Source organism: Notolabrus celidotus, chromosome 4, assembly GCF_009762535.1.
Source record: "Notolabrus celidotus isolate fNotCel1 chromosome 4, fNotCel1.pri, whole genome shotgun sequence".
NCBI classification, from domain to species: domain Eukaryota; kingdom Metazoa; phylum Chordata; class Actinopteri; order Labriformes; family Labridae; genus Notolabrus; species Notolabrus celidotus.
Genome location: NC_048275.1, coordinates 264311 through 336399, shown reverse-complemented (window position 1 = coordinate 336399; position 72089 = coordinate 264311). Strand labels below are relative to the sequence as shown.

The window sequence follows — 72089 nt, the reverse complement described above, 5'->3', positions numbered from 1 at the left end:
TGTTATAAACCTGCACGTGGAGGACACAGGGGAAGAGTGCTGCAACAAATCACCAGAGGAAAAAATCAACACAGAGAGGAAACATCAATTATTCATACGGTCTGCTCACCACCATGACAATATCTAACACGCTGCAGCTAATGAGAATCAACTCTGAGGAAGAGTTATGATTCAACGCTTTCTAACAGAAGAGTGTCTTTGAATGATTACCTGAATGCTCTTAAAGGCACTGTGAGGAGCTTTTAACTGACTCTGAAGTAGTCTCACTTAAACTGAAGCCTCTTCATGACCTACATGGTGAAACGATGAGATTGGTGGTTTCTTTATAATGAATTTCAGCTGAGTGGATATTCGTCCCTCCCTCTGAAGTGTCTCTGTTTCAAGCTCTGCTGATGAAGTCTGTCAGTGAGAGTAAGTTATCAAGCAGAAGGAGTTTTATTATTTAGACCATTTAATGTTTTGTCCTCATGTCTGATTCTGGAGCAGGATTATCAAACAGACGTACGTTTCCTTTTGCAGTTTCAGACGGAGGAACTCTACAACCAGGGCTCTGCTAGCTAAAAGAGCTAACTGGAATAAAGCTGGAACAAAGAAAATAAAGATCTGTAGATCTGTATTCATTCATTTACTACCAGGACAAATGAAGTCTTCATCCTCCAGAATTAGAACAGCATTAAAGTTCCTCACAGTGCCTTTAATCCTGATTTAGACTTTCCTGTTTGATGATACATGCATGTAAATAAAAGGGAGTCTTGACTAAGCATACCTGCAGATGATAAGATCACATCCTTGATTGCTCTACAACATCAGACATTATTTGCAAAATTAAATTCCAGTTGATACGTTTTCATGACATTACGAGGACCATGAGGTGACTGATTGATGTGTGTTTTCTGAAGTAGCTGAACAGCGACTTTACAGATTACTAAAGTGGGGAAGTAAATAAATAAAGGATTAAATAAGGGTCTCTTGTTGCAGAAACACATTTTGATAAGTCAGGAAGAAAAGAGTCAAAGATTTGAACTTCACTTGAGAGTAGATAATGTGCACAGAAACAACCTGCACTCAAACTGACAGCTCCACTTGGTCACTGATTTACCTCTGTAGGGAACAGCAATCAAAAACACACTGGTTTGTTATTAAAGGAGCATTAAGCAGAACAAAACACTCCACGGGTTTGAAGCACTGACAGAAACATGAAGTAAGCTGTTGAGGGGAGAAGGTGTGATCTCAGGATGCTGCAGTTAGAGCTCAAAGATGTTAAAGGTAGGCTGACAGCACGCTCACCTCTCTGTCACTGGGTAAGGGGGAACCATCCTGATGTAAGGGAGGGGTCTGACTGCTGCGCCGGTCTCCTGCACCCAACTGTGGAAAACAAGAACGGAAATCTTTACAAGTACTTTGATCAAAAGCTCAGAATCTGTCCTCTGAATTATGAACAATTGATGCTCTTCTGCTTTATTCTTATGTACAAAGATTGTTCCAGATACATGATCATTTGGCTCATCTTTTCATGTACCAGAGATGATCTGACTCCAGATTTCCTCTTGGATACCTAAACATAAGTCTCGGTTTACAGAGGGCAGCCCTCTCTTACAGGCACACAGATTATTGATGTTGAAAAATGTATTGTTGACATTTTTACTCTTGTTGCGTTTTCCTCTGGCAGTATTTATCTGAAACTGATCTGTTTTTAAGATGCTGTGACATTAAAGACAGCCCTTCTACATATTCAGTTATCCACTTCAGAACAACTCCAGACTCTTTGTAAATCTTCCTCTGCACCTAATCAGCTTTCCACGCCGTGATTAAAACAAGACAATGGGTGACATGCTGCTATTTCAATCCTAATGAGATGATGCATGTACCAGAACGAAGCTAATCGTGAGCTAATCATGCCAGCAGACGACCAGACAACAACACTGACTGATCTCACTCCAGCGTCCCTTAAAGAGCAGCTTCATTCTTAAACTGTCCAAACATTAAAAACACACACTAACAAACTGCACTGACAGATTTAATCTGAGCAGCAGGGTCATGATGGACACATGCAACACACAGAGGGCAGCTGGTAAGCTCACTATGGATGTGAACATACAACCTTAAATTCAGCTTTCCAGCAATAATGATTCATTACCTAAAGCATCTTCAATATATCAACTTTTATCGTGTTAGAAGAGTTCACTTATAATAGATTCATATATGTCATGATCTCCTGTTATCTCCTGTCTGCCCTTCTACAAAACAAACCATAGGTTGGTCAGTGTGATGGAGCAGACCATGACTTATACTGCACATTATAATGAGCAGTAAACACAGTGTATGGGCTCTCCATCCAGGTACAGAATCAAACAGAAGTGTTTGTAGAGAGTATTTACTCTGACTCTTTCTGCTGACCTTTAATATTCATGAGCATCAGGCAGCAGCAGGACCTGTCAGAGTAAAGCTGCCAGCTGACATCCATTAACACTACAACAGACACACCCATATCATCTCAGGGCCTATTTTAAGAGGACTAACTAATGTGTTGGCAACTACAGATCAGAAGATCGGCTACAGTTGGTTTATGATCCACCTGAGACACCGAGGTTTACCAGCTGAACGTGAACCTGAACGCACCACAGCAGCATTAACTGACAGCTTAGTTTAAGGCAGAACGTGAACCTGAACGCACCACAGCAGCAGTAACTGACAGCTTAGTTTAAGGCTAATGAGTTAGCATGTGAAAGAGCAAACTGACACATCGAGTTACAGCTTCAGGAAGTTCAGTGTCGACAGTGTCTGTAAATGACTTCAGCAAAACATCAGCTAGCTTCATATTCAGTGTAAACAGATGAAGCTATGCTAGCTGAGCTAGCTTCATATTCAGTGTAAACAGAGCTAGCTGATCTAGCTTCATATTCAGTGTAAACAGAGCTAGCTGAGCTAGCTGATCTAGCTTCATATTCAGTGTAAACAGAGCTAGCTGATCTAGCTTCATATTCAGTGTAAACAGATGAAGCCTAGCTAGCTGAGCTAGCAGCTAACCTGGGCCTGCTGCGGTGACTGTGCAGTCCTCAGAGGACTCTGCTCCTCGTTGATCTTCTGCTTCAGCTTCTTAAACATCGTGTCCCGCTGATGAAGCCCGCAGCTGACGGGCAGGTGAGTTCTTTACAGCGGAGGAGTTCTTTGACATCCAGTCCCACTCTGACAGACTTCCGTGTTCGCTTCAGATTCCAGCAGGTGACCGCACTCTCTGCGCATGTGCGGCCAACGTGGAGGAAAGCTGAAACGTCACAGTTAAAGGGACAGAGCAGTTAAACCAGCTGCAGCGCCACCCGGAGGAATAACATCACTCCTGTTGATCCTAAACCATAGATTCATTGATGAATATAGCTGCTGATTACTGTTAATTACACTATAAAAATACCAAAGCATGAGGATTAAGTGCAGCCAGAGGGTCTTAATCCCCCATGTAGATGTCTTTAGCCCTCCCTACCCCGGTCAGGGGCGGGGCCACATTGTTTGGGGTAGTGGACTTTGGCATTGACTTCCCCAGGGGTCACATGAGGACATGTCCAAACAGCGTTTATCGAGCCTGTCTGTCTCCATGAATTAGATCTGCTTATCTAACATTGGAGTAAAGTACAGGTGTCCTGTCTATAGGTGAGTTTAGATGATAAGATGATGAGATGAACAGATTTCAACAGTCTGCAATCATTTGAACCCGAAGCACCTTGTATCTGTGTTTTTAAAGGTGATATATAAATACAATGTATTTTTATTATTATTATAAATTCCATTGAAAATAATGCACAAACATGTCAAATGTTGAAACTGAAAAAAATGTATGAAAAATGTAGCTATGCTCATTTTATATTTAATGCCAACAACCATTTCAAAAAAGTTTCAACAGTGAACACAAAACACTGAAAAGGTTGTGTGATAAAAACACCTGGAGGAACATCTCCATTTACAACAGGTAAATAACATGACTGGGTGAGGAATCACCAAGAGGCTGAGCCTATCCAAAATAAAGATGGGAAGAGTTTCATCACTCTGTGAGAGACTGTGTGAGCAAATTCCTCTAAAATGTCAGAGTAATGTTTCAGGGATTGGGGTTGTAAAAACCTGCATAGCACCATATTTCAAGACACTTAAAAAAACAGCAGGAATACACTCTGTTAAAATATTTACAGAGATGATTTGAAGTGATGGAGACATCATGTTTCCAAAGATGGAGTATAATGACAAAGAGGAGGAAGATGGTGCAGAGGAAACTGAAGGTCAGCCAACACTGTAATATGACTTGTTCACTGGGCTAATGTTTTAAACAGTAGGCAGCAGCTAGCTAGCAGAAGCTGTGTGATGCTGTTTTAACAGAAACTCACAATGAACAGGTTTATCCATCTGAGGTCATGGTACAGTTGTTTTTGCACAGACACTTGTTATGGCTGATTAGGGTGGATTGTGGTTGTTTGAGGGTTTCTGTGAACTTTTGTTTGCAGCTCATGTTTATTCAATACACACTGTTGTACATAGTCAGGTGCTTTTCATTTCCAATACAGGAATCAAAGATATCTGTTTCTTGTTTGCGTAGAATCATTGAGTTTTGTTTGTTTGTTGCATCAAAAATCATCAGAGTCAAGCCCGAACCCTCATAACTCCTTCAGTCATAATAACTGAGGGCTGTTAAAGCTGCTCTTTGCTGCTTGGACTCTTAATGTTTGAAACAATAAGGACAAAGTGCTGCAGAAGTATAGTGGTTCTTGGACAGTAGAGGGCGCTGTTTAAACACTGGTTTTCATTCAGGCCGGCTCAGAGCTCAACCACTCAGACTTTCATATGTTTAATTCTGCATATGAAGGGTTTTGTGAATGGTGCTATTTTCTCCTGCCAGGACAAATTCATCCATTTGTCTTCACTCTCTGGCAGCATCCCTAAAAACTGAATATCAGTCCGAACAGCTGCAGTGGAACACAATGGTGCCAACTCAGACTCATTACTGTTCTTCCTCTCTTTGTGGAGCTGTGCTGTATGGACACTTTACAGACTTTATGAAAGGATTTATGAAGTCAATATAATCAATCATTCTTGTGCTGAAACTTTATCTTTGATTCAAACATGAACAACCTTCCAGTGAGATTATTTAAAAAGCTTCCCTTTCCTAAAGAGCCCGCAGGCTCCCCTTATTCCAGAGAGTAACAGAGAGGGAGATATATGTTGTAATGTATTTGTCTTGTTTGTTTTCTGCTGCTGAGGAGGAGATGGGTAATGGATCATTAGAGAGGGCTGACATTTATCATCTCTGTGAAACTTGAAACTTTAATTCAGTTCAAGCCGAGACAGTTATTTACAAATATTGTACATCCCAGTTTGTCTCAAAGCAAAAGAAAGGTCTTGATTATTTTTCCTCTGATGATCGGGATCACTGCACTCAGACATTTTAATATAAATCTTATACCGCCTGTGTAAAAATAGAAAACCTACATGTCTGCTCTTCATCTGAGTCATCATGTTTTTATGATGAGAACCGTAACAGACAGAGGAGTCGATAGAAAAGATCACGTTGTGAGTCATGCTTTCAATATGTGGTATTTTCTTCCTGTTGGGATTTGGCCATGTGCAAATATGTGAAACAAACACTCCTGGTTCAGACTCTGTTTCAGAGAGAGAAAACAAGATCATCAAAAAGATGACTCAAATGAGGTTATGATTTGCATTTTTCCACCATTGTAGCTGTAATGTTTACCACTCAGCAGGGCCTTTGATGTATGATGGGTTCCTGGGACATTGAATATGAACGATGGGTGGTTAACGGCAGTGTTATGGAGCTTTGCTGTACGGTGCCCTGCAGCATGCAGCAGAGATGATGTTGTCAAAAGAGAGGAATCGGCTGCTGCTTGTCTGCTGGGAATGTTTTCTTTAGATTGACTTTTATAATATAGTAAGTTATGAACTCTATTTCAGCCTAAGGAAGCTTTAAAGGAAGGTCTAAATAATTCAGTCATGGTTATACTGTGACTTTGCAGGTGTAGGGATCTCTGAAGTGAAATCAGAGGTGTAAAACAGTGCAGGGTGTCTGTGAGAGCTATATGGGCCCAAACAGCTCCATGTGTTATCTCCTACAGCTCCATATATCTCCCTGGAGAGAGCCTCCTCAGAGAAAGAGCCAAACAGATTAAATATTGATGCACTTCAACCCTGACTTAAGTTCCTTGTCATAACTCATTCTAGCCCTCAAACCCTCCTCTCAGTCCCGGGCAGGACTCTGGCTGTTGCAGGATCCCCCGATTAGCCTCTCATGATCTGTTTCCAGGTTTAAGGTCTCCTTAGTGATTACTGATTTAAAGCTGTTTAAAGCAGATTACGATAAAGTCAACAACCACATTCCTCTTTCAGTGGTTGAGCAGGTAATACAGGATTTACACGAGGAAAAATCTGAGTCACTCATGTAGTTTTCCTCCAACCAAAGGCTGACTTAGTCTTCCTTAAAATCAGCATGTACAGTGATTCCAAAATCTGTCTAAAAATAGCTGCCAAAAATGCATGGACATAAAAACACCCCCCCTCAGTGATTCAGACAGAAGTGTTACTCTAACTTGGATTCTTTGTGGGCTGAAAATGTGTCATTGGTGCGTTCAGGTTGATGTAACAGCTATTTTGGACACTGATTGATGATTAAGGATCTGGTGCACTGACCAGCTCTTGCCCTTTTCCCATCTCCCACAGTGTCATCATCTGGTTGTTTCGTGCCCATGCCTCCTGTCACAGTGAGGCCGTGCCAGCTTGGAGAGCCTGTTTTAAAACGTCTTTGCCACTGGCATGCAGATAAGCTCTGCACAGTTATCAGCCCTCATGCTCAGTCCAAAACAGCAGTACAGGGGGAAGTGAAAAGCCTTTTATGCAGCCAGTAAGCATTTAGCAGAGAGCTGCTTGACTGGGACTGCAGGACTGAAGGTGTGGTGAGGACAAAAACCCTCATTCAGTACAAAAAAGGGGGATTTGTAGGATTTCAAATGTGGATGAAATGCAGTTGAGTGTGATTTATTGTTTGTGTCTCCATTTAAAAAGCTGTCATTGTTTCATGCAGTAAATATGTATATTTACACCCTGCTCTAAAGGTTCTTTATGTGCAAACACAGAGTGGATGGTGGAATTTGCTCTCCTGAATCTTCAGTCAGACCTGCTGTATTTATTGAACTGCATGCTGCATGTTGCTTTGGTTCAATGTGGGGCAGATCCACCAGATGGAGCTGCCCATGCACAGCAACACATGCACTTCACTCGGCACATGTCATATGTTATGAGAGGTGAGCTAATCGTTCACTGCAGCTTCAAGGCCTCTGAAGATTGAGTTTAAACTGTAAAAACACACATACGTTATTAAAGTTAAGAGTGTGATTAAAGCTCCTGTGAGGAGGTTTAGCTGGTGATGAATCAGGCTGTAATTAAAAACTGATGTCTCCATATGACCTAGGAAAGGAAGCGAGACCATCAGCATAAAGATTGATGATGTCTTTCTGGTTATTAATGCCACTACATACTGCCTCAGGCTCAGTGTCAGACAGAGATTATCAGCACTCTGACAGAGCAGCCTTTGTTTACAGTCACAGTGAGGGACAGTAAAATACTGCAGGATGGGAAAACACGGCTCACACATGCACGTGACAAAACCTGCAAAGAGATAACAAAGGAAGTATCTCCTCCATGAGGGGGCGCCAAAATCATCCATCCATCAGTTACGGTCACTGCTTATCTGGTTTGGGGTCGTGGGGGCGCTGGAGTCTATCCCAGCTGTTATTGGCTGAGAGGCCCTGTACACCACACAGACACACACACACACCTATGGGGAAATTACAGTCACAAATGAACCTGACAGCATGCCCTGTGACTGTGGGAGGGAGCAGGAGGACCCAGGAGAGAACCTTTGGATTCACGGGGAAACATTCCTCTGCACAGAGACTTCATTATTCACTGAATTGAATCATTTCTGTAGGATTTTTATAATCCTTATTCAAGCTCAAACACACAGAAGTCAAACTGGACACCAGAGAAACTTCTGAACACAAGACCCTTCATTTCTATCATTGGAAGGCTGTTAGGAACTCAGCAATCAGGAAGCAATATTCGTCTCAGTAAACTCTATGCTAATGTGATGAAACACTGGGAGCATAAAATACACACACCAACTGTTCTCCAGATAAATAAATATCGTATCTGCTCTTCTTCACACGTTGTTTTATGTCCTCTTGAAAGCCTGGGCCTGATTTTATCTCTTGCAGGAACAGATGTTCCACATTGTTTATCAGTCTCTTAGTAACCTCTTAAAGCTCCATGACAAAGCTTTAATAAGACTACTTTCTCAGCAGACATCTTCACCTGTCATTCACAGAATGCAGAGGTGGAACTGATCATGTTACCATCGGCTCTGTCCCAGTGTGTGCTTCCTGTAAGATGTGACAGTGAGGGGGTTTTTCTCTCAAACATTTGACTCAGCAGAAAGAGGAGAGGTGTTACTTCTAACATCACCGCTGCTTCGTTCTGTTTAAGCATCCGTGCAAGTCATGACAGCGTGGACGATAAACATGCATATGCTGCCTGATTGCGTTGCAGGTCATGAAGCACTACAGCAACTGTTGGCTTGTTCACAGGCTGTTTAATTGTCTAACAGCTGGTATCTTGCCCCCGTTGGACTTCCGCGGGTGTCGATGTATTCCCAGTTCCCAGCCGTCACTTTGGAGAAGACATTATCACAGTAATTACAAGTGGAGGCCAAAGCTATATTTAAACCCTGACTTGTAATAAAATGGATTTATGCTTACTGTAGTTGACAAGACAGTTGGTGTGATCTGGCCGTTATGTCCACGCATGGAGTCAGGACGCCATAAAAGAGGTTATGGAGCACCACCATGACTGAAGAGCACATTTATATGTAATACACTGCAGAGCTAATAAGGGGTTTTAGAGTAGGTGTGCAGCTGGGTGATGGCTGGATGGTAATATAAAATCAATCTGTATGTGCATCAAACTTCTGCTCCTGAAACTGCTGCTAAAAAATCATATAATCCAAATATTGGTCTGAAGCTCATTTCCCCTTTTAAGACAACTGTAAGGTGATTGACTTTGAACTCATCAGTTTCACTCATAATAAGGTTCTAATGTTTAAATAAGGTCACATGACTGCTTAGATCTCTCTCATGCAGGGTTGTTCTTGTGTTCAACATGTTCTGGATATTCCCTGCAGAGGTCAGACAGCTGATTGTTCTTGTGTTCAGTCATCTCCACTGACAGACTCCAGTAAGTCCTCTCTCAGTTTTTAGAGCCTGAGATTAAAGTTTTATTTGATCTATCAGCACTCAGGAGCAGAAGGGACATTTTTAGAGTTGGTTTGTTAAGTGAGTCAGTTAACTTCAGCTGATAAACCATCTAAAGAAGCTTTCCTTCAGGCCTTTGTACTGCTGTGTAAACTCAGCACAGGAAGCTCCACCCTCTTGTCCATATATGGTCATTTATGTTAGAGACCTGTTTGGTTGGGTATGATCAGCAGCACATGGCAGGTAATGCCACCCAACTTCATCATTAGTTGCTTTTATTGGATGGAGATTTTGGATGCAGCGATCCAGCGGATGCTGTAAACTGAAGTTCCCTAAGTGTCCACTTGATGCTGGCTCCAAAAGCCAACATCTATATCAAAATGTCCTTTTTTACAGGACAAATAAACATGTTTACAGCCTGGTACAAGAACACCTCTGGTCTGTGTAGATCATCTCACTATTTGTTCATTTTTCTTTAGTTTTGTTTGTTCTTTTTAGGAACACTGCTTGGAACGAATCAGAAATCAGAGGCTCGTTCATTTCCTGAGTTAAAATTCATTCCCACAGGAACAGTGACTACATCATCATACATCTAAATATCATTTCTCTTCCATTGCAGGTTGCTAATTTTGGGGGGAAAATGTGTCCGGGGTCTCTGAATGAAGTGGTAAAGAAATTCATGATTTCTCACTTTGTCTAACTGACAGCTTTCAACGTGTTTTATTTCTGCCTTGTGAGGAATAGATCAATAGAATCAAAGATGTCAGGAGTTACTCTGTGTGGAGAACAGGCGTCTAGATATTCTCTAACATGAACACTGTAAACATCTAAACTTAAACAGTTAAACAATGTTCTCCTTCAGAAATCAGAGCCTCCCCAGAGGAGGGGATTCAAACTCAATTACTCTCTTTCTTTTTCCATCTTCCTCCTTTCCTCTCATCCATCAGCATGTCATGACTCAACTCTCAAGTCTTCACTCCTCTCAGTTTGTTTTGCTCTCATATTTAGTGACACGTTCAGAGAAAACAAGACGCCAAATTAAACACGACTGTTCAGGTAAACAAAGGGGATGATGGTGTGTGTGTGTGTGTGTGTGTGTGTGTGTGTGTGTGTGTGTGTGTGTGTGTGTGTGTGTGTGTGCAGAGGTAACCTGGGGATGTGTTTGGTTTCTCTGATGAGAGTGGAGATGTTCATTACAAAGCCCCCTGCTGTTAAAACTCTGGACATGTTGAGGGGAGGAGGAAACACCTGGATGAGTGTGTGGTGTTAAAGGATCCTCTTCCAGAAGGCTGCACGGGTCCCAGAACTGTTTTCTGTGAAGCAGGTGGATTTCCATCTTTCTCTGTGGTCAGAGCCGTTAGCATATCCAGATGGTCTGAACACCCTGGTGTATATTAACACAGTGTATTCATCCCTGTTTCATTTCATCTACAGACCTGAACACAGAAAATAAATTACAGGACCATGTTGCTGCAGACTTTCTACTAAACTCAGACTACACTGTCATTGCTCTCTCAGGGCGCTGCAGACTCTTGACCTCAGTGTTTCTGAAACCCTGGCTCCAGATTGTTTTACGCCTTGATGCTGCAGACAGAACAGGAGACTGCTGCAGTGTATAAATATCACACAGGAGGAAGCAGTGTAATAACTGCTGAGCTGAAACTTGTCACTTATCTCCATGAACCAAATCAAGCGAGTTCCAATTAGCCTCTACTGATGCAATTAGATACACTTTCATGTTTCCAGAATACTACAAGGAATCTGGCTCCACAGATAGATGCTCATCTGTTGCCAACAATGATCAGACACGGACCATTAAATGTCTCCGGTTTGTCCTTACAGCGGTCGCCATTGTCTCCGTGCAACCTTGAAAAGGATTTGATGAAGTACAGATAAGAGAACAGCTGCAGGTCCAGTCTGACAAAGAAGAGGGGAAGTTTATTTTTAAGGCAGGAGAGGTCATCTATCTGTCCCCTCATCAGCATGCCACTGGTAATAAAATGTAGCTTTGTGGCAGAGGATAAAAGCCGCCCTGCTGCTAAGTGTGATTCGTCCCCCTCGGAGCTGCTGGAGGCGGAGCTGAGATGGAGAAGCCATTAGAGAAGAAAGAAGCTGTAATCTGATCATGTCCTATAGGAGCAGATGTAGCATCAGTCAACTGTGCCATAATCTCAATCTTCTGCCCTGCAGCAAACACACATTCTTCATTTGTTCTGTGTGTTTACATCAGATGACATCTGTCTGTATGCTGGTGTCTGTGTCATCACGATTACCTCCTCTCTCACCGGCTCTGGTTTTATGAGCGGCTCATAAAGAGAAGTGCCGGCTGGGTGAGAGCCAGGAAGAGACAAAGTCACAGATAGTGATTGGAGAGGTTTGGTTACTTAAACCAGCTTCAGTTTGTTTCAGATCCCAGGTTAGAATGATATTCACAGGGACCAGAATAAAAGTGACTATCATTACACTTCAGTCAGAAAACTCACATTCTAAAGGGTTTAAATGTGTTTGGTGTTTTATCTGACACCATCACTCCTCACGGTTTCATTTCTAATGCAGAAGTTAATCAATTTAATCAATTTAATCAATTTAATCATGAATTTAATCAAACTTTGCAACACTCTCTGCAAACTGGATGCAAAATTATTCTTATAATATATTCCATAAATATATATATCATGTGCATATATTCCTATTTCTTTACACACTTGTGTGCATGGTGTTGTATATTTGTATAATTTTAATATCTTACATGTTTCTTGGTTTTATTTTCAGCTTTAAATTGTTAAAATGTCTTTCAGGAGATGCTTTTATCCAAAGCAATGACCTGTTTAATGTTTCTATTCTCTTGGTGATTATATTCTGTGGAAGAGAAACTGCAGAGCCTGAATTTACCCTCCAGGACTAATAAAGACTTTCTGACTCTGATGCACAAAAATACATCTCTATAAAAGGTTGCAATGTTTGTGTTTTTAGAGGACTTAGACAATATCTGCAAGATTATACCTAGTAGAACCCTAGTATCCATGGAAGGCTGCACAGTGGTGCAGAGGTTCCTGGTTCCAGTCTTGGCTGGGACCTTCAGAGTGGAGTTTGCATGTTCTCCCTGTGCAGCAGTGGTTCCCTCTCTGTGCTCAGGTTTGCTCCCTCAGACCGAAGGCATGTTTCAGGTGAGCTGGTGACCCTACATTGTAACTTAACTAAGCAGTGTAGATTTTGCCACCCTCCTGTGGACATGCAGTGAAGTCCTTTAAGTATAAATTCTTAATATGAATTTCCACCATTTAATTCTGAATGTCTGAGAGCTCAGAGAAGGCTGTTTCTGCATTGTGCTGTTCATTGCCTCATCTTACGACCTGCTGCAGGCGTGACGGGCATGAAAAGAACTAAACAGACATTTTCAGTCTTCTTCTTTCTGCTCTAATTTCCTTTCACAGTTCAGAGGCACCAGTATTAGTTTGAGTCTGTTTCATAACACTTATTATTAAAAAGAAAGCTTGTTTAGTTTACAGCAGCTTCATGATGAAATGTGTATTTAATGCATGTCCATTGAAATCAGAGGGACATTGTTGGAAGTTTAAATATTACCAAGAATATAACAAAGGGGAGGGATTAGGATTATAAACAACTAAAGTTCTACCACAGCGTACGTTTATGAAAGCGGAGAGGGGATGCAGCGAGAGAAATCCAGAAAACCACAGAAGAAGAAATCAACCCAACTATGACCTCATCATTTCATAATATAACATAATAGGTTTAAAGGTCTGTTTCATCTCACTGGAACCGTTACCTTCACTTTTCTCTACATTTCAAAAAGACAAGGCCGTAAACATCTCTGCTGCCATCTCTGACATGCGTTCCCTCTCTGTACCAACCTGTGTGACACTCTAGATCTTTTCCCATCAAGGCCTTCTGAGTCAGTTTTGCAAATCAGAAGAAAAGACACAATCAGTTTGTATTTGTATGTCTCTATGAATGCAGTTGCCTGAAAATCAAGTGACACAATTTGCCGGACCTTCAACCTTAGTGATGAATCTGACATGTCAGGGAGACGGTATCATTCCGATGATGTGAGACACATCAGATCTCCCTCTTCAGAGACGCTGCAGGGGACATGTGACACCCATGAACATTAATTAAACACCTTCCATCTCCATTTGATAAAAACAGCCTCATTACTAGTAAAGTGGTGATCACCATGCCCTCCTCTTCCCACCTCATTAAGAGGCGGATGCTCCTCTCCCCTTGTTGTGAGGATTCTTGCTTTAAAGGGTCAAAGGAAACAAATGTGAAATGTTTTTCTCTCTTGAAATATGAGCTTTCAGTAAAGATCCTCAGGTAAAGATAAACAGCCTCATATCACTGGAACAAACACCACGCTCCTCTGGTTTGTGTCAGACTTTCTGTCATGATTTCATCCCGATGCATTCATCACAGCCGTTTAGATTATTGGAACTCCAGTCATGTTTAAGGAAACAGCTTTCAGGACGGTGGTTAATTCAAAACGTCACACACAGACTCCTCACCATCCTCAGAACAGACTGCACGTAACCCGGATTTCTGCTCCATCACTCTCCCTGGGATTCATCCAAAATCCATATTTTTAAATGAAGAACTCGTCCTTGGGTTAGTATCTCAGGTTTATGCTTTCATTTAATATCCAAGTACAAACGTTCTGGGGGATCAGAAAATGGTTTCAGTTCCAGGGCTGTTATATCAGTATGATTAATATAACAGGGGGAAATAAATGTAATAACAAGCCCCAATAACTTTAAAGTTCTGATCATTATAAACAGATCAAGACCTTCCAAAGAGGACTCTGAGAATTGAGTTTCTGACTGGCCTGTAGCAGCTTCTCTCCCCCCGCCTGTAGCAGCTTCTCTCCCCCCACCTGTAGCAGCGTCTCTCCCCCCGCCTGTAGCAGCGTCTCTCCCCCCGCCTGTAACAGCTTCTCTCCCCTCGCCTGTAGCAGCGTCTCTCCCCCTGCCTGTAACAGCTTCTCTCCCCCCGCCTGTAACAGCTTCTCTCCCCCCGCCTGTAGCAGCGTCTCTCCCCCCGCCTGTAGCAGCGTCTCTCCCCCTGCCTGTAACAGCTTCTCTCCCCCCGCCTGTAACAGCTTCTCTCCCCCTGCCTGTAGCAGCTTCTCTCCCCCCGCCTGTAGCAGCATCTCTCCCCCCGCCTGTAGCAGCGTCTCTCCCCCCGCCTGTAGCAGCGTCTCTCCCCCCGCCTGTAGCAGCATCTCTCCCCCGGCCTGTAGCAGCGTCTCTCCCCCCGCCTGTAGCAGCGTCTCTCCCCCGGCCTGTAGCAGCGTCTCTCCCCCGGCCTGTAGCAGCTTCTCTCCCCCCGTCTGTAGCAGCTTCTTTCCCCCCGCCTGTAGCAGCTTCTCTCCCCCCGCCTGTAGCAGCTTCTCTCCCCCCGTCTGTAGCAGCTTCTCTCCCCCCGCCTGTAGCAGCTTCTCTCCCCCCGCCTGTAGCAGCTTCTCTCCCCCCGCCTGTAGCAGCGTCTCTCCCCCCGCCTGTAGCAGCTTCTCTCCCCCCGCCTGTAGCAGCGTCTCTCCCCCCGCCTGTAGCAGCGTCTCTCCCCCCGCCTGTAGCAGCGTCTCTCCCCCCGCCTGAAGCAGCATCTCTCCCCCCGCCTGTAGCAGCTTCTCTCCCCCCACCTGTAGCAGCGTCTTTCTCCCCGCCTGTAGCAGCTTCTCTCCCCCCGCCTGTAGCAGCTTCTCTCCCCCCGCCTGTAGCAGCGTCTCTCCCCCCGCCTGTAGCAGCGTCTCTCCCCCCGCCTGTAGCAGCGTCTCTCCCCCCGCCTGTAGCAGCGTCTCTCCCCCCGCCTGTAGCAGCGTCTCTCCCCCCGCCTGAAGCAGCATCTCTCCCCCCGCCTGTAGCAGCGTCTCTCCCCCCGCCTGTAGCAGCGCCTCTCCCCCGCCTGTAGCAGCGTCTCTCCCCCCGCCTGTAGCAGCGTCTCTCCCCCCGTCTGTAGCAGCGTCTCTCCCCCCGTCTGTAGCAGCGTCTCTCCCCCCGCCTGTAGCAGCGTCTCTCCCCCCGTCTGTAGCAGCTTCTCTCCCCCCGCCTGTAGCAGCTTCTCTCCCCCGGCCTGTAGCAGCGTCTCTCCCCCCGCCTGTAGCAGCTTCTCTCCCCCGGCCTGTAGCAGCGTCTCTCCCCCGGCCTGTAGCAGCGTCTCTCCCCCCACCTGTAGCAGCGTCTCTCCCCCCGTCTGTAGCAGCTTCTCTCCCCCCGCCTGTAGCAGCTTCTCTCCCCCTGCCTGTAGCAGCTTCTCTCCCCCCCGCCTGTAGCAGCTTCTCTCCCCCGCCTGTAGCAGCTTCTCTCCCCCGGCCTGTAGCAGCGTCTCTCCCCCCGCCTGTAGCAGCTTCTCTCCCCCTGCCTGTAGCAGCTTCTCTCCCCCCCGCCTGTAGCAGCATCTCTCCCCCCGCCTGTAGCAGCGTCTCTCTACTGCTGCAGTCTTTATGCAGTCCAGAGAACTTTAGCTTCTCCTTTAGCTCTTTAAGCTTTTACCTGCTAACTAATGAAGAGTGCAGGTAAACACCTTGTTCACTGAGTGCATGAACACAACACTCCTAACTGCTCTACTTCATCTGGAGCCGCCTCCTGCAGGCAGCTGCAGCTGGAAGGTTGGAGGTTTGATCGCAGCTCTGAAGTGTCTTTGGGTAAAACACTGAATGCATATTAATGTAATGAGATAATACTGATGGTCCACTACCTCTGCAGCCTCTGCCTGTAGTGAGTGAGTGAGGTGTGAATGGATGAATGTGAAGAGTATAGTCTAAAAGCATTTTGAGTGGTTGGAAAGAAATGTCCATTTACCATCTATAAGCCATAGAACGTATTCACTTCACTGAGTGCACAGCATGATATTAAACTCTATTAAACCCACACACAGTGAGGACACACTCCATGATACACATTCAAACTGGCCCTGCCCTGTCTGTCACTGTGGGTCACACTATCATCAAAAACTCTGCACTGACTCTGAACATATATTATAACACATATTATAAATCATTATTATTCATATTCATATTAATAATATTATTAATGTTCATATTATTATTATCATTATTATCATTATTATTATTATTATTATTATTATTACTAGATTTATATTATTAATAATATTGTTATTATTATTACTTTGTTATATTATTTCATATTATTACAATTTATTACAACTGATGATGTAACTATATTATATAGCACTTTTTTTTTTACAATTCTCTATCTCTGTTCACTGACATATCTACATCCCCATATATACATATATATATACTTATTAATATTAATATTAATTAATTTATATTATATATCTGTCATAATCACGCCCATTTTACCCTGTCACTTCTGCATTCCCCTTACTGCCTGTAATTACAACTATTTATACCATGTGCAACATTAATATATACCTTTATATTTTATTCTTATTTCATGTATCTATTCTTCTTGTTTGTTCCCCATGTGTACTTTATTATTCTTGTTCTTGCTTCTATGTCTGTGTTGCTGCAACAACCAACGTTCCCCCGTGGATCAATAAACTATTATCTTATCTTACAAACTCACACGGACTATGTGAGTTAAACTTTATTTATAAAGTTATTTTCAAAAACAAAGTGCAGCAAAATAAAACAGGCAGGTCATAAAATCATATTTTAAAGACTTTAAAGGAATTAAAATGTGTTTACAGAATCAGGGCAGCTCCATCATTAAAGGAGCATTTAAGAATGGATTTCAGTTTATCATTTAAAGACCCAGATGAGATGTGGAATCAGGTTCATGGATAATCTTAAGTCCACATGAGCCTCAGTGGACCTGAGGGTCCCTGTTAGAGGTTCAGAGATTACAGACCAGCAGCTCTGTCCTGTGACCTGCAGAGGAGGCAGATCCCGTCTGTCTATAAACTCTGTTATTATATTCATAAAGTATCACACACTCTGTGTTTGTCATTCTTACTATAATGCTCCTTTATCCTTCTCTGTGCTGTGATGGGATCTATTTTCACCCTGGTGTTGTGAAGTACTTTGTTACTTCGTTCTGAAGGTGTTATACTAATTACTTTCATTCTGTTATGTAACAAACATTTCATGAAGAGACTCGTTTGGGCTTTTTCGTGTGTGGGCACTTTTCCCTGCAAATTTGCATCTTTATAAATAATCACAGATTACTAATAAAGCAATATGTTACATAACGATCAGCATTACTACTTCACAGGAGTCGCTGCAGGATGAGGACCAGGATAGAGAGTAATGTTTCAGCTGCTTCTCTGGATGATATTTGAACAGCTCTTCAGTACAAACATGATCACGAGGAGCAGGAGAAGTGGATTCATGAGTTAAAGCAACATGATGCTGTTTACGTTCTGCTGCAGAGCCCTGAAGGGAGCATTTCATTTCATGTTCACATACCCCGGATCCATAACATCAGCTCCTGATGAAGCGATCCCACCGTCTGGAGGAGATTTTCTAAAGCCTTTCTTTACAAGCAGCATCGTGGAGCTGCAACAAGCTCCCACAATCTGCTGACTAAGACTTCAGGAGGCAGCATACCTTATCAAATCACTGTAATGTACCACGACAGGACTTTTCCTCCCTTTAGTCTGTGTTCAGCAACAACAACACATAATGTGTAATTCCCTGAACGCCTCGCAACACCTGCTGAACATCCCGTTCGTGATTACTGAGCTTCTGTGGCCGCCGTCCATGAGTCATTCTGCCAAATGCCAAAAAATAATTAAAGTCACACATTAAAGACAAAAGGCAGTAAATCAGAGAGACTGAACCCATCATCCAGTATGTTTCTTTACCTCTCCTCGCAGCCTGAACTCGGCCTGTAAACAGAGTTTCACATTATGTGTTGAAGATTTTCCTGCAGGGATTAAAGAAGCCTCGAGTGTCTGTACGGCCCGTTAGCTTGCCAAGGCAGTGACTGCGACTAAGAGATTTAAAGTGCATGTTTACTTCCTCTGCCTCTCTTTATATTACACATAAAAACTGCTGGAGGAGTAAATCCATTTGGAAAGGGTTGAATCCAGTGAGCATGATCGTTTGGTTCCCTGAGTGGAGGAGGGGGAGTCTGATAGATGAGAGTTATTTCATCAGTTAGCTTTAGGATCCTGAGCTTTACTGAAGAGAAGCATCCTCTCATTAAGCATCCTAAAACAATGTGAGGATGCTCTCAAGACTTCATCGTGTAAAGAGGTGGAAGCACGTTCCCCTCCTTGGCCCTTGACTAAGTGAACACAGCGATGGATGCAGAACTCAACAAGTGAGCAGAGATCACCTGGAAGAAGAGATCGCTTTGACTCTCTTCAAATTGAACTCTGGACAGACTTTGACCTCAATCATTGCATTAACAGGAGGGACGTGTGTGGACGGACTTATGTCAATTCAAACCTGATACAGCTGCATGAGAAGGTGTGTACTGAACCTTCTTATAGATGACTTTGACCTCAATCATTGCATTAACAGGAGGGACGTGCTGAAGCATGTCAGACACTGCTTGTGACGTACACAGGAGTTACGGCGTGAGAAGAGATCCTTCACTTATGGATCCTGGAGAGCGATCTTATACAGATTCAGGGGTCTGCAGGATACGGTGCATGTGTAGGAAACACTGTGCTGAAGCAGCTGAAGGTGATGTGCTCACCTGTGGAGTGTGTCCACTCGTGCAGATGCAGAAGGTCATACCTCACAGAAGGGATGGACCTTCAGCTCATAAGGATCTAAGGCAGCGTGTGTGTGTTTGTATGCTACGTGTCTCAGCGTGTCGCCTGTGTGTGGTGCTGCTCTGCTATCATCTCTGACCAGCTAAATGAAAGGTTGTTGCAGAACGTGGTCAAACAGAAAGATGGAGTCTGAGGAGGAACAGACGATAAGGCGACTGTGATGAATGGAGCGCTGAGAGAGTCAGACTTCCTTCACATCTGTTTGGACATAACTTGTGGTGTCCCCCAGGGGTCTGTGCTGGGACCTATATTTTTTATTCTCTATATCAATGACATATGCAAAGTTTCTCAGGCATGTAAAATAGTACTTTTTGCTGATGATACAAACTTTTTAGTTTCTGGTGAAAATTTCCAGCAACTTTTCGACTTAATCACCTTGGAGATCTGCAAATTAAAAATATGGTTTGACAAAAACAAATTATTGTTTAATTTAAACAAAACAGAAATCATGGTATTTGGAAACAATAAATCTAACAATAACATACAAGTACAGATTGGGGGGGTCAACATAGAAAGAGTACAGGAACATAAATTCCTTGGTGTAATAATAGATGGAAAAATTTGCTGGAAACCTCACATCAAACACGTTCAATCCAAGCTGTCAAGAAGCATTTCAGTTCTCGCCAAAGCCAAGCACACTCTGGATCATAGATCACTTCTTATTCCCTACTATTCACTGATCTTACCATATCTCAGTTACTGTGCTGAGGTTTGGGGAAACACCTATAAAAGCTCCCTGCAACCACTGTCAGTCCTACAGAAGAGCTATAAGAATAGTTCACAATGTTGATTTCCGCGAACACACAAATTCATTGTTCCTCAAATCAAAATCACTGAAATGATTTGACCTCATAGATTGTAAAACTGCACAAATTGTGTACAAGGCTAGAAAAAATCTCCTTCCAGGAAATATTCAAAGATTATTCTTTGAAAGAGAGGGGAGTTATAACTTCAGAGGGACGTTCAGATTAAAGATGATGAGTGTTCGGACCACAAGGAAAAGCTTTTGTATTTCAGTCTGTGGTGTTAAACTATGGAACAGTCTCAGTATGGAACTAAAGCAATGTCTGAACATAATTCAATTCAAGAAGAAGTACAAAGAAATGATTTTAATAAGGTACAAGGAGGAAGACAAGTGTATATAATCACGAGGGGTTTACTTTTGTTTGTTAGCATAAATATGAAGATAATAGATGAAGATTTGACATGTGGGACTGCACTCATATAATGGCAGAAAACAGTGAATAGAGGGATTAGATAAGTTTTAAACTTCTTCCTACTCCTTTTCGTACATGTAGAGTAAATTGTTTCACTGCTTGCTAATATTGATTTTGTTTCTTTTGTAAAACTGTTTCTTTTTATTTTATGTTTGTATAACTCTTTCTTCTTTTCTGCTTTTTTTTTAATTGTATTTTTTTACTTTTACATGTTCGAAATAAAGTCATCAAATCAAATTAAAAAAAAACTGTAGAGCTCAAAGTCTCAGTGGGACCACGAGTCAGATTTAAAGAACTCTACTGAACGGGAACATGAAGGGGAAGTCTGCATCATCTGGGAGCGATGGATTGGTATTCCTGAGGGTGATGCTCCTTCAGCTTCGGCTCATGCAGTTTTTCTAAAAGGACTGTGCATTGATTGGAGACTAAATAAACCTACAGTTAAAGGAGAGTGCATATTCTGATACACTGCGTTTATCCCACAGCACAACTACTCGACCATGAAACTTGCTGCTTCAGGGGATCTGCAGCGGAGCGGGGATGCAGCCGTGGGATGTGAAGCTGTCCAATCTGCCTCTTTCAAGTAATTAACAGACGCTGGCTGCCTTTAATCCCTCTGCTGCTTCTTTAAAGTTCTGCTCCTCTCTTTTAGGGAAAGAGACGTCAGTGCAGGGAAACCCTGCTCCTGTCTCAGGCTGCTGGTTCAGCATCCACTCCTTTAATAATTTAACTTCTACATAAATAGTGTGAAATAAATCTGAGCCAATTTGATCCAGTAAGATGGAAAAAGGAAGACAACTTTGATTATGAAATGATGTTTATGATTATTCATAATGGCATTAAATGCAGAGGTATAATAGAATCATGTTTTAATATTATAATAATATATATATACTCTCAATGTTTGGGGAAAGGACATATTTATAGAATAAACAGAAAGCTCTCACACATTATCTCATAATCACAACTTTCAATTATTATATTTATTATAATAATAATTCTTATTTTATTTATTAAACATTTTGACTTTTATCTCATTAATTACTTTTTTCTATTCATGTTTGAAATAAAAACATCAAATCACATTATTTTAGTATCTCACTATTATGACTCTTTATAAATATGACTCTTCACTAATCATCTTATGTTGTCTTTTTAAACTGATTCTCATGACCTTTGACCTTTGACCTAGAGAGAGTCTCACACTTTAACCTATGATGTCATTATTTTGACCTTTGACTTTTGGAGTTTATTATCTTTCTGTTGACTTTTTATCTCATCAATAAGACTTTTCACTTAAAGTTCTGAGTTTATTCTGTAACATTTATGACTTTTATCTCATTAATAAGACTTTGTTCTTCTAGTTGTGAGTGTTTTAATCTCACAATCAGTCCCTGGAATAATAATGACTTTTAATGTGATTATTTAGACTTTAAGTTAAAGTTTGTCTTTTGCAGAATGATTTGTAATATTTGGATTTAGTTGTGACTTTTTAGCTCAATGATTTATTTCTTAAATCTTGTAATTCTGACTTTATTTCTTGTATTTGTTGTATTTATTTCCCTGTTTGATGATTTTGATGTTTTAATCAGGACGTTATTTTTAATAGCTCAGTTTTGACATCCCTCTCCTCTTGTAGATATTTCTGTTATAGATGTTTCTCTCCTCTTTGTTTCCTCTGTCAGGAGTTGGCTCTCATATTAACATGAGGATCCCTGATGGATCTGAAACAGCAGCAGTGTTGCATCAGCAGTCTGCAGCTGACAGTGGTTACTCACATGTTTTAGGGAGATAAGCTTCCATTGCAGGCTTTCCTCTGTCAGTCATTCCTCTTTAATATGAGCTGTCCATGCTAAAGTGCAGTTTGATAATAAAGGATTGAGACAGTTTGAGAGCTGGCAGCAGAGTGTTTGCTGAAATTCTCCTGGGGGTGATTTAAAAAGACACACTTTTCCTCCTTGTGCCGTTTAGCTTGTTGTGAAGTTCTGACATGTTAGTGTTTAAACCCGCCGTGTGCCGGCTGCTGCCCTTGAGAGCTGCAAGCTGTTGAAAAGGTGAGTGGATTTTAAAGGTGTAATAACACTGCAGAGCTGCTGCTAACTCTCAGGCTGTGGACCACTTCCAGACCTGGACAGGGTTGTTGTCATGAGTGTCTCACAAAGAGAAACGGCTCTACTCGAGAGGATGCTCTTGAAAGGATGCAGTTTAGAGGGCGGACAAAAGTTCAGCCTGCAGAACGGCTGACAAGGCTGAGTTACACGAAGGCTTTAGAGACACGAGCACCCAGAAAAGAACCAGGAGATACAAGTGGGCATGAAATAGAGACAGATCAGAGAGTATGCAGAGAGGAAGAGTTCTTTTTATACTATGCAACACTTACAATAAGTGAGGATGGAGTACAACAACACCAGGACTTTACACTGTGTGTGTGTGTGTGTCAGTCCTCTGCAGGGGATCTGACTACCTCTAACCAACATCACAGCAGAGGACTTAGTCCTGATAGATCTAGCTAGCAGGTAAACAAAGCTTGATCCCAGATAACCATGGACCATGCAGGTAGAGTAGATCAGGGACTGTTCAGGTCCTGCAGATCTCTGGACCAGGCTCAGAGAGATTAAAAGTCAATGGATTAAAAACCTTCTTAAAACAGGAGAACTTCTCCCCTGATGGTGAAGTGAAACAGGAACAGAATGCATGAGTCAGTGCAGCACCTGGTGGAGTTTATCTGTCAGACTGTGACTTTTTTTAAACATTTATCAGTCCTCAAACACCTCCGTCTTTCAGTCCATTTTTAGTTTGATATTTACTTCATGCACCATCTTCCAGTTCCAGTGTTGGTGTCTTTAACCTCTCCTGACTCCTCCCTCAGTAAACAAAACAAACATCAAGTTCACCAAACGCCTTGGTGTGCATCGATACCATCACTCTGATTGGTGCCACATACCTTTAACGGTCTGTTATTGAGGATTATCAGGCTTTAGAATGCTGCAGTAACCAATCAGAATAATAAAGCAACATCAAACACAAGGCGTGATGCTGCACTGAACATCCACACAGTGCAGTCAGCTCTGTGCTGATGTTTACAGATCACAGCTCTTATTGAACTCCAGATGAGGGGAGACTGAGTCCACCTGAGTCACACTCTTCACAGAGCTCTTCTCTGATTGGTCAGAGACGGAGCTGACAGGGTGTGACAGTTTGCTTTGATACTCCTCAGGAGGATGTGAGGAGAGCTAGCTGTTTACAGAGTGATCGTTGTTTCCTGCTGAGGACATAAAGTCACACACCTGAGGAACGCTTCAGTTTCTATTCTTAAAGCTGGGCTGAATAAATCTCCTCCTGTCTCAGGGTACGACATCAGATATCTGTCAAAGGCAACCTGAGGTAAACTTTTCAGGTTTGGAAACATTTTCAGAATAAGATTCTTGACATGAAAAGGCAGATGATGCTTTCACTCAGGTTATCACAACCGGAGCAGATTTTAAAAATGACAGGACAACGACTCAGAGGCTGCACACACACACACACACACACACACACACACACACACACACACACACACACACACACACACACACACACACACACACACACACACACACACACACACACACACACACACACACACACACACACACACACACACACACACACACACCATGAAACCACAACAGATTGAACCACCTTTAACTTGCACCTCCCTCCACATAATTCAGCTCCAGGATTTTGGAGGAGCACTTTGTGAATCTAATTTGATTCTGGTGAAGTCTCCTCGGCTGGAGGAGTGTGGAAATGGAAATCTTTAACAGTAAGTGTGCGCACACACAAACATGGAGTAATTGGATTAAGGCTGAGCGACAGACGTGCAGATTGACTTCTACCTTTGTCAGTGTGTGTGTGTGTGTGTCAGGAGCAAACCTCTGACTCAGTACATGTAAACAGATGTGGTGTGTTTCTGCACATGTCTCTGTTTGAATGACACCATCTTTTACACTATAGCTGCCACGACCTTTGACCCCAGTGTCCAGGTCTCCTTTGTTTAGTCAATCCCTCAAACGCCCCCATGACACACAGAGCTTCTGAGGGGTTCCTCTCAAACCTCAGAGGACTCAGTCAAGCAAATTAGCCCTGTCAGTCTGAAAGGATCAATATCTCCTTCCTGTTTCCTACACTACACTGCTCCTTCCTCTTACCTGCAGACTCCACCTCATGGAGAACTTGCAGAGTGAATTCTTTCATTGAATCGTCCTGTGTGGAGCGTTTTGAGGGTGACAAAATGATTGATATCAACACATGTTTTCAATCATTGGGAGCAGGCTCAGCTCAGCAGGGTGAGAGGAAATCCCTCATCCCCCCTCTGCACTTTCATTCCTCACTGTAAGTGGCTGTGTGTCCTCCCTTGTCTACTCATCTTTATTCACTGCAGGAGCTCCTGTTGCTGCACTCTGAAGGATTGTCTCTCCTCTGTCGTTCCCAGATGCCCTCTGTGTCTTCTGTAGCGTTTAGCATAACAGAGTTTTTAACTGTTAGTGAAACAGAGTGAAATAAAACGGATGCCTCGAGCAAACAAGACCACCAGGAACAAGACCGACAGTTTCTGTGTTGTAATCTTTAAAATGCTGCGAGGGGGAGATGTCAAACCGGAGGATTGATGGCACGCTGAGGAAAGAGTCTTTTTCACATCGTCATCATGAGTGACACATCTGACTGTCAGAAGAGAGCAGGAGGGTTTCTGCTGTGCTGCTTTGACGTGAACAAGATCAGAGCCGGGACAAGGTACACATCCATGCCCACAGGGGTCCAACAAATCTAAACACATTCAAAGTTTCTCAAAGAGCCTTTAAAATACACTCACAAGAACAGATCAACTCTGTCTGCATACACACTGCAGCATGCATCAGATATCTTTATGAATCCTGCAGCCTTGGAGTCGTGTGACATCAACCCATGAGCTTAAAGTATACAGCTGTGTTTTTCATTACAATGCCAAGGCAACCACTCCTTCATTAATATTCACCCTCCTTCATTCATATTCATACTCCAGGCAATGCATGTTTAAAGCAAGAGGGTCAAAGGTCAAGGTGCAATGTAATAATGAAGTATATGTTCCAGTTGTTTGCAGGTTGCATGCAGAGTATTCACTTTGTCAGTGCAGCTGGTTAGAAGAGAGAGACAGAACACTGAGAGCATCAGGAGCATCAATGGAGTCAGGGATAAGAACAACCTGCTAACCAAACATTACCCTGCTTATTACCCAACCACTGACTTCAAATACAAACATGTTGTCAGAAACATTGATTAAATATTATTTCATTGATTTAAATGATTGATGTTTACAGTTCTAAAGATAATCTCAGTGATTCCTCATCAGTGAGGGTTCCATGGTGATGGATTCTTCTCTGCCTGTTGAATGTGTCTGAACTCTTTCAGTGGATGTTCTGACATGACGTGTGATCAGTTGGACTCTGGTGTTGCTCATGTTAGTGAATGTTAATGCATTCAGAAACTATTGAAAATATTAAAATACATGACTTTATTTTTGACACTTTGCTGTAATTGTAATCTAGCTTCAACATGTTGTCTCTGTAAAATAACCTCTTAGTGAATGAGATAATTAGAGGAGCTTAATAACTGAAGATAACAGAGGGTAACACACTGGGTTCATTTTAAAGCATTAAAGCAGCAGCTGTGAATTATTAATGAACGTGTGTTTATAATACTATGACAGATGTTTAAAGTGTAATGTTAATATTAAAGTTATTATAGTGTGGTATCAAATATTCATGTGAGCAGACTCAGCTGAAGTAATGATTGAGGACTCCAGTGTTTTAAATGGTGTCATTATATCAGAGTGTGACCTCGGTGTGTGGACATGCTTTAATTATTCAGAGTGTATCTGCTGCCTGTTGAAAATAGACTGGGATTAAAATACAGAGTCACTAACTACATGTTCTTTTTCTACAGACGTCTGAATGTGCTGGTGTCACAGTCTGAAAACAACCGGACCCAGGATGAGTCTCTGCCTCGCCTGCGTTGGTGTCCTCCCACAGTCAGGTGGAGAGGACGCTCTTCATCGCCTGGGGGGACAGATGAGTGTCTCTGCAGTATGTCTGAAAGTCTCTAATGACTCTCCTGCCTGTTACCCAGTGCATGCTGGGATTGACTACCGCCTCCCGTGACCCTGAGAGTAAATTAGTGGGAGGAGAATAGAAACGATGGAAAAGAGAGGACATATTGTAGTTCACTTCATTTCCACTGATGTGTGTTTCTCATCATTCCTGCTCTTTAGCTGCTAATCTCAGAGTGAGAGAGAAATGAGACTGACAGGAGGAAACCATGATTCAATGATGTCATCACATCGTGCTTTATGTACTCGTTGGTCTGGATTTAAGAAGCGGAGTTGGTTTCAGTTTGATGTACATGTGTAGAGTCATGGCATCTACCAATCTTAAAGCTCCTGTGAGGAACTTTCTGTTTGTGTGGGTTTTGGCGCCCCCTGTGGTCGCCTGCACGTTGTGTCTTTTTGCTGATCTCGTCCTGAACATGTGATGGAAGCATTCTCTGACAAATAAATCACTAGCTGTGAGTCTTTAAAAACATAGAAAGGATTTTTCTATATCAAGCTGTCAACCTCCTGGTCCGACCCCGACCCCGTCCCAGCAGTTACAGGAATACAAATTCTAATATCAGCATTTTAAATCATGTCCCTAATATTCACATTTACTAGCTCAGAGAGTATGGGGAGCCGTTTGTAAAGTTTGCACACTGAAAATAACATTTCTCCACATGAGACTCTAAAAAGTCAGATTTGAAACTCACTAAAATCTCTGTGTTCATAAACATGTTTGGATTCATTATCACCAGAGGAGTCGCCCCCTGCTGGTCATGAGGATAATTACAGCTTGAAGAGGAAACTTCAATAAGTGAGCCTCATGTCAGACGACCTGATGTCTGATCGATGTCCTCCTGTGTCATCGTTCACCGCTGCTTATGTGCATTTTTATCAAATGATGAGGATTGACGAGGACAGACTGTGAGCGGCTCAGAGAGCGGCTCAGAGAGCGGCTCAGGGAGCGGCTCAGGGAGCGGCTCAGGGAGCGGCTCAGGGAGCGGCTCAGGGAGCGGCTCAGGGAGCGGCTCAGGGAGCGGCTCAGGGAGCGGCTCAGGGAGCGGCTCAGGGAGCGGCTCAGGGAGCGGCTCAGGGAGCGGCTCAGGGAGCGGCTCAGGGAGCGGCTCAGGGAGCGGCTCAGGGAGCGGCTCAGGGAGCGGCTCAGGGAGCGGCTCAGGGAGCGGCTCAGGGAGCGGCTCAGGGAGCGGCTCAGGGAGCGGCTCAGGGAGCGGCTCAGGGAGCGGCTCAGGGAGCGGCTCAGGGAGCGGCTCAGGGAGCGGCTCAGGGAGCGGCTCAGGGAGCGGCTCAGGGAGCGGCTCAGGAGCGGCTCAGGAGCGGCTCAGGGAGCGGCTCAGGGAGCGGCTCAGGGAGCGGCTCAGGGAGCGGCTCAGGGAGCGGCTCAGGGAGCGGCTCAGGGAGCGGCTCAGGGAGCGGCTCAGGGAGCGGCTCAGGGAGCGGCTCAGGGAGCGGCTCAGGGAGCGGCTCAGAGAGCGGCTCAGAGAGCGGCTCAGGGAGCGGCTCAGAGAGCGGCTCAGAGAGCTGTGCAGAGAGCGGCTCAGAGAGCTGTGCAGAGAGCGGCTCAGAGAGCTGTGCAGAGAGCTGTGCAGAGAGCTGTGCAGAGAGCTGTGCAGAGAGCTGTGCAGAGAGCTGTGCAGAGAGCTGTGCAGAGAGCTGTGCAGAGAGCTGTGCAGAGAGCTGTGCAGAGAGCTGTGCAGAGAGCTGTGCAGAGAGCTGTGCAGAGAGCTGTGCAGAGAGCTGTGCAGAGAGCTGTGCAGAGCCGGCCTTCGTTCTGTATTCTGTCATGATATTTGTGAGTCAATTAGCAGGATTAGAAAGAAGAATCAATACAGCCTGATTATGGAACCTCACTGAGTCTCCTGAAAAACAACCTGTCTGCATCAAACTGCTCTTTGAGGTGTTTCCTCTCCTCCATGTCTGATCTTCAGTTCTATATGACAGGATGAATGATCTTCAGTTCTATATGACAGGATGAATGATCTTCAGTCCTATATGACAGGATGAATGATCTTCAGTTCTATATGACAGGATGAATGATCTTCAGTTCTATATGACAGGATGAATGATCTTCAGTTCTATATGACAGGATGAATGATCTTCAGTTCTATATGACAGGATGAATGATCAGAGTTATGTCTGTATGACAGGATGAATTGTTGGTTATGTCTGTATGACAGGATGAATTGTTGGTTATATCTGTATGACAGGATGAATTGTTGGTTATATCTGTATGACAGGATGAATTGTTGGTTATATCTCTATGACAGGATGAATTGTTGGTTATATCTGTATGACAGGATGAATTGTTGGTTATATCTGTATGACAGGATGAATTGTAAGTTATTTATTATGTATGACAGGATGAATTGTTGGTTATGTCTGTATGACAGGATGAATGATCAGAGTTATATCTGTATGACAGGATGAATTGTTGGTTATGTCTGTATGACAGGATGAATTGTTGGTTATATCTGTATGACAGGATGAATTGTTGGTTATATCTGTATGACAGGATGAATTGTTGGTTATATCTGTATGACAGGATGAATTGTTGGTTATATCTGTATGACAGGATGAATTGTAAGTTATTTATTATGTATGACAGGATGAATTGTTGGTTATATCTGTATGACAGGATGAATTGTGAGTTATTTATTATGTATGACAGGATGAATTGTTGGTTATGTCTGTATGACATGATGAATTGTTGGTTATATCTGTATGACAGGATGAATTGTTGGTTCTATCTGTATGACATGATGAATTGTTGGTTATGTCTGTATGACAGGATGAATTGTTGGTTATGTCTGTATGACATGATGAATTGTTGGTTATGTCTGTATGACAGGATGAATTGTTGGTTATGTCTGTATGACAGGATGAATTGTTGGTTCTATCTGTATGACAGGATGAATTGTTGGTTATGTCTGTATGACATGATGAATTGTTGGTTATGTCTGTATGACAGGATGAATTGTTGGTTATATCTGTATGACAGGATGAATTGTTGGTTATATCTGTATGACAGGATGAATTGTTGGTTATGTCTGTATGACAGGATGAATTGTTGGTTATGTATGTATGACAGGATGAATTGTGAGTTATGTCTGTATGACAGGATGAATTGTTGGTTATGTCTGTATGACAGGATGAATTGTTGGTTATGTATGTATGACAGGATGAATTGTGAGTTATGTCTGTATGACATGATGAATTGTTGGTTATGTCTGTATGACAGGATGAATTGTTGGTTATATCTGTATGACAGGATGAATTGTTGGTTATGTCTGTATGACATGATGAATTGTTGGTTATGTCTGTATGACATGATGAATTGTTGGTTATGTCTGTATGACAGGATGAATTGTGAGTTATGTCTGTATGACAGGATGAATTGTTGGTTATGTCTGTATGACAGGATGAATTGTTGGTTATGTCTGTATGACAGGATGAATTGTTGGTTCTATCTGTATGACAGGATGAATTGTTGGTTATGTCTGTATTGTATAACCACTAATCATCACTCCTGATGCACAGCTCCCACTGCGCTCTCATTATGTCTCTTACAGCCTCAGTCGATGCTTCCTCAGATATTTCCACGCTCCTGGAGGTCACCATTGATTTTGTCAGACTCTCCACAGTGTTTTTTGGAACAGTAATTTGAGCCCTGTGTTTGCCCTGTAGGAGTTCACTGAAGCATGTTCTCTGTTGTGAAAAGTCAATAGGAAGTCTTGACCTTCTGTAAATGTGTTCAGCGATGCGGTGTCTCTTTAGATTTTGGCTCAGACACAAACCCTGAACCACATCCTTGAAGTCAGGGCATCGGGAAACTCCTCTTCTTACAGCAGGTCTTTTTTTAGGTCTTTAAATGGATGCAGGCTGTTTTTCATTTGAATGAAGCCACACAGAGACAGCAGGATGAGATCATGTCTGTCGTCAGCTGCTGTGCTGCAGTATGACATGAGCAAAAGGAGCATCAAATGAATGCTTCCAATAGATGACTGAGTTATGATCATGATCATGTGATTGTTTCCAGTAAGTACTTTAGAGTCATTCTGAGGTTCTTTATTCTCCTCCTCTCTTCAGCTCACAGAGAAATATTCTCCTCAGCACCACACTCACTGGGTTTGTTTTTACATTTTCTGTCTTTGTGGAATAAAATCAAATGATCTGACTTTCATCAGGATGGAGGTTTGACTGAAACGGAAACATTTCAATCTTAATATGTTCTTTTCAAACTTTGAGGATCTGCTTCTTCTGCCTCCATCTAAGAAGAGTCTTTACCTGCAGACTGAGGTCAGGTCGTACTGAGTAGACTGAGGGGTTTTGATTCACTACATGAGAAAGTAATTGGAGATAAATTGAATAAATACAGCAAAATGCATCAATGCACAATTATTACAAAGGTCTGTCAAGACTTACATGAGTGCTCAAACTGCAACCTCAAACATGTGGACCCTGAACAGAACACAGCTGTAAGACGCGTTCAGGGGTTCAGAGATCTGCTGATCAGTTCAGGGAGATTTGGGCTCAAAGGTTTAAACACACAAATGTGATCTGATGAATCAACAGATCGAAGAGCCAGAGGATGGAATAACAAGAAGGTAGTTATGAGTAAAATACAGAACTCTCCATCAGCAAAGAGCTTTACTCAGAATGTGAGGAGTTTGTTTATCTACTGGAATAAAAGCTGAAGTTTGAAGTTTGAAAACTGAGGACCACATGCAGATCAGACACTGAACTACACACAACACCTCCTTTAGCTAGAAGATAAGATCCTTGGTGGCACAGTGAAGATCTGCTCTTCTTCTGAAAGAAGGAACAGACTCTGAGCTGAGTGATTTGGATAAAGTTGAAGTCTGACGACTCCAGAGAGTTCTGGTTTCATGAAGTTGATCTCAAAACTCCAAATGATCATGGTGGCACGATGTGCAGAAACTGGACTGTCTGTTTAAGTTTGATGTGATTCAGATTCTTCTTCTGTTTCATGACAATGAAAAGACAAACCATGCACTCTGATCCTGGACTGCTTCAGTCCATGGTTTCAGACATGCTGTTATTTTAAATATGACACAATGATGAAATACAAACTTTAAATGATGAATCACTTCTCATCAAAGTATCTGATTCAAACTAAATATGTGATCTTAATTTAAATATTGATCAGTGAGTGGATCAGTAACACATCAAACCTGACTCTATGACTCCAGTACTCTAACATGTGACTGCAGGTCGGACTTGTAGAGGAGTCTTCACTCTTACTCTCTTTCTCTGATATGATCTGAACTCTCTCTCCTCCCCTCATCATGCCTTCATTTCATCTCCTCTGTCCTCTCCGTGTCGAAGCTTTCAGGAACTTTCTGAGGATCGTTGGTTCATGAGTTTGCATTTGCTCTGCTTGTGTGTCCAGCTCCCAGTGAGTGGACTCTCCTCAGTGCGCATGGCACAAAGTAACACAGCGGTACTCAAAGGACATGGAAAATCTTCTGGTAACAGAGGACTACCTCAGAGAAGGACGCGCGGGGAAACTGCCTGTTCTCCACCAGCTGCACATCCTGAGTGTCTCCCTCAGTCTGCAGTTTTCCTCCTGAAGGGTCGGGATGCTGAAGGGTCGGGATTCTGAAGAGTCGGGATGCTGAAGGGTCGGGATTCTGAAGAGGCTGGATGCTGAAGGGTCGGGATTCTGAAGAGTCGGGATGCTGAAGGGTCGGGATGCTGAAGGGTCGGGATTCTGAAGAGGCTGGATGCTGAAGAGTCTGGATGCTGAACAGTCAGGGTGCTGAAGGGTCGGGATGCTGAAGGGTCGGGATGCTGAAGAGTCTGGATGCTGAACAGTCAGGGTGCTGAAGAGTCTGGATGCTGAAGGGTCGGGATGCTGAAGGGTCTGGATTCTGAAGAGTCTGGATGCTGAACAGTCAGGGTGCTGAAGAGTCTGGATGCTGAAGGGTCGAGATTCTGAAGAGTCTGGATGCTGAACAGTCAGGGTGCTGAAGAGTCTGGATGCTGAAGGGTCGGGATGCTGAAGAGTCTGGATGCTGCAGCCTCCGGCTCAGAGCGAGGAGTGATCTCACTGTGCGCGCTGACAGGATGTAATGTGCCATGAAGGCTGCAGCAGCAGACTCTCTGTGAGCTCGGGGAGAGAGGACTCTGTGTGAGGACATGGTCTGGATTTAACTCTGTTACTTGCTGATTTCCGTGCATCTTTGTGGTCCTTTGTAGAGAGAGGTTTTGGTACAGGGACCAGCAGGATTCTGAGACCACTGCTTGCTTTCACACAAAGAACGCGCCCGTTTGGATCCGAGCTGCAGTCCAGTTTAAAGAACTGCATTGCAACAACTGTTCAGGAGAATGAGTCTAACATGGACCTGTGTGTCTGCAGCTCCCCTCGTGAACTCTTCCGTGGATGCTCAGACTTAAATCCACAAGTGGGGCGTTTATTCCGTGATCTCTCTTTACTACGATGGGACAGCGTGGAGGGTTTAGAGGAAACGTTTCCCACAGAGGACCAGTGAGAGAGCAGGACCGGGACTTCCAGAGGGAACCTGCAGACCAGGACTGCCAGAGGGGACCTGCAGACCAGGACTTCCAGAGGGGACCTGCAGACGAGTGAATGCCTGCTCCGATGTGGATCTGGTCGCTGTCCGCCGCGCGCGTGGTGCTGAACTTTGGATGATGTCGAGCCAGAGACTGAAGGACTGCCGCTCCCTGCACCTGAACGAGGACAACGGCCGCTTCGCTCTGCTGGCCCTCCTCATAGTCCTGTACCTGCTGTGCGGAGCGGCGGTCTTCTCGGCCATAGAGAGGCCCTCAGAGCTGCAGGCTCACGGCCGCTGGAACGGGACCCTCCACAACTTCAGCGAGACCTTCAACATCAGCCTGCGGGACCTGAACTCCTTCCTGCGGGAGTACGAGGCTGCCATCGCCGCAGGGATCCGGGCTGACGCGCTGAGGCCACGATGGGATTTTACTGGAGCCTTTTATTTTGTGGGAACTGTCGTGTCGACTATAGGTGGGTCACTTTACTCATCCTCCTCTTCTTTACCTTCACTTTACTCATCCTCCTCTTCTTTACCTTCACTTCACTCATCCTGCTCTCCTTTACCTTCACTTCACTCATCCTCCTCTTCTTTACCTTCACTTTACTCATCCTCCTCTTCTTTACCTTCACTTTACTCATCCTCCTCTTCTTTACCTTCACTTCACTCATCCTCCTCTTCTTTACCTTCACTTCACTCATCCTCCTCTTCTTTACCTTCACTTTACTCATCCTCCTCTTCTTTACCTTCACTTCACTCATCCTCCTCTTCTTTACCTTCACTTTACTCATCCTCCTCTTCTTTACCTTCACTTCACTCATCCTCCTCTTCTTTACCTTCACTTCACTCATCCTCCTCTCCTTTACCTTCTTTGATCTCTGGCATGGTGTCCTCTACACTTTTTAAATGTTCTATCATATAAGGCATGTTTTAAAATTAAACTGACAGCACATCAATACAACATTAAACACAAGAATACTCCAGCTCTCAGTTAATTAGATAATTGGATTTATGGAGGTTTGGGGTCAATTAAGACACAAGCAAGACACAGATGAGCAGAAACAATTCAACAGATCATATTAATATCATCTGTTTGTTAAATAATCAGAACCGAAAGACTCTCTCTCTCTCTCTCTCTCTCTCTCTCTCTCTCTCTCTCTCTTCTCTCTCTCTCCTCTCTCTCTCTCTCTCTCTCTCTCTCTCTCTCTCTCTCTCTCTCTCTCTCTCTCTCTCTTTATCTCCCGCTCTCCCTCCATCCCTCCCTCTCTTTCTCCTCTCTCTCTCTCCCTCTCTCTCGCTCTCTCTCTCTCCTCTCTCTCTCTCTCTCTCCCCCTCTCTCTCTCTCTCTCTCTCTCTCTCTCTCTCCTCTCCCTCTCTCTCCCCCTCTCTCTCTCTCTCCCTCTCTCTCTCTCTCCTCTCTCTCTCTCTCTCTCTCTCTCTGTCTCTCTCTGTCTCTCTCCCTCTCTCTCTCTCCCTCTCTCTCTCTCTCTCTCTCTCTCTCTCTCTCTCTCTCTCTCCCTCTCTCTCTCCTCTCTCCTCTCTCTCTCCCTCTCTCTCTCTCTCTCTCTCTCTCTCTCTCTCTCTCTCTCTGTCTCTCTCTCTCTCTCTCTCTCTCCCTCTCTCTCTCTCTCCTCTGGTTTTCATGCAGAATAACAGATTCACATTCTGTTTTCAGTCATGTGTTACATTTTGGCTGAGGGGACTCTGGCTCAGGCAACATCTGACTCTCCTGCATGCCAGGAACAGCACACTCATCTCTGGCTATAGGACAGCACCCATGGGTGCCGTCTCTTTTCTGCCACATTTCCATTCAAACCGTCAGGAATGTCAATGAGAGCCCCGTCTGCTCCCCCTCGTTTAACATTTACTCCTGCTATAGGTCAGAAAAGAGCAAGTGTCCCTCCCAGGGCAGCCCGGGGGCCAGCGCTGAGCTGCCCTGCATGCCTGATGGCCCCTGTCTGCACCCTCTCAGCCCCTCCCTACAGGAGTGAGTGAGTGAGTGAGTGAGTGAGTGAGTGAGTGAGTGAGTGAGTGAGTGAGTGAGTGAGTGAGTGAGTGAGTGAGTGAGTGAGTGAGTGAGTGAGTGAGTGAGTCCAGGTGATCATGTGAGCTGACAGTCTCTGTCTTTCTCTGACCTTGCCCTGAAGACACAGACACACACAAACACACTGTGATCCTCCAGCTCCTCCTCTTAATGAGGACAGTGATGAGGGGAGGGATACAGAGAGGTGAAGAACATTGATGAGGGGAGGGATACAGAGAGGTGAAGAACAGTGATGAGGTGAGGGATACAGAGAGGTGAAGAACAGTGATGAGGTGAGGGATACAGAGAGGTGAAGAACAGTGATGAGGGGAGGGATACAGAGAGGTGAAGAACAGTGATGAGGGATACAGAGAGGTGAAGAACAGTGATGAGGTGAGGGATACAGAGAGGTGAAGAACAGTGATGAGGGGAGGGATACAGAGAGGTGAAGATCAGTGATGAGGGATACAGAGAGGTGAAGAACAGTGGTGAGGGGAGGGATACAGAGAGGTGAAGAACAGTGATGAGGGATACAGAGAGGTGAAGAACAGTGATGAGGGGAGGGATACAGAGAGGTGAAGAACAGTGATGAGGGGAGGGATACAGAGAGGTGAAGAACAGTGATGAGGGATACAGAGAGATGAAGAACAGTGATGAGGGATACAGAGAGATGAAGAACAGTGATGAGGGATACAGAGAGGTGAAGAACAGTGATGAGGGATACAGAGAGATGAAGAACAGTGATGAGGGATACAGAGAGATGAAGAACAGTGATGAGGTGAGGGATACAGAGAGGTGAAGAACAGTGATGAGGGATACAGAGAGGTGAAGAACAGTGATGAGGGGAGGGATACAGAGAGGTGAAGAACAGTGATGAGGGATACAGAGAGGTGAAGAACAGTGATGAGGGATACAGAGAGGTGAAGAACAGCGATGAGGGGAGGGATACAGAGAGGTGAAGAACAGTGATGAGGGATACAGAGAGGTGAAGAACAGTGATGAGGGATACAGAGAGATGAAGAACAGTGATGGGGTATAGAGAGGTGAAGAACAGTGATGAGGGATACAGAGAGGTGAAGAACAGTGATGAGGGATACAGAGAGATGAAGAACAGTGATGAGGGATACAGAGAGGTGAAGAACAGTGGTGAGGGATACAGAGAGATGAAGAACAGTGATGAGGGATACAGAGAGGTGAAGAACAGTGATGAGGGGAGGGATACAGAGAGGTGAAGAACAGTGATGAGGGGAGGGATACAGAGAGGTGAAGAACAGTGATGAGGGGAGGGATACAGAGAGGTGAAGAACAGTGATGAGGGGAGGGATACAGAGAGGTGAAGAACAGTGATGAGGGATACAGAGAGGTGAAGAACAGTGATGAGGGATACAGAGAGGTGAAGAACAGTGATGAGGGGAGGGATACAGAGAGGTGAAGAACAGTGATGAGGGATACAGAGAGGTGAAGAACAGTGATGAGGGGAGGGATACAGAGAGGTGATGGTGGGCTGATGGAGGGATACGTAGAAGTGATGGGGTACAGAGGCGTGATGGGATGCTGAACAGTGATGGGTGGCTGAGGGAGGATGGATCCATGTGAGCAGGAAACCTGTCTGAACTTTATTCACTGTAACCTGTCAGGAGAGTTTTATTGGCTCGTGCTCTTCCTGGTCTCAGACACAGAGATGCAGAGCGCTCAGGTTCTCTCAGCTCACCTCGTCACAGGAACTACAGCAGCTGTGTTTGCATGTCTGAGGCAGGTTAACTGTGTTTGTGCTCGTCATGCAGCAGTCTTCCCTCAGCGGATCAGATAAACTGACTCAGCTGCCCGGGGGCAACAAAGGAGGATGTCTGTCTGCAGTTTTTGGTCTCTTTCTTACACTTGCATGGATCTCTGTCTGGATTTCCATCTCTCTTTGATGTCTTCCTCCGCCCCCCCTTCCCTGAGGCTTGTGTGCTACTTTTCCAACACACTTGTGAGCTGGTGATATAAAAGGGATTTGGGGGGCCTCCCTTCACATCTCTATCAGCCTGGCATCCCTCTGTGAACTCTACACACTCCTCTCCAAACACATCCCTGCTCTGACTCTGCTGAGGCTTCAAATCAGCGCTGACACTTTGCTCCCCTTGATGTGTGTCCACCACATCACTTTGAAGAATAAAGTGAGGCTGTGGCCGGTTCAGGGACTTGTTTACAGAGAGCTTTGGCTGGATTCACTGCTCGTTTGAGAAGCAACTGGTGTTCTGTTTCCCAATTTTAGAAAAGGCTGGAGGAAACACAAAAATCACATAGCAGCTTTTGTGGAAGTAGGATTTAACCACATGTTATTTCAGCTCTCATCTGAGAACGATTTACCCCGGGAGCCAGGGCCTCCAGTGCAGCCAATAGTTATTAAGATAAGTGATAACAAGGACATCCAGGCCGGGACTTCATTTATCTGGGGCATCGGTTCGGCTCGCTCGGTGGAGCGGGCGTCCCGTGTGCAGAGGCAGCAGTCCTCGTCGCCCCAACATAATTTAGTGTGTGTCAAAGCCCCTCTCTCTATCTGCCCACGTCTCTGCTGTCTCTGGAGACATCCTGTCCCACAGACACAAAGACTCTGTGTATCTTCCTCTCTTTATTCTTTACAGTCCAAACATCAACTTCAGAAGACGGAGTGTAGACCTCTTTATAGATGAACCTATGACCGTGTGTTATCAGCACCTTAATGCACACATACTCATAGAGATGTGTGCATCTGAAGGTTTCTTCAGACGATACCTGGTAGGTCTCAGGACAGCATCTAGACCTTTGTGGTCCACCGCTTGCATGAAAACATATTTCTGCATATTGCGTGCAGAAAAGTGGACAACACTCAGAATCAGAGGCTGAGTCTGTGTTTCTCTCCAGGGGGGTTACAACATAATCCAAAATATACTTCTTCATAGAATGTTAAATGGAATAAAAGGCATGGATCCATTTTAGCTAAGTGGACTGAACACAGCCTCTTCATGTGGAGCCTGGTGTGTTCATGTTTTCAGCTTTTCCTGAGAGGTGCTTTAAATTGGTCCTACCTGTCTGCCTCCACACTGGCTCTGATCCTGATGTCTGCGAGAGAAGGGAGGGAGGAAAAGGAAAGCATTAGCATCACTTCACACCATTAGCAGAGCCGTCTGATTACCAGCCCCTTAAACAAGAGGGAGTGTAAGTCCTCCCTCTGGCATTGGAGTCTCTCTCAGTGTCTGCAGTCTCAAACCTTTTCCTCAGGTTCAACAAATCCCCCCTGAACGATGACACAGGATTTACAGGACACTGCACACCTCGCTTACCATGTCTCCATTAAAGGGACATTGCACTTTTGCTGCTTAGCTCCTAACCAAGCAGCAACATCCACTCCTGAGAAATGAAACCAAGGCTGAAGTGCTAAAAACTGCAGGTCCTTGAGTGCAGCATGGACTGTCGTTATAGGCTTCAAGAGTCCACTTCAGAAACCAGCGGGTGACGTCCCTGAGACTACATCCATGTTTTATCTGCATATGTGAACATGCAACTCATAATGGGAGTCAATGGAAGCCTGAGGGCGCGAATGATTGCACCCTAGACTGTAAATACATTACCGATCTGTAATGCATAGAACATTTAATCTATCATTTAATTACACCTGCTTCATTTTTCAGTATAACCTTGACTTTAAAAAGAAAAACCCTTTTACATATTTCAAACTGACTCTTAAAATAATGGTCTGCGTTCTCCTTGTGGAGATGGTCTGGGCGGTACCCTATAGAGTCCTCTTTAGACCGGCCATCCCTGCTCAGAATACAAACAGGGACCAGGACACTTCCAACACCACCGACAGATCCTGCCTTCAAATCAGTCCTTTGAGATTAAAACATTCAAATCTAATCTCTGTTTTCTCCAGCTCTTCACATCTGATGTGCAGTTTTCAATTACACCCGATAACTGCTTCTGAACTTTTCTTCAAATCACAAGAACTTTGAATAGATTCAAAGCCTGGCTGCCCTCAAACTGAACATATTCAAATCTACATTTTCCTCAAAGCACTCCCAGGACTTTAAAGTTGAAATATAAAGTTTATCCATGACCCTGAAAATAGCACTGGACAAAAGCCCTGATCACACTCCTCTGGAGTCTTTATTCAGAACACAGTCTCTCTCTGCAGACGCTCCGGTGTCGTGGAAATGTCTCAGCTGGCAACAAAACAGGAAGTGCCGTTTCCAAGGTCAAGAGCCGGCTTTCAGCCTCAGCCTTTTATCCGTGTGGTGGCGTATGGATGAAATCTTAACTTAGAAAGGTTGGTCATTCAGTCGGTTCACAGCTTTAGATCAGACTGATCTCAACATGTTTCAGATGTAAAGCTTCAGAACAGATTTCACCGTCTCCAGAGGAAGAATCTCACCGACTCTGATATAGAGCATGTTTAAAACAACCAGGGATGACCAGAGTACTACAGGTCAGTAAACAAAGCAGTGTTTATGAAACATCTGCATCAAATTAGAAAATATTAAATATCAGATATCATCTGATGAATGATTCAGCATATAACTACATAAGGATCATAGTCCCCAGAGGATGAATCATAGTCCCCAGAGGATGAATCATAGTCCCCAGAGGATGAATCATAGTCCCCAGAGGATGAATCATAGTCCTCAGAGGATGAATCATAGTCCCCAGAGGATGAATCATAGTCCCCAGAGGATGAATCATAGTCCTCAGAGGATGAATCATAGTCCCCAGAGGATGAATCATAGTCCCCAGAGGATGAATCATAGTCCTCAGAGGATGAATCATAGTCCTCAGAGGATGAATCATAGTCCTCAGAGGATGAAACCTTTGGTGATACTTTCTCTTTAATCCTATGAGTGAAATATTTCAACAGCTCTTTGAAGACTTTTCAAAAAATGGAGTACTTTGGTTTTTGACTGAATGTGTGTTAAAGTAATTGAAGTTCTTTATTTTTAATCAATGCTAATCACATATATTTTTAATTAGCATTACTAATGCTAAGCAAATATTTGTGTGCTGAAATATTAAAACACAGGGAGCGACTTAAACAACACGTGTTCACCTCGGTGTGTAAAGACATGCTGACCCAGAGGCCAAACCTGGTACTGCAATGAAAAGATCCTGCTTCCACAGAGACCTGATCAGATCATCTGAAACATATATTCTTTAATGTTGTTCAGACACCATGAAGTAAAAACTACTCAATAATCTTTGTTTTATGGAAGTTAAACACCTGGAGGTTTCCTGTTTGCATGATGTCATCCTGATGACTGAGAGGGTTCAGACGAGGCCGACTCGACCACGTTCATTTGAACAACCTTTATAATAATAATAATACATTTTATTTAAAAGCACCTTTCTTAACACTTAAGGGTACTTTACAGAGGGATTCAAACACAGTAAAACTTTGACACAAACACTAACGTCAGTATAAGTTTACATGCCCTGTAGAGTGAAGTGCACACACACACATGCATGCTGTGAGGTGAAGTTACTGTGTGTTGGCACTGAGTGTGAAAGCCTGTTGATGCTTCTCCTGAAAGGACTATAAAGCTCATAAAGCAGATGAAACACACACTGACTGCTCCTTTACATAAAACCTTTCATTCATGGTTAAACATGTCAGAGGTAGCTAATGCTCTCACCTGTCACCCACTGCAAAGCTTGAGTCCACTTCCAAAACCAGGAACTGCCAAACAGAGCTGCAGGTTGCCATTGGCTCATGAGGAGGAGTGCCAAGTGGAAGGTGCCATGTGTGAGGGAGGTGGAGGGGTGTTTTCACAGAGGAAATAAGGAACTCTCTTTAAAGAGCAGTTTGAGATGAACTTTATGTAAAGGTATTTGGACTATGATTCATAAATTCAGCTGCAGATGTTCAGAGTTTGCAGAGCAGGAAGGAGGCTGTGATGAGCTAATTGATTATAAATCATCTCTTCCTCATGCTTGGTAGAGGCCAGCTGACATATAAGAGGTGTCTGGATGTTCTGGGGTTGTTGTTGGTTGAAGTTAAAGTCCCATCAGTTGTCATACTGAGCTGTGAGAGCCTGAGTGTCATCATGTAGATCTCTGCCTCTAACTTTGGTTCACACGTCTCTTCCTTTGTCAGTTTTATTCTTATCTCCTCGTCCCTCAGGCCGGCTCTGCACGTACTGCTGCACACGTTTGTTTCTAAACTTAAAATAAACACACTTGGATTGCAGCTTGGAGTTCTGCCTCAGTTTTGAGCCAAATCAACTCGGCCGTCCTCACAGCTCTATTTAGAACTCGTCAGTGCTTACTCTGCTGTCAGAAGGCCTGTTTGTTTTTGCATTGTTCTTGGATGTGGTGCGTACTAGTTCCTCCACCTGCAGTCCACTGATCAGCTGTTCCAGTCTGCAGCCTTCAAAAAGACAACAATACAACCAAACTAAAAACTGAGTTCATCTGACAGCAATGATGAGATGTACTGAGGATACAAGAGGAACCCTTTATGAGCTGGAGTTTACAGAGGAAGAAGAGACTGAAGGAGAGGAGGTTCTGTGTCTAACTGGAGGAGAGGCCTGGAGTTACCTGGTGGTGCAGGTGTGTAAACTGTGAGCCCGTGAACCCAGAGAGCTCCTGCTGTCAGGACGGGGACTTGGCTGTTTTACCCACTGTCCTCCATTTCCAGAAGTTAAATCAGAAAAGCAGAACAGACCGTGGAAATGTGTTCCCCTTCACCTTTTTCTTTATGCACAGAGACACAACCCGTGGTCTGAACAACATGTCAACATTATACATATATATAAAACACACTGTGTGAAGACTGAGCTGAAATAACAAACTCTACACACATCACTGTGTTCACTGGGGAATGTGAACATTTGGTGCTTCAAACTGTCAAACTGGGATGTAAACATGGCAAATCATAATATTTCATTCACCTATACACCACAGACACAGTTCGCTCCTCAGTGTGCTGAAGACGTCAGAGGATAGTGCTAAATTGGATGCTTACTGACGGTCAAGTGAAGCACTGAAGAATTCCTAAACAGAGCGTAAACTTATACTGAAGTTAATGTTTGGGTCTGAGTCTCTTAACAATAGTTAAATGATGTTCCTCATACAGTCCTGCTTCAAAAAAGAGAACTACCCCTTTAAAGTCTGAAGGTTTAGAGGTTGGGTCAGTGAGAGAGTCACAGTGTGTGTGTGTGTGTGTGTGTGTGTGTGTGTGTGTGTGTGTGTGTGTGTGTGTGTGTGTGTGTGTGTGTGTGCTGGAGGTCATCTGACGAAGTATCCCACATTAGTGATAAACATCATCACAGTGTTAGCATGTCAGCTTTGATGCAGAGCTCCTCTTCGTCTGAGTAAACGTCACTGATGGTAAATCGACTGCTAACAGCGTCTTAAAGAAACTCCCGGCCCTTCACACTCCACGCCTCATTCCCCCTGAATGCTGCCCTCCAAAGTGCCAACATGCCCATCGGGATCTAATCTATGTCACTCTCACACCGACGGCTCCGCCCAAGGACACGTCTGACACGTCAATCAAACCGCTCTACCTCCGAGCCGCAGTCCACCCGGAGCTGCTGCTGACAGGCCGACAGACTTTAACTGGTTCTGTCTGGTCTCTGAAGCTGAGTGGAAGTCTTGGGGTTGTTTGTTGTCAGCGTCTAACTCTGGGTTGTGTTGTCCTGCCCTACATTCTCTGTCACAGCTCTACTGACTCCATAACGAGGGCACGAGAGTTTGTTTCTATTAATAAGGAAGCTATTCTTAGCGCTGGAGTCTGATTGATAACTGATGACTGCCAATTAGGACGGCTCTCTGTGGTCGTTTGGGGGCCTCGGGTCTGATTGTTGCTATAATGACATTTTGGAGAAATACTGAGTCCCGTTTGAAGTGGTCCAAGGGGGACACTCGTCTACACTTCAAGTGTACTTACTGATGGCTTTTTAAATCTGAGACTGTTAACATGTGAAGATGGAGTGAGACAAACCAGTCTCCAGTTTCTATGTGATGTTCAGGTTTGGAAGGTTTCTATGTGATGTTCAGGTTTGGAAGGTTTCTATGTGATGTTCAGGTTTGGAGGGTTTCTATGTGATGTTCAGGTTTGGAGGGTTTCTATGTGATGTTCAGGTTTGGAAGGTTTCTATGTGATGTTCAGGTTTGGAGGGTTTCTATGTGATGTTCAGGTTTGGAAGGTTTCTACGTGATGTGCAGGTTTGGATGTTGTTCCGGGTTATTTGTTTCCTGGGATGGACCCCCCTCGCCTCCTCTTTGCCCCTGGCAGCCGCTGCAGCTCAGAGAAGCCACAAAAGCAGACAAAGCAAAAAGGACAGTTTAACAAACCACACAGAACAGACTATGGTGCAGTTTGTCTGTTAAATAAGATCTATTTTAACTAACTGGTAAAATGAGGAGAGATGTCAGGACCGGGTCCAGTCAGGGAAGATGAAATCCTCCTGCTCCGTGTGTGCAGAGATGTGCTGAGGCAGGGAGCTCCTCCCTTTAGATATGCTGGGACAGGCATGGGCTCTTTCCTCACAAAGCACTGATTCCAGGTTGAACTGTGAGATTCAGAGGAGCCTCATTAAGCTAATTGCTTCACAGTAAAGTACAGAGTAAGCTGAGACTGTAAGGAGAGGTGTTAAAGAAACTCAAGGGTTTCCCTTCATGTGAAGTTTGTAATGTCAAAGCAGATCCTTTTGGAAGTTCCCCTGAACATGTGGCTTAAAGCTGCAGTTATCAGTGATTATATTGAGTGGTCGTATGTAGGGACCTTAGTGAAGCTGTTCCTGTAACAGCAGGCTGGAATCTTCAGCAAATGATCTTTAAGAACACCCTGAACACTACCTTTAATGCACCAAACATCAGACGCACAAAGTCTGAAACAAAGAGTGAACATAAGAAGGCGTTCAGCAGCTGGAGAAGGACAGATACTTCCTTCTGGCGAGACAGAAACACAACTCAGCTTTGAATGCTGATGTCATGTGAAAGTTGTGTTATTGATGTTTAATCCAAAAGGCAGCCAGGTTTGATTGAAGTTTGGCCTTACATTGAAAAGCTTTTTCAGCTCAGATCTAAAGAAGCCTTTCAGGATGTGTTCACACTTCTTCTTTGTGCCTCCGGGCGTCTAAAACAGAAACCCTGATGTGAATATCTGTCCGGTGAAGGCTCATTTAGGATTCCTTCACATATAAAAATAGACAGAGCTGCTATTCTTTAACTGTTGGTGTTACTTTTATTATTCACTTTTAACATGGAAGTTCATTTAAAGAAAGATATTAAAACCTTTATAGTTAAACTCTATTATGTGTGGCAGCAGACGTCTACACTGAGCTGGGAGCCTGTTGACGTGTCAGTCATGAACGACTCGGCTCTTTAAACCAGGTATCTGACGTGAACAGTTCTATGGAGAGTTGTTTAGGAGCTTGAAGAGCCGGTCTTGTGATCTGGATCTCTAAAAAGAGCCTGAACTTCCATCACTCGGATCACGTCTGCACGCTGAGGAGGGGATGTGGGAGGGTGATGAGAGACTGTTCTCACAGTTAATGTCTTTTCAGCAGATTAACAGTTAATGAATACATGTTGGATTATCTGTGTCTACCTCTGAACACTTTAAATGATATAACCGCCACACATACTCCCACACAGCCTTAATGAGAGGTTGGAGGTCAAACAATGCATCCACCCGAGAGGGCTGGAACAAAGCGGTCTCACACAGACCACCACTTTCATTTCCAAAGGCCATGTGGGTATGAGACACCAAGCTTAATTAAACCCCAGGACAGTTTAAAGGGACCTTAAAGAAAAGTACGTTTGCTGCATGGCTCAATATGAAGATGTGTTTCCTCTCCTGTCGCTGGATCCTTCCAGTCGATACGACATCACACTGACAGCCCTGCAGGAGTCAGTCAATCTGGAGTTAACATCTGAACCTGGAAACCTCATTAAAGCTCCAGTCTGCAATTTATACTTGAGCCTTTCTGTACGCCGTGACTGCAATCCATGAGGGAAGAAAACAGCATGTGGTGCTGTTAAAGACTTTCTGTTAGTCTGTCCACCCGATTCATCAGGACCATCTACTTACCAACCTCTGTGCCGGCACGTGATCACTCCACCTGCACACTCCACCTGTCACTCCACCTGCACACTCCACCTGCACACTCCACCTGCACACTCCACCTGCACACTCCACCTGCACACTCCACCTGTCACACCACCTGCACACTCCACCTGTCACTCCACCTGCACACTCCACCTGCACACTCCACCTGTCACTCCACCTGCACACTCCACCTGTCACTCCACCTGCACACTCCACCTGTCACTCCACCTGCACACTCCACCTGTCACTCCACCTGTCACTCCACCTGCACACTCCACCTGCACACTCCACCTGTCACTCCACCTGCACACTCCACCTGTCACTCCACCTGCACCCTCCACCTGTCACTCCACCTGCACGCTCCACCTGTCACTCCACCTGTCACTCCACCTGCACACTCCACCTGCACACTCCACCTGCACACTCCACCTGTCACTCCACCAGCACCCTCCACCTGCACACTCCCTGCACATTCCACCTGCACACTCCCTGCACACTCCACCTGCACACTCCCTGCACACTCCACCTGCACACTCCCTGCACACTCCACCTGCACACTCCACCTGCACACTCCACCTGTCACTCCACCTGTCACTCCACCTGTCACTCCACCTGTCACTCCACCTGCACACTCCACCTGCACACTCCACCTGTCACTCCACCTGCACACTCCACCTGCACACTCCACCTGTCACTCCACCTGCACACTCCCTGCACACTCCCTGCACACTCCACACTCCACCTGCACACTCCACCTGCACACTCCACCTGCACACTCCCTGCACACTCCACCTGCACACTCCCTGCACACTCCACCTGCACACTCCACCTGCACACTCCACCTGTCACTCCACCTGTCACTCCACCTGTCACTCCACCTGTCACTCCACCTGCACACTCCACCTGCACACTCCACCTGTCACTCCACCTGCACACTCCACCTGCACACTCCACCTGTCACTCCACCTGCACACTCCCTGCACACTCCCTGCACACTCCACACTCCACCTGCACACTCCACCTGCACACTCCACCTGCACACTCCACCTGTCACTCCACCTGCACACTCCCTGCACACTCCACCTGCACACTCCCTGCACACTCCCTGCACACTCCCTGCACACTCCACACTCCACCTGCACACTCCAAACTCCACCTGCACACTCCACCTACACACTCCAAACTCCACCTGCACACTCCACACTCCCTGCACACTCCCTGCACACTCCCTGCATACTCCACCTGTACACTCCACACTCCCTGCACACTCCACACTCCCTGCACACTCCCTGCACACTCCCTGCACACTCCCTGCACACTCCCTGCACACTCCCTGCACACTCCAGCTGCACACTCCACCTGCACACTCCCTGCACACTCCCTGCACACTCCAGCTGCACACTCCACCTGCACACTCCCTGCACACTCCCTGCACACTCCCTGCACATAAGCCTCTTCAATCAGATCAAACTAGTTTGGTTCTGTGCACTTGTTTCTAGTAGAGCGTGCACCAAGTGTACCAATGCTGCGCTCTTTTTGCAAAGGCAGATCAGTGTAAGTCTCAAAACTGCAAGCTCGCTGGTAGTCCTGGCTTACCCTGATGGATCGGATGCAATCATCCACTCCAAGGCCGCTGTAGAGTGTAACTTTATTCCAAATGTGTCACAAACCAGATATTTACAAGATGATGACGGATAGCAAACTAAAAGACAATACTTTATACTTCTGCGTTGCTCGTACCCAGCAGGGGTTGACACGGACATGAGCTCCACATACTTGTGCGTCGGTGTGTCTGTGTCACGCAGCAGTTCTCCTCCTAAACTCTAGAGGGCAGTGTGGTCTCTCTGATAGCCGGTCACCTGTTTCCGACCCCGCTACGATCTCTGTTTCCTTTTCCTCAGAGATTCAGAGCATGTTCTGTTAATCTACAGCTGATACATGTTGCTGTTTATCATACAGACATGGTTACATGAAGAAGAGAGAGGAGGAGAGGAAATACACAGACGATGATCGGGACCAATCACAGGGCTTGTAGTCCGTGTCTAAATGAAACAAGCGTAGTTACATGTTGGAGGAGGACCCCGTCAGCTACGTGTGTAGGCCTCTGCGTAGGTACAGGAGCTACGTGGACCTCTGTTGTAGGGTACGCCATCGATTAGGAACACAGCCTCCAAAACACCCGAAGTGTCGGGTTAGAAAAACAGATCTGAGTTCACCTGAGAGGTCGTTTATCGTGACAGAGATGAAGTTAAAGAAATACAAAGCAGCAGTAGCTCTTAGCACCGATGAAGCGATGAGTGCCGTTCTGCAGATTTGATGACTTCAGAAAGTTCAGCAGAGACGGTCTAAAGCTGAATTTACAGCTCTTGATGTATGACGCATCTTTTTCTGAGGAAGGATTTCAGCAGCTAATGGTGTCTTTGGAACAGCATCCAGAGCTGCTCTCCTTTAAAGACGAACCCTGCCTGCCCTGTGACGTCCTCTCTACGCACACTCACAGTCTGATCCACGTCCGAGACAGAACCTTGACTCTGTTCCAGAGTCCCTGTTCCTCCGTCTTTGCAGAACTGGACTGAGACTTTGAGTCTTCCTGCCTGTGTTTGGAATATCGGGTTCATGTGCAAAATGTAATGAAGTTCTAGAGCCGCCACATGAGGCACATTAGTGTTCCCCTCCAGTGAGAGGCCATGCATCATCCTGTCTTATTTAGTGTAACTCTGCACCATGTAGAGTCAGAGGAATCACTGGAGATGATACAGACTCAGCAAGGAGTCTGCAGAGTCCAGATAATTGCCAATATATGTGACCTTATCCCTCCTGTACACCGGGCCAGAGAGGACATGCCTGTAATTGTGTGTCAGGTTTTGTGTCCTCTGCATCACAAACTAATTATTCTGTGGTCTCAAAGTAAAAACAAAGACGCTGCTGAGATTAGAAAGTCATTATTCAAGATCGGAGGAGCAAAGAGATCTTCAGGGCAGGAAATCAGAACCTTCAAATATAATGAGGAGGATAAACAATGTGTCTGATAAACCACATCCTCTCCTTTATGATGCTGTGACTCAGACTGAACTAAACAACGGTTCATCTTCCTCATCTTCCTCATCTTCCTCATCTTCCTAATCTTCCTCCTCTTCCTCATCCTCCTCATCCTCCTCATCCTCCTAATCTTCCTCCTCTTCCTCATCCTCCTCATCCTCCTCCTCTTCCTCCTCCTCCTCCTCGCCCTCATCTTCCTCCTCTTCCTCATCCTCTTCATCTTCCTCATCTTCCTACTCTTCCTCATCTTCCTCATCTTCCTCATCTTCCTCATCCTCCTCATCTTCCTCATCCTCCTCCTCTTCCTCATCTTCCTCCTCTTCCTCATCCTCTTCATCTTCCTCATCTTCCTCATCTTCCTCCTCTTCCTCATCTTCCTCATCCTCCTCATCTTCCTCATCCTCCTCATCTTCCTCATCCTCCTCCTCTTCCTCATCTTCCTCCTCTTCCTCATCCTCTTCATCTTCCTCATCTTCCTCATCTTCCTCCTCTTCCTCATCTTCCTCATCCTCCTCCTCTTCCTCCTCTTCCTCATCTTCCTCATCTTCCTCATCTTCCTCCTCTTCCTCATCTTCCTCCTCTTCCTCATCCTCTTCATCTTCCTCATCTTCCTCATCTTCCTCCTCTTCCTCATCTTCCTCATCCTCCTCCTCTTCCTCCTCTTCCTCATCTTCCTCATCCTCCTCATCCTCCTCATCTTCCTCATCCTCCTCCTCTTCCTCATCTTCCTCATCTTCCTCATCCTCCTCATCTTCCTCATCTTCCTCCTCTTCCTCATCCTCCTCATCTTCCTCATCTTCCTCATCCTCCTCATCTTCCTCATCCTCCTCATCCTCTTCATCTTCCTCATCTTCCTCATCTCCCTCCTCTTCCTCATCTTCCTCATCCTCCTCCTCTTCCTCATCTTCCTCATCTTCCTCATCCTCCTCATCTTCCTCATCTTCCTCATCCTCCTCCTCTTCCTCATCCTCCTCCTCTTCCTCATCTTCCTCATCTTCCTCATCCTCCTCATCTTCCTCATCTTCCTCATCCTCCTCCTCTTCCTCATCCTCCTCCTCTTCCTCCTCTTCCTCATCCTCCTCCTCTTCCTCATCTTCCTCATCTTCCTCATCCTCCTCATCTTCCTCATCTTCCTCATCCTCCTCCTCTTCCTCATCCTCCTCCTCTTCCTCATCTTCCTCATCTTCCTCATCTTCCTCATCTTCCTCATCCTCCTCATCTTCCTCATCTTCCTCATCTTCCTCCTCTTCCTCCTCATCCTCCTCCTCTTCCTGATCCTCCTTATCTTCCTCATCTTCGTCATCCTCCTCCTCTTCCTCCTCTTCCTCATCCTCCTCCTCTTCCTGATCCTCCTTATCTTCCTCATCTTCGTCATCCTCCTCATCTTCCTCATCCTCTTCCTCTTCCTCCTCCTCTTCATCCTCTTCCTCCTCTTCCTCCTCTTCATCCTCTTCCTCCTCTTCCTCCTCTTCCTCTTCCTCATCCTCCTCCTCTTCCTCCTCTTCCTCTTCCTCATCCTCCTCCTCTTCCTCCTCTTCCTCCTCCTCTTCATCCTCTTCCTCCTCTTCCTCCTCTTCCTCTTCCTCATCCTCCTCCTCTTCCTCCTCTTCCTCTTCCTCATCCTCCTCCTCTTCCTCCTCTTCCTCCTCCTCTTCATCATCCTCCTCCTCTTCCTCCTCTCCTTGAGCCAGTTTAAAGACTGCTGATTGGGCTGCACTGAGGCCGCTCTGTGAGGACCGTGTGGTTATTACATGCTTGCCTGACCAGGACCCGTGTGAGTCAGGACTGAAACTGCAAACTGAATGTGTTCCCTGCTCAGGGCCTTGTAAAGTCACGTCTCAGAGGTTCCGACACAGCGACACGTTGGACCAGCAGAACGTGTGTTTGGCATTTAAGCGTTTTGAAATGTCACATGATGGAGCGAGGATCCCCGGAGGCCGGCTTTGTTACTGCTCCGGTGTGGTGTTTGTATTTAGATTAACCTCTCTGTGCTGCCTCACTGGGACTAAACCATCTGTGTGTGTGTGTGTGTGTGTGTGTGTGTGTGTGTGTGTGTGTGTGTGTGTGTGTGTGTGTGTGTGTGTGTGTGTGTGACTGTGTGTGTGTGTTGTAAATGTGCGTTCAGCCGGTGGGTGGGAAAGGTTAGCGATATGCAGCAGTGTTTCACACGTTGTGTTCTGTCTCTCACTTTAGAAGCGGTGCTTGATATTCCTCAGGAGTCTTTAGTCTAACATCTGTAAATCTAACTCTTCCTCTGCTGTGTGTAAGAGGAGACACCTTGTTTTTAAACACTCAATCATTTTAACCCTCAGACACTCTGACTTTGAGTTTCTGTGAGAAAACAAAGGAATCACTTCTGGGGCTGAGACATGAGGTCCAGGCAGAAAGCTGCAGTTCCTCCAGTCACCACACGGGGTTGACTTCAGAAGTGAGTTAACCCTCATTAAACCCCATTATTAAAACGGCCGACCTCACAGCAGAATGAAACATGTTGAACCTGGTAGACAAAAGGCTTTGGTCCCTGCAGCTCTTTTAACAAAATGCATCCACTGATATCGGCTTTTAAGCGGCTGATGGAGATGTGTGATGCTGACATCATGTTGTTGTTGTCGTTGTTTTCTTCCGATAAAATTCAACAATTCAATAATAACAGTGCTGTCAATAAGGAAGGAAAAAAGCTGTTATCTTTTTGAAAAGACAGAGTAACATCAGCCTCGTGAGCACAGACATCTATACCGACTATTTCAAAAAGCAATAACATCCATGAAGTCTGTGCTTCACTTTATTTTACTGAACAGAAGTCTGGTTGTATTTTTGAAATGTTAGCGTTAAACTTAAGACCAGGAACGTGGATCACATCACTCCAGGTCTGAGGTCTTCACACCTGCTGCTCGTCCATCAGGGAGTAGATCTGAAGACAGTCCTGACCTAGTGGTTTATAAACACGTCACGGTTCACTACGAACCATCCAGACTGTTCAGGTTGTCTGAGTCAGGTATCCGTCCTCCCCTTAGGTTTAAATCTGGAACAAAGTCCATGAAACTGCAGGTCTGTTATTCCAAAGTGTCTTTATTGTTTTTTTATGCACAGACAGACAAACAATAGGTTTTGTGACATGTAGTAGTTAGAACAGAGTTCTGTGGATGATGTTATAAAACACAATAACACAAACACCCTGAAGATCCCACCCTAACCCTATAACACTGATCACTTCACACACATCTCACATCCACACCCACATTAACAACAAAAGGTAAACAGACAGAACAATTGAGAGCAAGATCACAGCAAGTTGATTATTACTTGAAAAGAGGCTAGTATAATGTGGAAGTCACTCCAATCTTCAGAGGCAGAGGTAGAGTGCAAAGACATACAAGTGACTAAACTGCAGGTCTGCTGAAAGTCTAAGTTCAGCGTGTGAGGCTGAAGACTCACCTGTGAACAGCTTCCTTTCATGAAATCATCCTAACTCTTTCACCTGTGCTGAGTTAAACCTGTAACCTTTACTCTGATGTTCAGTGACCGCCTGACTCTGTCTTTGTGTTTGTGTTGCTCCTTGTCTTTACGTTTTTAAAGTGACACTGACGTGTTGTGGCTCAGAGTAGCCTCTGAGCTGGTTCAGAGTTGGTCTTAGTTTGTCTTGTTAGATTTGCTGTCCCCCTTGAACAGGAGTCAGGATAGCTGTTGGCTTTCCTCCGGACACAGACGGCATGACAGCCGGCTGAGATGATGCAAAGATTGTTTGTTTTAAAGTTCATGCTGTTTGTCTGTGCTAACTCTCCATCAGCCCTGATTGGTTTGACTGTTTAGTAAAGTGTATTCACACAGTCTCACTTACTCTCTGATATTCTGAGAGCTGCTCTCTTGTGTTCTGTGGTGAAGTGATGGTTAACCCAGGATCTAGCCTCAGACACAGACGGTCTATAACCTGGTATCTGCTAACCCTTCACTCCTCTCCGGCCTCTCGTCCAGATACTGTCCCTGTGTTCTCCAGAAATCCAACATGACAACTTTCAGAAAGCTGAACTCAAGGCTTCAAAGAAGCCAGCAGCTGACGTCATGGAGGGTTCATCATGAATGATTCAGGCGATGGGGACGACATTGCATTTGTTACGAAACTGTGTCTGCTTCTCTTACACAAGCATCATGGTGACTCGTCTCTTTACCTCTGCTGCTGACGTCTCCGTCCCCCTCTCCTCTCTTTAGATCTCTCGGGCCGCTCGCTGAAATCACAGACTCAGAGAAAATGTCACATTTCAAAATGGAGAACAGAGGGACCTTCAGTCACAGGAGACGCACTGGGGGTCGCTTTAGATTCTGTGCAGTCCAAAAGCTCAGCACAAAAACTGAGTCCTGAGTGAGGAGCTAAATCACACCCCAGCTGCAGGCGGTCTGTTAGACTGTGGATTAATTCATCCAGTCACTCTGTCACATCATGTCTGACTTACAGCTGACCATTAAGTCAGGTTGGACTACATTTAACATTTAACCCTGTGTTAAACTTTAGTCTGTACAAACTCAGACTCATATCAGTCAGATCAGATTGGACTGCTGGATGTGAATCCTTTAACCACATGGAGGGTTTTTAATCAGCTGTCAGAGTCTGAGGCATCAGAGCTCTCAGCTCTGGGCCCTAACATCAGAACACTGCAGAGTCCTTTATCTGTAACCTGTTCCTCAGTGTGTTTAATGGTTACCTGGTCAGTTTGTTTCAGACATGAGGAGACCTTTAAGGATAATTAATCCTCCAGCATAGAGCAGGTCTGGTAGAAATGGAATAAACTATTCATAAGTATCTTTAGATGAGTGTTTAATCACCTGAATATGAAAGTCATGTTATATGACGAAGAGGAAGATCGTGGTTGTTGTATTGATAGATGTTTTTAATCTTAGAAACCTGACAAACAGAGGATCATACTTCTCATGAATCACTGGAGCTTCTGTCCTCAGAGGTCACTGCTGCTTCACAGACAGGAGGGGCGAGCGAGGGAGCGTCTTTATCTCCAATCTGACCTCTAAGATATCTCTACACATTCCCTTTATACACACGGCAACTTTACATGATAACATCTCCATCATACTGCATCATTCATCACTCAACCATGCAACTGCTTAAAGAACCATCCCACCATCTCTGAACCTCCTCCCTGCTCTTCCTCTGACCTGGTCCTTCCTGGTATTGAGTGCCAGAATGTGTGTGTGTGTGTGTGTGTGTGTGTGTGTGTGTGTGTGTGTGTGTGTGTGTGTGTGTGTGTGTGTGTGTGTGTGTGTGTGTGTGTGTGTCTCAGCTAACCTGCTGAGAGGCGCAGGCTTCATAAATCCCCCACCTTATTTAACTGCTGCTGTACAGGATGGCCGTACACTCCTCTCTGCTCGCTCTCAGCGGGTCATAAATCAGCCCGGCTCACTAAGGCATGTCTCTGTATTAACTCAGATTTAAACCATCGAGGCCGAGGGATACCAAGCTCATTTCAGAGGACACAGCAGATCTGCTGGGCTTCCTCCTCCTCCTCCTCCTCCTCCTCCTCCTCCTCAGACTGATTAGCATTTCACTGATTCTGCTCTTTGCACAGAAAAGACAGGACACGTATAAACTCTGTGCCTCTGACCTGCCTCCTATCAGGCTTCACTTCCACAGCCGTTTTACTTCCTCTTCTGGAGTTAATATTTCCGTCATGATCAGTTTCTCTGGTGCTGATGTTAATGCTGACTCGCAGCCACCAGAGTTAAAACTCCCCATAAGCAGAAAAAGTCCTTCTTTATGAACTCTTGGAGGATGGTAACCTCTGACGCAGTGGGAAAGTGAAGCCCTGCATTGATACGGTGTTCCTGAACCAACAGACTCTCCCTCTGCAGTTTGTGGTCAGGCATATTAATCTGTATCAGTGTTAATAGGAGAACAGCGAGCTGGCCAGCGGCGTGATTTGGCAGCGCCCGGTCTGTCTCTGTTTGAAACACGGTCCCTTTGAGTAAAATATCTTTCCTTTAAGCTGACGACGTACTGAAACACGTCTGAAAGAAAGAGAGAGAGTCATTAGATACAGATCTACAGAGCATCAATCCTTCCAACCAGAGCAGGACACATCACAGAGACATACATGACATTACAGTGTAACCTTGAATCAGGGAGATGCTTGGTCATTATGATTGGATTATAAGATGGAAACATTGACAGAGCCACTTTGTCATCCCTGGAGTTTAAGATCACATGATGCATGTCGGTGGGTGTCATGGCTTCAACATATTACATATCAGCTCTCAGGACAAATTACAGAACAGTGGAGCGGGCTCATCTCATTATGTTTCAGAAGGGCAGGGTTTTATAAAACAGAGACATGCCAAGAGGCTGGAAATCATGATTACATATACTGAGACTTTCAGGGCAGAGAATTCAAGCAGACGTGGAGGTGCAGTTCTCATAGTGGCCACTTGGGGCTGGCTCCAAAAGCCTCATATACAGTAAGTCTGATATTAAAGAAGCCAACATTACAGCAGAGTCAAACATGCAGACAGCCTGGGAGTACGAACCCTTTCATCTGATAACTTAATCACAATCTTAGAGATGTTCTGATGATTGAACTGAAGAGGGATTTGTATGGATGAATTTACAGCATGGGGGCATTGACACCTACTGAGGGAATATTTCAGATCACATGATTTTAACATCATCTTTATAACTATTCATTAATCAGGCATGACACACTGCAGTTCCTTGAGTGGCCACTAGAAGCAAGCTCCAAAAAGGAGTCCATCCCCATCCCTGACAGTTTTCTTTATTTGATTTATTTATGTGTTTTTTTTAAAGCTGAATTTAAAGCAGCTTAACTCATTATGTAAAACATATTTTGGATACATGCAGCATTATTTTATGGATAGATAAAACCTGCAGTCCCTTGATCGGCCACTTGAGGCTTCCTCCCAAAGTGAATCAATCCCAGTTAATCTCATTCTAGAATAACTGACTCTAAAGGTGTATCAAACACATTTAAACCCTGGAACAGAAAACTGTTTTGGTCAATAGTATACTTCAATGTTTATATTTTATATTATGATGTTACTTTTAATGCAGTTTCTCCTAGTGCACCAAAAACTGCAGTTCCTTGAGTGGCCACTTGAGGCTCACTCCACATTTGGAGTCGATCTCCATCAGGTCCTGATGATTAAACTGATGTTAGCTTTGTATGACTTCATCATCATCAGAGGAAGCATTTAGTTTTACAGCTAGAACTTCTACTAGATGATGTGTTTATGATATAAATTCATTTATGATTTTTGAATGATTAAAGGATAAATTTAGCAGCTGAACAGATCTGCACTTGAGCCTGTTTAAAACTGGAACCAACTCTCCCTTCAGTCATGACTGAGACCTGGAGGGATAAAAGAGAACAACACTCCTGAGTCTTTGATTTCACTCTGATCGTGTTTTCATTTCAGTAACTCATGTAAGCTTCTCTGTGCAGATCAGCTGATCTGGAGCTTATTTAATGAGCAAGTGGTTCTCACCAGAGTTTAAATAATTCAGAAAACACTTCTACATCTCTAACAGTCATTTTGCATGCATTCTGATTTTCATCATGAAAGATTTATCACCCTGGAAGAAACACCAGGATCACTCACGGCTGGGCGTGCTGCTCGTGTTTAAATTACCCGGCCTCCTCTGAGCCGTCACAGCCCGAGAGTGTCAGACTCCTCGTAGTGGGAACGTTCAGTTAATGGAGTTTAAAACATGTAATTGTGAGCAGCAGAGCATTGCTTCTTCATTTCTCTGGAGCGATGTGATCCGTGTATGATCCCAGATCATTATTGCAGCTGTCAGTGACTCGGCAGCGCCTGACAGGAATCAAGTTCTCACACAGCCTTAAATTTCAGGGCCTCCTGCGTTCACATTCAATCAAGTGAAAACGATGAAGTCTTAAGTCTGCTGAATGTGAGGTTAGTTCACCTCCTGGTATCTGATCCTTCTGTTTCCATGCCATCAAAGACGGCAAAGCATAAATACTTTACTAAAGAAGAACTTCAAAGACGTGTGATAAACTGGAAGCACTGTAACTGAAACATAAGAAGGGTCCCTCTTTAGGATGCTTCTAACACCTCTCTGTGTTTGAGCTAACTGAACCTCAGGTCAGATTATTACACTGAACTCAGACTTCATATAAACACACCTCTCTGTTTGAGCTAACTGAACCTCAGGTCAGATTATTACACTGAACTCAGACTTCATATAAACACACCTCTCTGTGTTTGAGCTAACTGAACCTCAGGTCAGATCATTACACTGAACTCAGACTTCATATAAACACACCTCTCTGTGTTTGAGCTAACTGAACCTCAGGTCAGATTATCACACTGAACTCAGACTTCATATAAACACACCTCTCTGTGTTTGAGCTAACTGAACCTCTGGTCAGATTATTACACTGAACTCAGACTTTATATAAACACACCTCTCTGTGTTTGAGCTAACTGAACCTCAGGTCAGATTATTACACTGAATTTAGACTTCAAATAAACGTCTCTGTGCTCTGAGTCTGCTGTGAAGCTAATTCAGTGTTGTCTGCAACCATAGTAATGCAACCATACCCTATTATTACCGGCTGTGTAAGATACTTGATGCTGATTGGTCAAAATCCCTTGACGATGGTTATTAACTTTCCCTAACATGAGCATCAGGCAGGATACAGACGTCTCCCTCTTGGATCCTGTCCATCAATATGATGAAGGAGCAGGAGAGAGAAACTTCAGGTTAGTGATCTCTACAGAGAAAGTTAAACCCTGAGCGGTGGTGATGATAGCAGCAGGGTTTGTTTCTTTTTAAAGGTGTGTGAACCGCAGAGCTCAGAGAAGAAGGAGAGCTGAATGAGGACAGGTTCATGTTCAATCCACCAGGTAGAGAAGAATCCATCACCATGGAACCATCACTGAGTGGGACTATTTTTAAAAACTGTAAACATGAATCATTAAATCACTTAAATAATATTTAATCAGGTTTTTAAACAATGTGTTTGTATTAGTAATAAGCAGGTAATGTATGGTTAGCAGGTAGTGATGTGAAATAGAATCCCCTTACTTATCTGCTATCACAGCTCTGATAATATCTTTGCTTTAGTTGCAGCATGATTGAGTCTCATTGAAGGGAGATGCAATGATTCCCTCCCTAAAGGTTTAGGTCGATGTCTTGAAGGAGGTGTGCATGAAGGAAAATGAAGATGTGTGTTCAGGTCTTGAGTGACCCAGCACTTGGTATTTTGGTCATTATTGTGGTGATGTTAATTGTTGATGATGATAATGAAGGTCTTAAATGGTTTGGTTGCTTCATTGTAGATGTTCCTTATTTACTTTGTGCATTGCCTTTACACTGCTTGGCAGTACCTGCACCCAAATGGACTTGAAGCACTTTGTTACTCTGATCTTGTTTCCTCTTGTCTAGATCTTTGCTTGTGTTGTTCTTGTTCTCATATGTACGTTGCTTTGGATAAAAGCGTCTGCTGAATGACATTGTAAGATTGTAAGATAATCAATAATTCCTCTGAGATGCATTCAAAGTAAGGAGTGGGTTTTAGAGCTGACGTGTGAGCAGATGTTTGTGGTTAAAAGCTCATGAGTGAAAACGTTCTGCATGTGATGGTGTAGAATCTGTAGCGTCTGTGGACAACATACAGCTCAGTATATTTAATATATGGTAATGTTACCATGATCACTGAGTCCATATTAATACGCTGCACATGGAGGCTTGTCACAGCGATCTCAGGAGGATAGTGTTTCAAAAGCAGCACCTGGACAGGTGTGTTGACTTTAGAGGATAATACAGGAGGGCTTCATGTAAGCTTTTATTCAAACAGACTGAGCATACAGTAAAGATAATAGGAAACACAAGGACGTACCCTTTACATCAATCAGGGAGAGGCCATCAGTCTGATGAGAGGACGACTGCAGTCACATGAAAGGACAGAACCACTGTTTGCAGATTGACAAGGAAGCCGTATGAATATTTATTTTCTCTTATCAGTGAAAAAGATGCTTCCCTATCTGTAGGACAGACAGCTCTGATAGCCGTGCATGCTGCAGCCTTTCAGATTCTTTTAAAATCTGCAAAGATCAAAAACAGACTGACAACATGGTTGGCGTGGATCCAAAGATAATGCAGCATATTATTTAGACAATAAATCCATACACATAACAGTAGCAGCATCAATCCTCCAGGCTCTCTTTGCTGCTGAATTAAATCCTGAGACTTTAAAACAGTGGATTCATAAACACACGAGCCAAATGAATCACGAGCTGTGAAAGAGGAGACGCATTTCTTCTGCAGGTCTGTGTCGCTCGTATCGTGTTACTTTTCACAGCGTGTGCTCGTCTGAGCTGTAATTTATATCAGCATTGACTCAGAATACATCAGTCAATTATTTGTAATTATTGCACAGCCATGTGTATCTCCAAACACTCATTATCAGCGCCCTGACATGCAGAGCAGACAGTATTTAGGTGTAGCTGTGTGTGGGTAGTCAGGGTGAAATTTAGAGCAGCGTTGTTTTGCTTCAGCTCTCAGTAGAATCAGTGTGTATGAAAGCTTTGAAGGGTTATAATCATATATGTTTATCTTGTTTGATTTGAAGCTTTTGGAGATGTAGATGCACACATTAGATGGATGTTGTGAGTCTCATGAAGCAGTGAGTGTAAACAAACGTTCATAAAGCTTCAGACATGTCAGACATGTGTTCTCCTGTGTGCTTGTGTTGCTGGTCGAACTGGTCGGATGTCAGATCACGGTTTGGATGACGTTTCCACACGTCAGCACTGAACAACGACACATGGGACTTTGATTTTCAGTCCCTGCAGATATTGGTCAGTTCCACCTTTAATGTAACGTGTCACATGTTCACGCCGTGCTCTTGGTGTGTGTGGTGCAGAGCGTGAATGCTCCTGTTATTACCCAGTGATCCTTGCAGCTCCTCAGCAGATGGTGTGGTGATTGTGTCTCGGGTCTGGCCACGTTTCTGCTTCCTCAGCCCTCTGTCCTCTCTGCAGACCCCCGCCACGCCTCCCAGTGACTAATTATTTCCTGTTCTCTGCAGAAACACAGTCATCAGAGGGATGTGGCGTTCTCTGTCGCAGCTTCTATCAGGTCAATTTAGGACTCTTCCCACCGCTGGGACTCAGTGGGTTCCACTCGGAGCTTGTTTTTTAAGCTCATTAATTGCGGACAGAAGGTGCAGAAAGAGGCAGAGGTTTCAGCTTCGGTCTGCAGTAGCACAGTAAATCTTTGGGTCTATTACAGGTCCTCTGGGAGCTGAGTGCCCTCAGTGACGCTCAGTGACTCTCAGAGACTCTCAGAGACGCTCAGAGACGCTCAGAGACGCTCAGAGACGCTCAGAGACGCTCAGAGACCTTCAGATTCAAGAAGAGAGACGAGTGAATGGAAAGCACGTGTCCGTCATTCAGACACAGGAACATGACTGAGTGCCCACAGCCACCTTTTGTGACCCTAGTCTCATGTGGCTGTACATCAGGAGCTGCTTCTTACTGTGACTACATGAAGTGTTAATCCATTCATTCTGACTGTGATTGTATTTCCTGGATTATCAGGGTCCTAAAAACAGACTCTTCTAATGAGAGGATGAAACATGTCGGTCTCTGTCTGAGTGTTCTGAGGAGAAAGAATCAGTCTTTACTGGATGACTTCTTCTCGTTTATCTGTTGTTGTTTTATTACCTCAGATATATTTATCTGTGATTTCCCATCATGAGTTGAAATATCCTATCTCCTGTGTCTCCTCGTTATGAATCCAGAGTTTCCTCAGTTCCTGTTTTTATGGAGTCCATTATGTGCATGGATTGTGAGATGGAAGGAGGGGTTGATCTTGTTTTTCTGATCATGTAATCACTTTATGTTTTATTTTAAGAGGTACACAGATACATCCACTGATTGACTAATCAGATCACATTTCCCAAGCACCAAAGTGAACTCATTTTAAACTCCTCCACACTAAATATTAAACAGATTATTAATCTTTGTTCTTACAGATCTTTCCTCTTAGACATAATGTGCATAAACATCAATTCTATAAAGAGCTCATCCAACCATGTGATGCCTTTAACCTGTGACTGTTTATTTCTAACATGTATAAATGAATCAAACCACCAACAACAGAGTGAGCAGAAGAAACAATAGAATCTGTTATTAATCAATAACTAATGATCCAGTCAGCTTCCCCTTTATGTTCCTACATTTAAAATCATATCATGGTTCAATGAGTGTCCACTAATCAAAGACCTAACCCTTGTTCTTCATCGACCTAGCTCTCCTGCATTGTTTAAAGCTATAAGAACACATCAGCCGGTCTCAGTGGAGCTCTGATGGGAAACAGCCAAGGTTTATTCTGAGTCACTGAACGTCCTGCCGCCCTGAATACTCACCACTGCACCAAATGTGCTCCTGAAGATAGAACAGACTGTTTGAGGTTTTTATGTAATTTTTAAATCATTTTTTAACATTTTCTTTCATCGATGCATCAGAAATAAACAAAAACACGACATGTAGTCAGCCTGAATTTACTGAAACAGCTGCTCATGTACTCAACCAGCAGAGCTGGTGTGTGTACGAACCTTTACATGTCATCCTCTTTTAGCTCTGTGTTTGGTCTCCACCACCAATCTCTGAGGTATTTGTGTTTAGCCTCTAAAGTCTGCTCATCGTCCACCTGCTAGTTTCTGAGTGTTGTTCCAACACCTTCCCTCTCTGAGTGTGTGTGTATGACAGCAGAAGCACCTCTCTGGTTTGGCACGCGCACTGCTTCACAGTCAAGTTAGCAACCATGAATAAGCAACGTTTAGTCACATTTTCAAAGTAACACCGGCCAACAGATGATTCACAGTTAGGAGTTCCAGAAGTCCATCCATTACTCACACACGGTTAGAAAATGTTGTTTTGTAACATTTAGGAGCGACAGCTGAGGATACACAGAGGATGAGGATTTAAATACACATGGAGCTTTAAGGACTTTACATTATCACAAGAAATCAAGATGTATTTCAGATTCACTCTGAAATCAATCTCTGGAGTCCCTCTGCTCGATTTCATCTGGTGGCTCTGCAGCGTCACTTACAGGAATAATACACAATATTAACAGCTAACAATAAAACATAAGGGTGTACAATAATACGATTAAACAGAGGCAGCAGGAGGCAAGAAGGATGAGTCAGGGTGAATAATTAAATAAAGAAATGAGTGGCAGCAGAGAGTGAGAAACGCAAACTCAGATCTTTAAGCAGATCATTGAACACAATGCAGTTTGTCCTGTCAGTGTGTGTGTGTGTGTGTGTGTGTGTGTGTGTGCCTGTGTGTGTGTGTGTGTGTGTGTGTGTGTGTGTGTGTGTGTGTTGGTAGAAGTCTTTATTGTTCTGGATCTCTGATCTGATGTCAAAGGGAGGACTTTGGCTTGGGCGTCTCTCCTCCTCCTCTGATTTTGTCGTCTCCTTCTTTTAATTTTCTTCTTCTTCTGTGTTTGTTGGTTTTCCATTTCTGCCTCCAGTCTGACTGGAGAGTAGAAAGAGAAAAGAAACTCTAGCTTCTTCCTCCTGTACATAAATAGCTCTTCTGAAGTTTGCAGCCTGGATTCCACCCTCACTAAATCCAGTTTTTACCACCCAAGAATAAACATGTCAAGAGTCCGGCCTTCCCTCTCAGACCCCATGGCAGAAACCCTGATACATGCCTTTATCACCTGGACTTTACTGCAACGTAGTCTTGCCTGAGGTACCCATCAAAATGCTGGACAGGCTCCAGCATGTGCAGAACTCCAGTGCCAGGGTTCTGACTCGCACCAAGCCCTGGCAGCACATCACTCCTCCCCTCATCCATCTTCACTGGCTCTCTGTCAAGTTCTGCAGAGACTACGAAATCCTCCTCATCACCTATAAATCTCTCCATGATCTCACCTCTTAAGTACTGGACTGACCTTCTGTAACCCCCACACTCAGACACACACACACACACACACACACACACACACACACACACACACACACACACACACACACACACACACACACACACACACACACACACACACACACACACACACACACACACACTGCCATCTGCAGACAGACACAGATACATGCAATGCCACATCTCTGGACATTTTCAGTAAATGGGTTAAATCCACTGAATTTAAATCATCTGAACTTCTTCTGAAGGATTTTGTCCTAAAATGTAATATTAGTGTTTCGTTATACAATAATATTCAAACAGCCTCACAGGAATACTTTCCTCTTCATTTCCCGTGAGGTCTGAAAAAGACTAGTCATGGTGTTTTGATGAAACCCCAGCCTTCTGAGTGAAGGACCAGTATCTTCTTCACCCATCCATTGTCCCTGAGCTCCACCCAAAGTGGACATTCACATCCTTTGCACCATGCCACCTGACTTCAGCTCCTGCATTGTGTGTTAAACACTGGGCTGCTGGCCCAGAATCTGCTGCTTGGTGCTCTCCATGAGATGTGAAGTACATTTGAAAAGGCAATGAAAGTTCACTGTCTTAAACTTTGCATCCTGCCCAGTCCAGACCCGTTCAGCTTAGATCCTCTCAATGAATCTCCTTTAGCCAGGGGGGCTTCAGCAACGTGAGCTATACGCAGAGCACAGACTGTATAAAACATGGACGTAGTCTCTCTGATGTTCCTGAAGCCCTGATTTGAAGCCGATCGTTGGCAGATGCCATATTTGAAATCCTGAACTCAACCTAACTTCGTCCAAGCTAGTGTGAGGTAAAGAGGCGGGGCTTAGCCTTTTCATTAACACCTACAGGGTGCCCGCCTGTCAATCAAGTCAGGCATGCTCATAAGTTTAATATCTTCAAGAATAACAAGTTATAAAACAATTCAACTCGCACAGTGTGTGCTGATAAAGAAATGAGCTCTTCAGACCTGAACCATGTTTTTTGAACCAGGCTGTAAACATGTGTATTTACAGATCGTCTCTTTGAATGGGTGTGTATGTGGTTTCCTGTGTTTCTGCAGCCAGCCTCTAGTGGACGCTCCATGAACTGCAGCTTTTAACACTTCTGCATCGGATTCATATTTAAAGACCGGAGGGTGCCGCTTGATGCAGAGGCGATTTGGCAGAACCAATCAGAGCACAGCAGTGAGAGGTTGAGGGTTGTAGATTTGGAGCAGATTTCCTTCACTGGCTGTCGCTGAGACTCTTTGCTGATACAGATTGGATGAGTGATTACTGCTGAGAGCCGAGCGGTGCTTGAAGTGTAATATATGAAATGAGTCCATCAGTGTTTCTATTAGCTCAGTTATGTGTGTTATTTATTTGCATCCTGATTTACTCCTCCTCTTAATGAGCTGTTGTACGTTTGGTTTGGTTTATAATGAGACCTTTTAATCTGGATGTGGTGTGATCACAGCAGAGAGGATGAACTGGACCCTCACACTGAAATCACTAACATCTATTTCTGTCTGTGTTTCATTTCCCAGCAGTCTGATAACTGTTAGAGCTTCCTCTTCTTCATCATCATCTTCTCTTTATTCTATCAAAGAGTAATGGATACTAATGGCACCATTTCTCTCACGGTCCCTCTGGTTAAACCCCCAGAGTGTAATTACATGTGAGAGAAGCAGCTATTGAAGCATGATGTTATTTTCCATGTTGTTGTTTAATGGAATAAATAAATATGATTCAGTGGGATTAAACACACATGTAACGTCCTGCGTTATCAGCCTCCCCTGATTAGAGACGATGGCTGGATTTGAAGCCGCCTGTTATACGGGTATCTGTATGCAGTATATGAACAAGAGCAGATCTGCAGTATGCCAAAACTCCCCTGATGTCTTACTGAATCAGGAACATGTCTCAGTCTGCGTCAGACCGGTCTCCCTTGTGTACTATTTCCCACAATGCACAGCTCTAACCTTCCACTCTTTCTTTTTGTGTTAATGGCGGTTGGCACACAGTGTTTAGGAGCAAGTTTCCCCATCACACCCTCTGCTCTGTCATCGCCCTCGCTGCCCTGCACTCATTATTTCAGCCCCACCATCTCCCCAGCATCCACCCACAGGCTCGGCTGCAGGGGTTCAGATATCATCTCATCACTCCTCAACTTTCTGTAAAATACATCTGCAAGAGATGATGAGGTCAGGGCCTAGACACCAAAATACTCTCCATGTTCCACTGCTGGAGTAAACTTTTCACTCAGTTTTTAAATTCTGACTCTATACCCCAAGGCGGGAAAGCAGAGCTGCTGAAAAACTGTATGCATGAGGTTAGGGGAACATGGAGTTCAAGGTTTAAACATTTACACATTTACACACAGCTGAACACGAGATGAGATCCTGGTTCTGGAGTTGTTGGGCCCATGATCCTTCGTATTTCTTTCCATCACAGACTGAGGCTGCAGAGAATCCTGCTGCTGTTTTTAAATGCTGCCCATCAGTCAGACTCTGACCTTGAAAAGCTCAGGTGGAGATATCGACCAAACACTTTACTCTGCATGGTCATTTCTAAAACGGCATGCAACAACTTTTATAGCAGAAAACCTGAACTCATGACTGATGCTTCTCCCGGGCGTGTCTTCACACCGATCAAAGAAGAAGAAGTGATCGGGCGGATCAAAGCGGGTTCCTGTAGAAAAGCAATGATACAAAGATAAATCACCCTCCTCTCCTCTTGAGCCCCAAAGAGGGTTGAATCTTTGTAAATTCATCTTTGTCAACAATGACATGAAAAGGGATTTAACCTCTCAATCATTGTGCCAGTGGAAGCATACACATAAACAAAGCCAAGCAGTGTTTGCATCTTCAGTTTCAGCTTCTCCTTCTGCTCTCTATTGTTCTTCTGTTTCCTCTAACACGTCCTGACACCGTGGTCTGGAGTAATGGCTCTGAAACGCTGCACTGAATCGATGCCTGGTGCCTTTTCCTCTCCGAGGTAATTTACTGGGTAATGAGAGACGGTGCAGGAGCCCGTCTCTGCTCTGAAGATGTAATCTGTTTTCTTATTATTAAGTTGGGTTAAAAAGACCAGAGCTGCTAATTAATTACCAATGAAACACTGAGAGAGGGTTGAACGAGGAGGGCTTCATTTGGGTAATCGCTGCCCCTCATCTTCGCTGTGCTTCAGTGTCTGCTCCTGAACTTTGTCACTATCAATAGAACTCAAAGTCTGGAGTAATGTTTGAAACCCTCACAAGTCTGTGTGTGTGTGTGCGTGTGTGTGTGTGTGTGTGTGTGTGTGTGTGGATATGTGAGGCCTGCAGTCCCTCTCGTCTCTATAAAACAATCTGTATCAATCAGCGCTGATCTAAATGACCCGGCGTGTCAACAGCGAAGCCACAGGAGAGTGGTTTCCACGGCAGAGATAAGGTCAGAAAAGCCATTTTGGGTATCATAAAGGAAGCATTGTCCAGATATTGATGTCATTTATTACCCGACGAGTATGATTACCGCCGGGTCGGCTGAAAAAGGGAAAAAGCTTTTCTCTAATGTTCTGAGGAGACTGAGACGGAGGAGGGACATGATGGAAAAATCAATTAACCTTGGCCTGGAAGTGAACCGCCTGATCTTTCAGCACGATTTTATTTGTTGACAAATATACCATCTGCTGTTGTGTGGATAAGAGGGATGACAATGTGTGTGTGTGTGTGTGTGTGTGTGTGTGTGTGTGTGTGTGTGTGTGCTCACGTCTGATTCAGGAGAGTCTGAATGTAAGTGTGCAGAACGTTTACTGTGGCAGAACAAACAGAGGCATGTCACAGGTTTCTGACGGAGCAGACGTGTGCATGTTTCCTCTTTAAGAACACAAACAGTACTTCACTGTTTTCACATTTCAAAGGTTGAAGGATTAAATCAGAGTTTTATACTTAATGATATGATTAGTTATCTTATGAACCAGTGATTCCACAAGTGGATCCCAGGAGGAATCTCATCAGGAGATTCAGAAAGTACAAAGACAAACATAAAGTCCTCTCTCTGTTCATGACCTGACTCTGCTCGGTCCTCTAAAGCACGGCTGCAGAGTTAGAGGTGTCAACAACTTTATGGATCGCCATTAGGTGTCACATATATAACTGTGGTTCCTGGATGATGGATTGTTCTGGCTTTGGTGATTCCCTGATTCTTGTTGCACCACCAGGAGGTCATGTTCATGGTTTTGAGTAGTTCCTGGACTCAAAAAGAGATGTTCTGAGTTTCTCCTTCTGAAACAGGAACGTCTGTTTGATAATCCTGCTCCAGCATCATGAGGATAAAAACAACATGTCAAAATAAAATGATCTAAAGAAGAGAAGCTCCTCCTGCTCGATAACTTACTCTCACTGACAAACTTTAGCAGCAGAGCTCGAAGCAGACACTTCAGGACGAGGGATGAATATCCACTCAGCTTATTTCATGGAAACTGACACAGACACTAAAATCAGTGTGAAGAAATAACCAACCTCATCAGAGTCTGGTTTCAGAGTCTGTTTAAAACTCCTCTCAGAGATCACTGACATTAGAAAGGACTGTATAGATGTTGTCACTGGTCTTGTAGTGGTCTGGTTTGCTTCTGCAGGTCTTAAAAAGGCCTCCCCGTTTATTCAGTCTGTTTCATAACCAGTTCAGATCGACTCACAGGAGCTCTCAGAGTACATGACAGCTTGTTTGTCATCACTGAGCCTGATGATAGTAAAGCCTGACTTATCAAAAAGGAGGAGAACCAAAGCTTTGTTCCTGATTCTCTCCCCATCAAAGAGTTAAAGATCTGCTCTCAGTGTTTTCATGACTCCTCAGCGCTGACAGTGGAAGCCCTTTATAGAATCAATGGAAATGATTTGATCTTTGAGGAAACAAAACTCTCACACGCAGCGCCGCAGAGCCTCAGCTGCACCTGTGACACTCCTTCAGATTGTGAAGAGCTCCTTCAAGTTTCAGCTGAATCCATAAACATCCTCTCGTCTCCTCTTCCCCGTCCTCAGCTCGAACACTCGGAGTAATTGACTCTGAGATCCAAAGATAGCAGGAAGCCAAACCAGACAGCCAATAGAAAGAGATATTCACGGGCGTACCTGAGCTCACTGCTGGCATCTCTCCTGAGTTACTCCCATGACCTCGCATCCTTTCCAATCATGAGTAACTAGAGGGATTCAAGTTAACACACTGTGTACACAGAGTCTCTAGAGCCCAAACTTCATACCTTTAATGTGCCAAAACGCTGCTTTCAGGAGCGTCATCTCAAACTGTCCCCTGTCCTTCCTTGTCCTTTGTGAGTTCCTGCAGGAACTGGATTCTTAATAATGTCACTGAGACTCTGTTTGACCCCCAAAAGGTTGCAGAGGGTGCTTAGAACTCTGTAAGTATAGGGACTCTGGGTGTTGGGGCTTGCACGATGCAGCTCCTGGGACCTTCAGTCTGCAGGAGGTGAACTCTTAATACCTCCTTGTTTGTTTGTTGTGCAGCTCTTGTTCATAAGTGTGCAGCATGTTATACTTCATTCCCTCTCACCTTATGTGACGCCTCATTTGCATGAATATTTCTCCTCATTATCCCACAGTTCCTTTAAATCCTCCTCTCTGTCTGTTACAGAGAGATGAACGCTCGTGTTTCAGACGCAGTTTACAGTCTTATAATCCAGCCTCTTCTTTGCGTGTTCTCCACTCCATCTTCTCCTTTACATCGTGTTCTTACAAATGTTTTAAACTTCAACATAATTCAGAAACCTCTTTTGGATGTGAGGAGTTTTTCCTGTTCCTTCAATCACAAACTTCCTGAGAGGAATCTGAAGGGAGAAACCAGAGGGTGAAAATCTGCTCTTGCTGTCAGTTTGCAGATTAACCGCCTGTTATCTCTCCTCTGTCTCTGCAGGTTTCGGGATGACAACACCTGTGACAGTTGCAGGCAAGGTGTTCCTAATCTTTTATGGGCTTCTGGGCTGCGCTGCCACCATCCTCTTCTTCAACCTGTTCCTGGAGCGAATCATCACGCTGCTCGCCGTGGTGATGAAGGCTGTGAGAGAGCGGAGGATCATTAACAGCGGTTTACTTCCTCCAGGAATCCGCCATGACTTCTCAGCGTACTCCATCCCGGGCTGGAAGCCGTCTGTGTACCACGTGATGCTGATCCTCGGCCTGTCAGCCATCACCATCTCGTGCTGTGCGTCAGCGATGTACACGCCTGTGGAGAGCTGGGGATACTTAGACTCACTCTACTTCTGCTTCGTCACCTTCAGCACCATCGGCTTCGGAGACTTTGTGAGCAGTCAGAGCGCGGCTTATGAATATCAGAGCCTCTACAGGGTGGCTAACTTCCTCTTCATGCTGATGGGCGTCTGTTGCATCTACTCGCTCTTTAACGTCATCTCCATCGTCATCAAACAGGTGCTCAACTGGATGCTGGAGAAAATGAGCTGCTTGTTCTGCCAGCGTTGTAATAAGGCCAACCTCCTTCTGGGGAGACGGAACGCCATCCGCCCGGGTTCTAAGGGGCGCCAGGCTCGGTTTGGCGCGTCGCCGGACCCAGATGGACCTTGTGATAGTGACACTGAGGGACGCAGACTGTCAGGGGAGATGATCTCAATGAAAGACCTGGCAGCCTCCAACAAGGTGTCGCTGGCCATCATGCAGAAGCAGCTGTCAGAGTCGGCCAATGGATACCCCAGGACGGTCTGCGGCAGCTCACGCCATAACGGATTCTCTGGGGGGGTTGGCGCCCTCGGGATCATGAACAACAGGCTGGCAGAGACCAGTAACTCCAGGTAGACCCAGTGAGACGTCTGGAGCTCTTTATCTTCAAACTGTGTTAGAAACCCTGAGGAGGAGTTAAAACACACCAGGATGTTGGAATGGATGAAAGTGACTCTTCTTTTGCATGATATGTAAGATTTAGACTTCTGGAGTTACAGCCTGTGGTCTAGAGAACAGGTACAGTGGTGATGGTTGTAGCAATGATCTGATGATGGCATGAAGAGAGAACCAAGAGCCATGAGTTGATCTGGGAATAGGGCTGCCCCATAAACGCAGAGCAGACATTGGTCCATTAAAGCGTCCCGGGCGTTTCTGTTGGTCAGGAAAACCTCAACATACATCCAGGATCTGCTTCAGTCTGTTTCAAAGGCCACATATCCATGCAGCAGGGGTGGTACTGTAATCCAGTCTTCCTATAACAGTACACAGAAGCACCGTGGGCATGATGAAGCGCATGTTTCCACTCGGAGTGTTAGGCTGCAGTAATCTGGAGAAAGTGTGTTCAGTTTCAAACAAAGCAGGTTTAAAAACAGTCACATATTATGTTCCCTGCACGGACTAAATGAAGAACCTGGTTTGTTCCAAGTTACTAACGCGCCCGCTGACATTTCACTACTTAGTCTGCAGAGTCAAGCTAAGCTAAAGCTAACCCAGACAGTCCAAAACCAGAAGACCAGGGTAACGTTCCTGCACCGCTGTAACAACATCTTTTTCTGTCATTCAGAAACATCAGCGGGTGAAAGTCAGCTGGGACAGTCAGGTTAGAGATTCAGACGCAGCATGAAGAGAAAGAAGGGAGAGCTGCCGCCTGCCAAAACTCAAAACCAGCCACGGTCACACTCTCAGCAAGAAAACCCATTCTGTCATCTTAAATAACTCTTTGTCTCCTCATTAGTTCTTCTAAGTCTGTACGAGTTGCTCCTGAAGCTAAGAGCTGAGTTTGATCCGTGCTGGACGGAGACCAGCTGCCTTTCTTTGTTAACGTGACTCCAGCTCCCTTCAACACACTGCAGCTGACTAATATCCAGAGCTGGGGGGTTTTGGCAGGCTGGTGTTTGTGGAGAAACCTCCCAAGTGGACTGTGAAGCAGAATGAGTTGGGATGTTTCATGCCGTCACAACTTTAGAGTAACAGAGTGCTGTGAGCATGCCAGAAGGAGAATACAGAGAACAGTTATTCAGATGTGTCTGATTTCTTCTACGTCATATAAAAACGTTGACGGGGTTTAAACGATGCATGAATCAGACAGAGTTTAAAACCACTTTCACCCCTGAACATTACTCTTACTCTGAGCTGCAGCTCAGTTTATAGGGCAGAATGTGTAATGTAGCCCCATCTTATCAATATAATACTCCCTCTCCTCAATGCTTCTCCCCAAAGACAGACCTTTAGATAATTAGATTCATAAAATAAACATCATCAGCACCTAGCTCACTGTCGGGCAAACTAAAGAACACAAGTGGACCAGAGAAACCTTTAGCCCGGGGCAGCCCTACCTGGAACCGTGGGACCACCCATCAACCATTTCATTAACCTCAAACACAACAGAACAAATCTCTGAAATGTCAGGGTGAGTCTGCTGAGGCAGAAATCGATGCTTCACGCTCCATATATCTGACAGAACGACTGGATTGTTGCGCCGGGACAAGCATATGGTGCGATCGTTGCTGGGTCATATTTGAATGTACATATTGAATGCTGGTATAAAGTGTAATCTCTAAATGATATAGCACATACAGATCTATGCATTTTACTTCTCATGCATTTTTTGCACCATTTCTAAACCTTCCATTGATTGTGTAACCCCCGTTTCTCTTGACATGGTTCAAGTTCTACCCTCAGGTGATTGATTAGATATCTGCAGACGGGCGTGGAGAGAAGAGTCCGGCTGGGTGTGGCTGTGATGGCTCTGATTTTCACAGGGTTGTAGTGAGTCTGCCACACTAACAGACCACAAAGAGTCATGTCCTCGAGCTGGGGCTTGAGTTGAAGAATGAAAATCTATTTCTGGTGTGAGGGGACCTGCCGTCTTATCAGCTCAGAAAACGCTTCGATGGCCAAAGACTGTGACTGGAGGGGTAAAATAAGTCCCCCTCTGGCTCTCTCTTCTTTCTGAGGCGAACAGATGTCTGCCAGGGAAAGAAACGATAGAGGTCTGCAATGTTTGACTCTTTTAAAACAGAACTTCTGTGTTTGGAAACAGAGAGAAGTTCATGTTTTGAAGTGAAATGTAAGGGGGTCACTGCAGAAAGGCAAAGGAACCTGTAGGCACATTATGTTAAATGATGCAGATTGAAAGTAGCCGGGTCAATCTGCAGTACGAAACGAACCCTCCAGGATTCTCCAGCTTGAATCGACTAATCTTTTTCAGCTTTTTTTCCCTCTTCATCGAGGAAACCAAGATACAACGCATGAACCCAAAGCCTGCAGAGGTTGATTTTCATCTTGAATCAAGCATTAAAGTGTAGCTGAAGTTTAATAAATGGAAGGTGTTTGCAGAGGATACATCATTCTCTGTCAGGCTGCACGATCGATGTCCTGGAAGCAGGGAACTATCTCTCCCGAGCCAGCAGTGATTTAAAGCAGCGTGATGCTGTTTGATGTTTGGTAAACAGCAGACAGAGGAGGAGCTGTGTTAGTTAAACTGTCTGTAAGGCCGTGAAGGAGGAGGTGATCCAGAAACAGGGCCTGGTGACAGCAGGAGGGATGGGCTGATGGTGTAAATCCACTCCTTTCATATCCAGATTCATGCCTGGTTGATAATCGATGGCCTCTCCAGGCCAAAGGCTCCTGGCGTCCATCTTTTCAAAAACCAATATCCTCCTGCTCACTTCTTTTTCTTCACTGTCATCATCTGCATTCACTTTAAACACACTGCACCAAAACAGGGGCGTGTCAAGACTGGATGGACTGGGGTCGCCCAACATGGAGCCGGCTTATGTTGGACTGGGGTAGCCCAACATGGAGCTGGCTTATGTTGGACTGGGGTAGCCCAACATGGAGCTGGCTTATGTTGGACTGGGGTAGCCCCACATGGAGCTGGCTTATGTTGGACTGGGGTAGCCCAACATGGAGCTGGCTTATGTTGGACTGGGGTAGCCCCACATGGAGCTGGCTTATGTTGGACTGGGGTAGCCCAACATGGAGCTGGCTTATGTTGGACTGGGGTAGCCCAACATGGAGCTGGCTTATGTTGGACTGGGGTAGCCCCACATGGAGCTGGCTTATGTTGGACTGGGGTAGCCCCACATGGAGCTGGCTTATGTTGGACTGGGGTAGCCCCACATGGAGCTGGCTTATGTTGGACTGGGGTAGCCCCACATGGAGCTGGCTTATGT

General features: G+C 44.7%; 3 protein-coding genes across 3 annotated transcripts in view; 1 reads left to right on the top strand and 2 right to left on the bottom strand.

The window, feature by feature from the left end:
• Window positions 1-3240, bottom strand: part of golga4 (golgin A4) — a 36303-nt gene extending 33063 nt beyond the window's left edge. The window contains exons 1-2 of the mRNA XM_034682267.1: window positions 3028-3240; window positions 1288-1365 (exon numbers count right to left, since the gene is read on the bottom strand). Of these exons, the coding sequence (XP_034538158.1) occupies window positions 1288-1365; window positions 3028-3105 (156 nt within the window). The 5' untranslated portion in view covers window positions 3106-3240. The remainder of the gene's footprint in view (window positions 1-1287; window positions 1366-3027) is intronic.
• Window positions 3241-14079: 10839 nt separating this feature from the next.
• LOC117811793 (S-antigen protein-like) lies at window positions 14080-15708 on the bottom strand. The gene has a single exon (XM_034682266.1). The coding sequence runs from the start codon at window positions 15706-15708 to the stop codon at window positions 14080-14082; it is 1629 nt and encodes a 542-aa protein (XP_034538157.1).
• Window positions 15709-33035: 17327 nt separating this feature from the next.
• On the top strand, window positions 33036-68766 carry kcnk12 (potassium channel, subfamily K, member 12). The gene is made up of 2 exons (XM_034682414.1): window positions 33036-33375; window positions 67874-68766. Exons 1-2 carry the CDS (start codon window positions 33036-33038, stop codon window positions 68764-68766), a joined length of 1233 nt encoding a protein of 410 aa, XP_034538305.1.
• Window positions 68767-72089: the final 3323 nt, after the last annotated feature.

Bases quoted from the DNA above. Each gene is read 5' to 3' on its own strand.
- kcnk12 (XM_034682414.1), top strand. From the start codon at position 33,036: ATGATGTCGAGCCAGAGACTGAAGGACTGCCGCTCCCTGCACCTGAAC. The intron at 33,376-67,873 runs GTGGGTCACTTT...CTGTCTCTGCAG, and splicing joins AACTGTCGTGTCGACTATAG to GTTTCGGGATGACAACACCT.
- LOC117811793 (XM_034682266.1), bottom strand. From the start codon at position 15,708: ATGCTGCTACAGGCGGGGGGGAGAGAAGCTGCTACAGGCAGGGGGAGA.